The following is a 72,089-nucleotide window of genomic DNA, read 5'->3' on the forward strand; positions in this document are numbered from 1 at the left end:
TCATGACCTGAGATAAAGGCAAACACTTAACCAACTGAGCCACCCAGGCACCTCTCTTTTTTTCTTTAATTTGCCCTGCTTTTGAATGAGAATTTCTATGACTGTTATCCTATGCCTAGCCCACCACTGTATTTTGGGGACAGGCAACTTATTTTCTTGTGTGCCACGGGTCACAGGTGAGCAGAAGCCTTGACCGCCAAGTGGATTATACCCAAAGTCTTAACCATCGCTAATCTAGATGATTGAGATGATGAGATTTGGGGCTTTTGAGCTGATGAGACCCAGATGAGATTTGGGGCTTGAGTTAATGCTGCAATAGGTTGAGAATTTTAGGGACATAGGATTAGGTGGTTGTATTTGGCTTGTGGGATGGATTGAATTTGGAAGAGCATAGAGAGTGTGGACTCTAGTAAGCTGAATAACATATTAAAGCAGCAAAAATAGTAAATTAAGGTTTCTACTCATTGGATTATTGACTATAAATAAGCCTTCCCTTTAGTGTTTTAGTTGTTGTTGTCAAATTTAGAATATGTATCTTCCATAAACATTTTGTTACTTCGCATTAAATATAAGAACCTCAAAACAGTACACTTCCTCCTTCCTGTTGGTCCTTTGTGCCATTGTTGTATTATATTTTATTTTATATTTTTATTTTATTATATTTTACTTGTAAAACAATGTTACAAGTAACATTTACTTGTAAATGTTATAAATTCCATAATAAGTATTACGGTTTCACCTAAAGATAATCACATAGCTTTTAAACAGAGCTTTTGAAAGTGAGAAGAAGCATAATTTATAGGTATTCATATATATATACATATATATACTATACTATTTACTGTGCTATTTATCTCTGTAGATCCATGTTACCACCTAGTAGTGTTCTTTTTCCTCTGCCTGAAGAACTTGCTTGAATCTTTCTTACACTGCAGAAATGCTAGTGTCTAATTCTTTTAACCTTAGCTTTTTTTTTGAAAATGTTTTTGTTACATCTTTATTTAGAAATTCGTTTTTGAGGGGCACCTGGGTGGCTCAGTGGATGAGCCTTTGGTTCAGGGCAAGATCCCAGGTCCTGGGATTGGGTCCCACATTGGAGTCCCCCATAGGGTGCCTGCTTCTCCCTCTGTCTATGTCTCTGCCTCTCTCTCTCTGTCTCTCATGAATATAAATAAATAAATAAATAAATAAATAAATAAATAAATAAATAAGAATTTGTTTTTGATAAATAATTCTTGGTGGACAGTTTCTTTTGATTGGTTTCAGAATTTTATAGAAGTTGTTCTAGTGCTTTCTTTCTCATGGATTCTAGATATGAAAGCTGCAGTTATTTTTATCTAGGTTCCTGTGTGTGTGTAACATGGCCAAGTAGACATCTTTCCCTTCAAACATCTTTACCCTCCTTCCAAAATTTTAGATACCCACACTTTCTCCAATGTCCAACATTCTTCATGAATATGACAGAGCCATTGTGTATTTTAATACCCTTGTATGTATTATTTTTTATTCCTCATGCAGTTAGTATTGTTCTATGAAGTCAATATTTATCTAGACTTCCCTGGATATTTATCAGTTATTCCTTCTTTCACCACAGACCTTCCACTTGGGATCATTTTCCTTCTGTTAGAGATAAATGACAATTATCTCTAGCAAGATTTGTTTGTGGCAATTGCTCTCACTTTTTATTTGTTTAGAAAAAGTTTTAGTTTATCCTTTTTTTTTTAATATGGAAGAGATTCCCAATTTTCAGTTATTTACTCTCAGAATACTGAGTATTAAATTTACTTTCTTCTGTCTTTATTTCTTTTGAGAACTCACACTTGTTATTGCAATTGTCTCTTCTCTAAAGCTACTCTATCATTTCTCCCTGGCTGCTTTTAAGATTCTTTTTTTCTTTGTCTTGGGTGTCTGGAATTTTACTTTGATGTGCCTGGTTGTGTTTTTATTCTTGAATCTAGCCTCGGATTCAATGGTATCTTTGTCCTAGTACTCTAGTAAAAGAGTCTGAGCCTGGAACACACCTCTATTAAGTAGTCATGCTTTATTTGGGAAACAATACCCCAGAATAGAAAGAGTAAGGGAAAAAACAGGTGAGGCCGGGAAGGATGGGAAACAATACAAGATGATGCATCACTATCCTAAGGTGACTTCATATGACATCGCAATGTCAGACAGCCAGTTGTTCAGCAGGTATGTCTGCTGAACTACTCAAGACATCTCCAGAACAACTATTTTTCCCCCCGGTGCCTCAGAGAAGTTAATGGAGGAAAGACGGTTTGAAATATTATTGTAAAGATTGCTCCTGATTCTTGTATCAGATTAGTCCAAACTTGCAGGTTAAATTATCCTTTTATAATAGCTTAAAAAGCCAGGTCTCCTGGGGCACCTGGGTGGCTCAGTTGGTTAAGTGTCTCACTCTTGATTTTGGCTCAGGTCATGATTTCAGGGTCATAAGGTCAAACCTCACATCAACCTCCACACTTGGTGTGGAGCCTGATAGAAATTGTCTCTTTCTCCCTCTGCCCTTCCCTCACCACAACTCTCTCCTTCACTCACTTTCTCTCTCTTAAAAGAAAAAAAAAAAAAAAAGCTAGCTCTTCCATTCTACAGAATAGCAGTTCATACAAGTCAAAAGTGGCAGAGAGGAGAGTCTTCAAAATCAGTCTGGTTATATAGTGTCAACCAAAAGTGAGAGGCTAATAATTTCAAGCAAGTAACAAGCGATCCAGGCAATGTCTACCTGGGTCCACCCAGTGTCCATCAGCTGTGGCAGTGGCCGAAGAAGAGCAAAGGCTGGGCTCAAGGAGATAGGTAAGGCTGAGAGTATCTAGGGAAATACACATGATGTTTCCCGTATAACTAGAATTCTGTTGTAGGTGATATCATTCCTTAATTCTAGAAAATTCTCAATCATTATGACTTCAATACTGTCTCTGTCTCATTTATTTTTTTCTCTCTCCCACTTCTGGAATACCAATGGAAACTTATTTTCCCCTTTTCCTCAGTGCTGCATTCTAGATAATCTCCTTAACTCTGACTTCCTGTTCAGTTTTTCTCTTTACTAAAATAATTTTCTACTAAATACTTTCATTGAGTTTTTTATACCAATTATTAGAGTTTTCATTCCTTGAAGTCCCATTGGGTTCTTTGTAAGATCTGCTTGGTCATTGTTCAAACCCCTGATTTTTACCAATGCTAGTTGGCACTAACATAGGCAATCCCCTTTTGATTTTTAAAATTACATTATATATATTTGTTTATATTATGATATTATCATATTCTGATATCGTCTGTATATAATTTTTCTCTTTATTTTATTGTTGACTCTTTATGATACCTTAGTTGGGGGGGGGCGGAGGGAGGTCATAATTTTTGCCTAAAAGCTCATGTTTCTTAGAATTCATAAATGAAGCTTGAGGTAAAGTTGTGTGTTTCTATAGAAAGGATTACACTTACTTCTCTAAGGAACCTCGGACAGTGTAAACCCAAGATTCTTTGAGGTGCTTTGTTTCATGAGGTTTTGTTGGACCAACAAACTTGTATAGATTTGTGTTGCAAACCTGTGGTGTGGTTGATTCCTTACAGTAATGAATTCTTAAGGAAGATTTTTTTTTCTCCTAGCCCAAGTTTTGATACAATGCTCTTCGTTTCAGAACTATTGGTGGAAGAAGTGTTAGATTTATTTCTAGTTTATTAAATTGAGAGTATACACTTTGAGTGTCAACTTTAGGAGGATTCTTTTTAATTTTTTCTCCTTTGATAAGGCCCTGAGTTTTGTCTGATGTCCCTCAAGCCAACCAACAACCATAAGAACTAAAATTTCAGTTTACCTATGCCCTCAAGGTATAAGCCATCTTCTGTGTTTATCTTTTGACTGGAGTGTTCTGTACTATCTTGTCAAATGATTGAGACACTTCAGAAAATTCTTTTAATTTTTCTTCAGCGTGTTTAGTTGTTTTCAGCAAGGAATGAACAAGTCAGGGCTCCTAGAATACTTCATCCCAAGAACTGGAAATAGTACCCACCAAAAGTAATAATGCATAAAATGCTATTTACATAATTACATGCACACACACACACACACAGAGTGAGGTTATCCACTTCATGTGTTAGAGTAAGAAAATCTCTTAGATTCTTTTTCTTTTTTTAAGATTTTTATTTGCTTACTTGAGAGAGAGAGAGAGAGAGAGCACAGAATTAGAAGGAAATGCAGACCCTCATTGAGCAGGGAGCCCTACATGGGGCTCAATCCTAGGACCCTGGGATCATGACCAGAGGCAAAGGCGACACTAACTGACTGAGTCACCCAGGTGGCTCTATCTCTTAGATTTTGCAAGAGGAATTTCTAGTCCAATGTTTCTACCATATAGGACATCATAGCATTTAGAAAACATTTTTTTTTCTTTTTTTACTTGATATAGAACAATGAGGCTTGAAAGGGCAAGCTACTTTTTTAAAGGTAAATAAAAAGAACGTGTTGGAGAAAGCCAAGTTGGTAAAATGGAAAATCCCAGGGTAACCTTCAGACACACTCATATCCACCCCATGAGAAACTACTGTTCACCTGCAAATTACATTTTCTCAACTTGCTTAATGATTTCCTATGAACGAACTACCATAACCTAATTTTGCAATGGCACAATTGTCTCCTGCATTGCATCCAAGTGAGTCATTTTTATGTAATGCAGGCAAAGGGTTTGAAGTTAAAATGCCATAACCAAAACAGCTCAAAGTGAGTTTAATTGCAAGATTCTAATTATTTACCCTAGAGATTCTACTCAGTGTCTTTAAAGTAAATGAAGCTGCTTTTCTATCTATATATCTATACCTAGAAAAGCTGACAGAGTATTTGAGATCACACTTTATAACCAATGCTTATCAAAGGAGATATTGCAAAATTATCAAAATACAACCTATTAACCTCTTGTAAGCCCTATGTTTTGTATATTTCTTGAAAATGTAACCCCACAAAAAGTAATAATGTAGAAAATGCCATTGAAATAATTGTATTGTCAGTACTAATATAATTTAAGCCTAAAATATATTGTGCCTCAGTGTATAATGAAGTTCCCCAGATTAATCAGGTCATTTTGTTGTAATGTATACACCTCGAAAAGAATTTCATGGATACAATAAAAATCATTGCACGGAAGTAGGAATCAAACACTTCCCATGAGACATTAATGTTATTAGCTCAGTTGACGTTGACTGTTGCCTAGAATCTACGTAAAGCTCACTTTGCTTGCTAAATTTATATTTTGGGGAAACTATCCCAAACCCTTCAGAATGCCCCACTCTTGTCATCTTTGTGATTGAGTGTTTTTATTTGGTGCTCACAAAACATTAGTGTTTTGGATCAGAATTTGATTTCCAATGACAACACAGAAAATATAGCCAAGCTTACATTTAAATTGAAATGGAACATGGTATTAGAATGGAAGAGACAAAAATGAGTGGACTTAAGTTCCCCAAGTAAATAAAAGTTCACAGTTTCAAAGTTAGTAAGGGTCAGAATTAGAACCTAAGATTTTTATGTTGTTGTTGTTCTCAGAGCCCACTGTTCCATAAACCACATCATGTCATACCCTATTCAAAAATCACATCCTCCAAACCTACCATCAATTTCACCTGTACTTGTAAATTAAGATTTTTCCCACAGAGATGTAGAGAACGCTTGAGCTTAAAAGTGAGGCATGAATATCAGAGCCCTTTGCTTTAAGCTTAACCTGAATTCTGTATAGCCTGAGGAATTTAAGCATTCACCTTAAATATATACTTTATATTTTTGCTGCAGCAAACCACTACCAGCTTTGTGGATTTATAGGCAGCAAATGGCATGAGTGGAGAATGAATTTAATCCACCTTTATTGCTTTGAATGTTGACTAGAAACCTCCTTCAGTACATTTTTACATGAATCAAACAGAGACAGCACGAATCCTTATCCAGAAACCCCTCTGACAAAATTGCCATTTTTTATGAAAGTTCATGGAATCAAAGAACATTGGAAGGACCCTGAGATGATCTAACAACCCTACTCACTTCATTTTATAGGTGAGGAGACAAAGGGGCAAAAAGGTTAAGACTGTTGCCTGAAGTCATGTAGTTAGTTACTAACAGCACTGGAATTAAAGTTCAAATTCTCTGTCTGGCCACTTGTTATTCATTCTTTTGTTTTCAGAGACAGTGAAGGCATTCAATCATGTGGTTTTCTGTCCCTTGTGGTCATTCTTTGGAATGCTGTGTGTCCTTTCTACTTCAAATGATGAGATGATTGTCCAGTTTTTTTCATTCCAGTATCTAGTTGACATGAGTGTTGTGCTTTTCTTTTCTTTCATTTTTTTCCTCTTCTAGTGCTAATATCTATAAACAATTAGTTATATTTGTAACATTTCCAAACTGATGCATACTCTGCAGTCTACCCACCCCTGAGAAAAGAAGCTAAGGCAGTGCTACTTCTGCTTATGAACTTGAAATAAAACACATACAGACATTTTCTTTATATTCATGTAAAAATGCTTGCAAAGTGTTTCCCCCTTCTTATCATGTCTATCCTGTGTGATCTTAATTTTTTTACTCAAATAAGCAAATTCCCATATTCTTAGATTCAGCTTGTGCTGAAATTTTAATTGCCTTGTCAAAATGTAAATACTAATGTTTAAGTTGATCTTGCACTCCGTTTTTGAGTATTTGAACTACAAAATATGAGAATATCTTTACATTTCTTTATGAATAATGATTAGAAAAATTAAGAAAATTTAACTGTACACTGACAATTACAGTAATCACATTCTTAGAAGCACAGCTGTCATTTAATTGTCTTTTATCCAACTTCTTTTCTTAAACATTATGGAAAGTCAACAAAAGTTTCTTTAAATATAATTGAATGCATAACTTTATATGGCATGGTATCATTCAGGAACATGTCTAGTAAGGAAAGTTTCATTGAACAGTTTAGACCCAATGAATAACAACTCAGGATAACTAGCATTAAAAAAAAAAATTAAAGCATGGGCAGCCCAGGTGGCTCAGTGGTTTAGCGCGACCTTCAGCCCAGGGCATGATCCTGGAGACCCAGGATTGAGTCTCATGTCTGGCTCCCTGCATGGAGCCTGCTTCTCCCTCTGCCTGTGCTTCTCTCTCTCTCTCTCTCTCTCTCTTTCTCTGTCTCTCATGAATAAATAAATAAAATCCTTTAAAAAATTTTAAAATATTGCAATGATAGAAAGATCATGGAATTTTAGGGTAAAGACCATTATTTGGTCCTAGAATCTGGACTCCGAAAGCAATAGTTCAGGGGCTTATATGAGTTTCCTGTTAAATGCAGCCAATGAATTTATCTTTCTAAATTTTGTACTTTTCACTTTTAGAATTTTTATTTCACCTTTTTTATAGCTTTTATGTTCTTATGGGAGCCTTCATCTGTTCATTCACTGTGATCATTTTTTTCTTTAATTCCTTTAAAGTCCTATATGCTAAACCAACATCTTGGGCTTTTTGAGTCTATTTCTTTTGACTGATTTTCTCTTGAATATGGATTGTAATTTTCCTGTTTTTTTTCTACATATCTAAACATTTTAATTTTATGCTGGAAATTGTGGGTGATACTTTTTTAGAAATTCTGAACTGTAGGGATTCTGTTGATTCCTCAGGAAAGCATTGATTTTAAATCTAGTAGGCAATTAAATCCCTGAATGATCACTATGTACTTGTGGAAGAATGGCTTTACCTTTGCTCTGTATGGTTTTGCTCATCTTCTAATGTGAATGTATTAGTCCTGAGACAGTTGTAATTCTTAAGACATAGTTCCTTCTGGAATTTCAATGCTTTCTGAGGTACCAAGCAACTCTAACTTTGCAGGACTCAAATTCCAAGCTCAATCTCCCCTCTGGTGGACAAGAACTGAAATCTCTGCTCAGTTCTTTCAATCTTCCCCATTGGTGTCCTTCACTGGCATTCTTGCATTCCTTCATGAATACACAGTCATGGCCAAAGATTTGCTGAGGATTTCAATGCAGATTTTGGAGCCCGTCTCCTCCATGTTTCTCTTTGATTTAAGATTTCTTCCCTTCAGACATTTATAGATGGCTAGCACTCTACTCTCTAGACATCTCAAGTCAATAAGTCTGCACTTGCTGATTGAGTTCTAGGTGTTATAGCTCAAGTTAGAGCGTCTTCAGGAAAGAAGCTCTATAAATATGTCCTATCATGGCTTTACTCTTTCAAGAGCTGAATCTTCTCCAGTTTCTGCCTGCTTTTGGTTTCTTTCCAATACCTTCACATGGTTATTTTTCTTCTATTTTTTTAAGAGTTTTAAATTGCTATCTATAGACAGGTTACTTCTTTGCAAGTATTTATACCATTACCTTCTCTAGACTTCTCTTGAATATGAAATAAACCTTAATGTGTTTTAATCCATTATCCTTGAGTCTCTGTTACTGTGCAGCCAAATCTAATCTTAACAGACACAGCTAGAGTCAGAATACCCACCTAGGAAATGGAATATCAGTCTCATGATGAATTTGAGATAGGAGGAGTGTATGCCAGGTGAAAACAAGTGCTTCAGATGCCAGTGGCTGGAACTGCAAAAGACAACCACAAAACAGAGAAAAAAATGCAGTTTTGTCAGCTGTGGCAGTTAAGGTTCTATAAAAGTATCCCATACATTTGAAACAGAAAAAAATAAAAATGGAACACTAGGGAAAGCTCTCCTGTTTTACATATTCAATGTCCATAAATTCCAATTTTAAAATAGTTTCAAAAATAAAATATAATGTCCCAAAGTTATATGATCTATTCTGACTGTCCACACCACCCAGTTGGGTAGAAAAACATGTTAACTAACCCTACACACCATTCAGAATGCAAGATGACTTTTTGGCTGTATTTCCTTTTCTTCTTATAGATTAGTTTTATTTTTGTTTTCACTTCTTGTTAGTGGAATGACCATACACAGTGATTTGCTTGCAATTACCTGTGCAGAGCCACTGGCAGATACTCATTTACATACTTTCCTTACTTCAAATTCCCAACTAAGACTGGAAACAGAGCCAGGACATAGAAAATGATCAAAAACAATTGGCTGGTACTATATTTCTGACACAAGGAGAGAACAGTCTCAAAGCTTTCACCTTTAATTACCTTCTACTTCTGGCCAGATATCAGAAGATAAGGGGACAGGAGGAAACTGCAGTGAATTGGATGATGTTGTCACAGTTGGAAACTGCAGGTGGTGAGAGCATAAACATGAAACAATTGTTTTCCTCTCCTCAGTTGCTCTTCTAATCCAAAACTAAGTAAGAAGGTAATTTGAGTGGATTATATGCAATCAAGTTTGTTTTCTGAACAGGTTCAGTCCCTGCTATGAGTTTGAGAAAGCTCTCTTTATCAATTAGGAATCTCTTCATGGAAGAATAACGTTTGTTATTGTGGTGGTGGTGGTGGTGGTTGTTACCTGCCCCCAAGAAATTGAGAGGTGAGGGAATGTATTTCCAATTACACAATATTTTCTCTAGCTTAATTTCTCATATATCTTATTGCTCCATGGTCCCCTAACCTTCTGCCACTACTACTACTTTGTACTATGGAAAGCCACTAACAGAGTTCTGTACTGGGTAATGTTTATTGACATCTTTCTACCCACCCATAATAATGTCACCTTGTAGCCAGAACATTCCTCTCTCTTTCTCTGTCCCTTCCCCTACACATACACTCCACATGTATACATACACCACACACATACACTCACACAGATACACAGGCACACAGACAGACAGACACACACGCATACACACACACACACACATAACACCTGGGGGGTCTTTTAAATATTTTTGTGTCAATACAATTGAAAAATAAATTCCTTGGTTTATCAGATTGTACAAAATATTTCCAAAGCCATTAGAATGTGTATATGTTATCATTAACTCCATAATTCATCTCCCTGCCCACACTTTCTACAGCCTGGAAGGTTATCACCTGGGCATGCTCTATGCTTTAGTTTCAGTTACCTCTGAATCCTAAGAAATGTCTGCACTAACCTCGCAGGGCATTCCTTCAATCCATATGTAAGTGTTAATTGCTAACCCACTCCTTGAAGTATTGTCACAATTCCCCGCTTCGCTAAGAAGTCTTTGACATCAGCCTACTGCTCTTGGAAAGATTACAACTCATCGATTTGGATTGCTCCAGGGAAGGTGCATAGGAATACCAGGTATGAGTGCAAAATTGATTTCTGGGGAGGTTATAAACTCCACACTTCTCAGTTCTCATGTAGGTGTCCTGGTAATCCAAGAAGCATAATCCAAGTGTTGCAAATATGGACTTCAACTAGAGTTTCAAAGCAAATCTTCAATCCTGGGGAATAAATGCCTTGCACATCTTTCACAACTTGCTGAGGAGTTATGATCTTTATACATTGTGGCTATTGACACCTTAACAGTATGATATATCTTTGAAATATCTATTTCCAAAAGAAAGCAGTACTTAAATTGTTTCCTTCATACTAATATCTGAGTCACTTCTTTGAAAAAAAATGGAAGTCAACTGAGAGGGAGTTGGCCAGAGTCTGAAGAGTTTTTTTCTGTTGCATATGAACATCAAATCAGCTAACTTGGGGTCTTTCAGAAATGTGTCAAGGGTGAATAAGAAATATAACAAAATATTAATATGTCTCCAGCATCTACCTCTGCAGGTTTAAAAGAATTTAAATTATTTGTAATTGCTTGGAAATCTTAAGGGAAACAAGAAACCAGTAGTCATCACTATATTGTCTTTCTTCAGACATTAACACCTTCAACCCAATGAAGGTAACACCATTGCGATAGCAATGGAAGCCACACAGTTGCTTTGGTAATTGACTTTCAGATGTATGTCTAGTGCATTATTTCTCAAACTAAGGTATTTGGAACACCTATATTAGAATCCCCAAGGTTTTTCAGTGAACTATGGGGCTGTTTTTCAGAGCTGTTGAATCAGAATTTAGGAGTTAGGAGCTCTGAAATCTGCATTTTTAATAAATAATCAGATAATTCCTATGAAACACTAAACTTTAAGGGTCAGATCAAGAAACACGGCAAAAAGGAAGGCCTGTTTATAAAATTATATATGTATAAAATATATATATAAATATAATATACAATAATATATTATAATAATATATTATAATAATTATATAATATATAAAATTATATAATATATTATATATAATTTTATATGTTATATTTATATTTTTATACATATACAAAATATATTATATAATTATATAATATATATTAAGATCATATAATTGTGATTTTGCTTAATATATTATATATAATTATATATAATAAATATATAATACATATATATGTATATATATACAGATATATATATATATATATATATAAACAAATTTCCAGGTACACGCATCTATAAGAAAATTTGACTATAATGCATCTTTTAAGGCATTATAAAGTTCTTCTGTCTAAGAAGGCATCCAAGTTCTTCTGTCTCTCTTTGGTATGCCTGTCAAATTCATATTGCAAATGAAAAAATAAAACAGGCAAACTGAAGCACAATATATCCTTGCATTCTCATGTTCAAAGTTAGTGATTAGTGATTGTTTGTTTTTTTTATTCCTTAAGACCACAGAGAACAGAAGTGGGAGTGAGCCTGGAAATATCAATATTCTTTGGGGCTTTATACTTCTTTTCATCTTCAAAGTGCCTTACAAAATTCTCTAATTAGGCTCACACGCTCTGGCTCCTAGTTGTATCTCTAATCATAAGACAGCATACCTGCTCTTCGTTCCTTAGCACTGAGCAACATGCCATTCTTAATCATTACTAAATTAAAGAAAAAAGTGTTTGTAATAATTTCTACTTAATTAAAATAAATCTGGACATTTCTTTAAATGCAAGTCCAGTTGCAAGGGCCCTAATCTATATTAGCAAAGTTTGGCCATTATTTATTTGGAGGAAAGATAAGTTTTAATTGTAAAATTATCTGTAATTACATGTAATGGTTAAAATAGTTGCATTTCTGACAAACCTAAAATATTATTTGAAAGAATTTCATTTTATTCCCTTGGAAAATGTTTAGTTTTACACATACTTACTATTTTAAAAATAACTTTTTTAGCAGACCATGCTTTTTAATCAACTTTTAGGTATTTGTGAGATAGGTTAGTCTTTAAACTAAGAACAAAACATGATAATTAGGAAATCTATATTTTATTTTCATTTCTGGCACTAGCTAGTTATAGGACTTTAGATGTCACTTACTGTTTCTGGATATTGGTTTCCTCCTTTGTAAATTAGAGAAGTATCTTCTAGCTCTGTGACCCTGAGAGTAATCATGTGCTTCTCAGCATGTCTTGCATGCATGGCTGTGCAAGAAGCCCCTCTAGCATGTTCTATTAACATCAAGTGTATGTATGTAGGGCTAGAGTGTCAGAAGCTACCTGGTCATTGGGCATTTTATCCCTCAGTCACAATATGGCCAATTAAATAGCAATAGAACAGATCAGAAATATCAGCTTCAGGACATAATAAGTCTTGACTAAAGCATGACTTTGGTTCGCACCCATGTTGTCTGCAGAAAGACTATGGAGTCACCGAAAAAGTATCTACTGAGTCATTGGAAGAGGTTACCTTCCCTTTCCACCCTCTGCCTCTCCCTGAGGACTTCTTCAGAATTAGAGTTTCTTTCTCTTGTTGTGCCTTTGATAGAAAGGTATGAAAATAAATTGCCATTTTAAGCTTTATCAAGTACTCACACCTTTGATTGAAGCAGATGCACTGTCCTTCTCTGAGAACATGTTTTGAGATGGGGAGGAAGATGAAGGTGTTAGGGAAGGGACATGATCTCCAAAAACTGGAAGAAGGAGAATGTGAATGGTGAGAACAGAGAATGCAGAAAAATGCACTTCTTCTATCATCATTCGGGAAACAGCAAGCCCTGCCTGCCCAGAGGGTACAGTGAACAGTAGTTACAGCCTGGTCATGAGGACCTAGCATTTGCAAACAGGATTCCCTGCTTTTGCAAACATCTTGGAGGCATATTCCTTTCAGGTCTAGATTGTGTACCAAAAAAGCAAACAGAAAAAAGAAAAATGGGTTCCAACAAGTCAGAGTTCCCCATGAGCTCTGTGACTGTGTAAGTGTGTGCATTCATGCTGGTGGAGTGAGACAGAGTGAGGGAAGCAGAAAGCAAACTCTCAGAACAGTCTCATTTCAAAGTGAGCCGGTTACTAAGTGGAAAAGCAAAGAAAAGGAGGATCGAAACTTCCTCCTAATAAACATAGAACGTACTAACTGAATAGACTAATTGTGTTTGCTGTCGATGCTGTGAATTCTCCCTTTGATAGGATCTACTTCCTTGGGTATCGGAGGTTAGAGATGGTCCAAAGAAACACTGGTGGTAACTTTAGAAGTAAAATAGGAATCCAAAATATTCTGGCTTGATGTTTTACTCATTGTGGAATCTTTTGAGAAGGAAAACCACTGTGATGGATGTGTGTCTTAGTAAGTCGAATGACCTGCTGCGCTTGTCTTTCAGGAGAATATTCACTTAGGAATTAGTGCTGGCCAAACACTTCTCCATGGTGGTTCTTAATCATGAAACCCAGTCTGAGCCACGATACTTTAGCGTAACCATATCCAACAAAGAAAGACCTAAGATGTCCAGTTTAACTTGAATTTAAGATGAAGAACAAATATATTTGGGGAACCTGGGTGGCTCAGTGGTTGAGTATCTGCCTTCAGGTCAGGGCATGATCCCAGGGTCCTGGGATCCAGTGCCACACAGGGCTCCCTGCAGGAAGCCTGCTTCTCCCTCTGCCTATGTCTCTGCCTCTCTCTGTGTGTCTCTCATAAATAAATAAATAAAATCTTTTTAAAAATTCTATTTTTCATATGTCTTGTGCAATATTTGGGCCATACTTCCACTTGGTTTATCTGAAATTCAAATCCACCCGAATGTATTGAATTTCATCTCACAACTTTAGGTGGCTTTTGGCAGAAATATTTTTGGCTAATCTTGTTGGCTTAAAGTGAAATATGAAGAGAAACTTTGTTCCTATGACACTTTTTCACATCATCTTGTTACCAAAAAGAACAGGAAACCAACACATTCTTGTAGGTTTGCAGTGAAAGTATGGAGTGTGTGACCAAGTGTGGACATGGCCTCTGACCGAATTTTATCATTTTAAATAACTATTTCTAAACAAGGGGACGGTGCTTGCAAATTACAGAAAAATTGCATAATCCTCGTAATATCAGGACTGAATCCAGATTAAATAAGTGAAACAGAATGATTCAGCAGTGCTTGTTAGTTGCTGTGCGAGTATAATTGTGTAACACCATTTCAGTATTTTTCACTCCTACCTGTCTTGAGGAGACATAAGGCATGTTTTCATGTGACATGCTCTCTGTGAAAAGAGACCCAGTCACAGCATGGGCTGCTCTTGGAGGCCCTGAAAACCCCACTTGGAACCCTGAAAGCTGCCATGTGCTAGTCACCTAAATGACAGTTGACTCTTGAACAATATGGGTTTGAACTGCACAGGTCCACCTATGCACACTGTTTTTTTGTTTTGTTTTGTTTTGTTTTTTTTACAGCACACTTTTAAAATATATTTTGTCTTCTTTATGATCTTCTCCATCCATCTTTTCTTTTATATACAGGATAAAGTATATACACACACAATATACAGAATATGTGTCACTCAACTGTTTATGTGATCAGTAAGTCTTCTAGTCAACAATAGGCTATCAGTAGTGAAGTTTTGAGGAAGCCAAAAGTTATATGTGGATTTTCAACTGTGTAGGGGTTGACACCTTAACCCCTCACGTTGTCCAAGGGTCAACTATACTTCACTCTGACTTTGCACTGACAGTAGAGCCTTTTAATGGATTGAATTGACTCAATTTCATTCCAGCAGCTTCAGTTTCCTATCTTCTAAGCAAAATGCATAAATAAAGAAAGAAAATATTCAACTAGGCAAAAAAGCATAAATATTTCCGAAGGAGTTTTTACTAGTCTCCTACAGCCTCTAATTCCCATATGTACCATCTGTCTCAGTAGACAGCTTCCCTTTCAACTTCAGAGAGAGAAAGCACCATTCTCTCTGAGAAAGCACCATTCTCTCTGAGAGCCACTCACTCACTGCCTGGCCCTAGAATCCAGAGGCAATGCCTCTTCAGACATCAAGCCCAGGCAAAGGATTGATTCTATGGTTAGAAGGCCTGTCCTTCCATGCATGTCCTGGGCTCCTCTTCAACCTCTCTCTTCAGACCTCCACTCTCTATCTATCCCCTCCACCTTCAATCTCCCTCCCTTCTGTCTCCTCCTCTACCATTGGTATGCATTACCAAGTTTCTCCTCTATTAGAAAAATGGAAACAAAAATCTTGATCTTGGCCTCTGTTGTTTCCAGTGGTTTCTCTCTTTTCCTTCCATTAAGAGGAATCTTTGTCCACATGCTCAACCCTGTGTGCTCCATAATTTCTACAAAGGCTGACTTCTGCCCTCACTTCTCTCCCAGAATTTCCTGATGACCATCCAGTTGTTCAATCTAGTAGAGTTTTCTTTTTCATCCCTTATCACTCCTTTCCCCTTACTTTATCCCACATCTCTTACTCCTTTTTCTCAGGTTCTTTTGTTGGCTTATCTTCCATCAAACTTGCCTTAAATTTGTATATTTCCAAATGTTCCCTTCTGAATTCTCATCTCATGGTAATGGGCACCTTATGCTGGGTGACTTCAATTTTTCCCATTGTATTAACCACTCTGTTTGGGGGCAGAAACTATGAACTTGGACTGTCTGGAAAGCCTAGCTCTGTTCCTTCTCCGCAGTGTCATTTAAGGAAAAACACTAAATCTTCCCCCTCAAAACCAAAAAAAATATATATATATTGTCAGTACCCCACAGCCACAGACCACCAGGAACAAAACTACAGTTTGTTGTAGCAAACACAGGCTATGAGAAACAACAGAGTGTCTGAGAAAGAGGATGTGAGGAAGAACCTAATATAGGATTTGAGTATTGGTTGGGTGATTACAGGAGGATCTAAAGGGGGAGCATATGATCTAAATTGAGTTGTGGACAAAAAGCAAGCAAACAAATAAGTGTAAAGAGCCAAATGTTTGCCATTCAATTTAACTTGCACAGCATCACATGGTATGTTTCTTGGAATTGTCATGCAGATGAGAACGGAAAGTGGTTTGAGGGGCAGTGAAGAACGTGATTCTCATGAACTTGCTCTGGAGAAAATGAGACAGAGGGATGGGCAAGCTGCCAAAATTGCTGGTCTTTCAGATAAACACTGTAAAGTGCAGATGTTTCTCCTAAGTTTTATCTAACTTCATCTGAACAATCCAAGTCTAGAAATCAGTTCGCAAATCTACCACAGTAATTTCTCCAACAAGAGTTCCAGTATCTCTCTGTTGAGTCTTTCTCACACTATCTTTCTCCTTTTGCTTCCTTGTTTTCCCATAAAATGAAAAACCACAACAGTGCCCTTAAGACATATTTAATGGAAACAAACTTCAAAGAGGGTTTGCAATGTTAATTAGAATGTAAATTAAAATTTCCCCAATACTATGCTCTATTCAGGTAAATTGGTTTCAGATTAGGTGAAGATGCCTAGATGAATCTCAGTAATAAATTGAAACAAAGAATCAGATATCTAATTTGAATGTCACTGTAGTATTTCTTCATTAAAGAATTAACACTCTATAGAATTTAAATGTTAGCTTCTTGGTGTTTATTGAATCCAAAACCCTCTTTTCACAATTTGAGGATATAGGATCTTAATAAAAAGAGTCTATTTCTCTATGAAGATTTATTTGATTATAACATTTTGCATTTTGTAATATATATTTGGTCTAAATTTATAAAGGGTCAATCTATCTAGTAAAGAACACTTCTTGACCATTTGCTTATCAAACATTCAGTTATAACAGTAATAATATTTATTGGTTCCTTACTAGGTGCTAGGTGCTATGTAAATCATTCTACATAAATCATCACATTTAATCCCAACAGTAAGTCCATGACTTGGGTAATACTATTTTTCAGGTTTTATATAGATGAGGAAACTGGATTTAGCAAGTTTAAGAAACTTGCCCAAGGCCACACAGCTTGTAAAATTTGCACTTGTTCCAATTCTTCCAGGGCCTGAGTTCTCCAAGGGAAAATTCTATCACTGTGAGAACCTGCAGTTCTTAAAGCTGCGTCAACATGAATATTTTTAAGTAGCACTGAATTATTGCCTCAGGCACTTTTCTCACAGTCTCAATTCAGTTCAACACATATGTTTGGTCATCTGTTGCCTGTAAGCCCCTGTACCAAGTGATTGTGAGCAGGAGCCACCCAAAGAAGTGAAACTGGGTTCTCAAGTTCTTAGCTCATGGCTTGAAGCAAAGGCAGGAAGAGTGCTATAGTGTGTTCTCCTTCCAAGAGTCAGGTATCTCAGGAACGGGAGAATAATCCAAGCCAGCAGAACATTCTACACTCCACATACACATAATCCATAGACATCTCAGCTAAATGCTATTTGACAGTATTACAGAAAGAAGAGCAGAATGAGTTTGTAGCCAGAGCTAAATGCAATGGTAAAATAGTTCAAGGAGAAGTTTTGACTACTTCACAAAATAACTATAATTTTCAGTTATTTTTTGGAAGAGTCTGTCAGTATGTTTTTTTTGGGGGGGGGAACACAAGGAAAATTTGAGCTGAATTTTATTCCCTATTGTAATAAAGATCAAGACGTTGTGCTTCTGGACAATTGTATTTTTCTTTTTTCAAAATGGTTTCCAAATTCCATATTCCATTTATTAAAGTCTGTCTTGTTGTTTTCCATATACTTCAAACATGAAGTATATTGTAACATTGTTACAAACGCTTTTCTAGTCCCACATAATTTCTAAATAAATGGCCAACTGTGAACGTCATCAGCAGGCTGGGTCTACTTATCTGACCTGTTTGTCCTTTATTAAAAAAAAATGTGAAATTCAGAATAACATCATGTTCTGTTATAGATCAGCTTCTAAATTATATCCAGATAGAGTATCCATTATCCTTAATTGAAGAATTTCATTTCTGAGTACAAGGGATGAATGGGGGAAAAAAATCACTTACTATTTACTCAACCTTGACAATAACAATTAGCACCATTTATCATCTATCTATCCTATACCAGAAATTAAGATACTCTGCTTATCTCATAATTCCTTACTGCACTTCCATAAAGTAAATATTATTGCCATTTTACAAATGAGAAACTAAAGCCAAGAGATGCTACACAAAGTGAATAACAAGGGTTATTTACCAGTAAAAAGTCAGACTGCATCCCAATATTACTTTAACAAACTTTCTTTTTAATAGAAAAGAGAGATTGCATGTGAATGCAAAAGCAGGGGAAGAGGAAGAGGGAAGGGGAGAGAGAGAATGAAAGAGAATCTCAAACAGACGCTGCCCTGAGCATGGAGCCCCACACGGGGCTCAATCTCGGGACCCTGAGATCATGATCTGAACTGAAATCAAGGGTCTGTTGCTTAACTGACTGAGGCACCTATGTGCCCCACTTAAACGAACTTAATTGGTACTGTAAATCACAGACATCCCCACAGTTTCTAAGCCCTAAAAAAATAAATAAACCCCATAAAATTGGCCACAGAAAGCACTAGTCATAGAATGTAAACTAAATCATTAATTTAACCATACATATCCTTTAGTTTTGCTAAATTAAGCTATTGTTCTAAAAAAAAAAAAAAAAAGTTATGGGTGCCCCAGGAAGGAGGAAAAAAAAAACACCTTTCTTGCCACTTGTCATTTCTGCTGCTGCCAGGTTGCCAGGCAGATGTGTTTCTTAAAACTCTGACTTTGAGAAGAGTTTTTACCCCTCCACTCCTATGCACCATTTTGCCACAGTAAGACATTGCAAAAGGCAGATCCGAAAACTAGCTCCAATGGGAGCAATTGGAGCCTCTGGCAGGCACATTATGGGGATATATGAGAATATCATAGGAAACAGAATCCATATCAATCATTTCTGAAATAAAGCTAAAAGAAAAAAAAAAATGAAATAAAGCTAAATGTGTACTTGAGGTTTTATGTCTTTCCCCCACTTCCCGTCCTGAGTTTGCCTCTTCTCAACCTCACTCTCCCTTTTTTGACGGGCTTCTTAAGTTCTCCTGCAAACCCAGCCCTGAGTACCCCCTCTCAGGTCTCTTGGGCAATGAAGAAGAAAGATCTTTCCTGACTAGTTACCTTAGGACTTGCCTCAAGTGAGGAATGGAAAAGAGACTCACTTTCTGCAGGGTCCTGACACCTCAGGAATAATGCTCCCTGGAGATCCCCTCAGAAATGTTTGGTAGATCTTCTGGGGACAAATGGGGGGCTCAGTCAATAAAACCTCTGCCTTCAGCTCCGGTCATGATCCTGGGGTCCTGGGATGGAGCCCACATCAGGCTCCCTGCTCAGCAAGGACTCCACTTTCTGCCACTCCCTCTGTTTGTGCTCATTCTCTCTCTCTCTCTCTCTCTAAAATAAATAAACACAATCTTTTTTAAAAAAGAAGAAAAAGAATGTTTGTTAGTTCTTCTATTAACTAGCTGTTACCTGCTCCTGGCTTTAGTTAATTTGGTTTTTGAAACCTTTTACTGATTCATTTTCCTTTCTTTTTTAGCGTCTCACATTTTGGGCTCAGGTACTGAATTAAGCCTGTCCTAAACCTGAATTAAATGTGTCTTATTCTACCCACCTTACCTTCCCACAAGCTGAGCTAGGCCCACAACCAATTGATATTTAAACACACACACACACACACACACACACACACACACACACACACACCAGTCTATTGAATAGCCAGGAGACAGCAGCTACAGCTATTAACTATAAAGTAAAATTCATGATACACATGAATCTATTTATCTGTGTTACTTGAGAGCATTTTCTGACATAGACTATGAGAATTCTTCAATATACTATAATGCTTCAAGAATAAACATTCATTTCCAGGAAAATGCTTTTCTTGACTTATTTATTTGAGAATAATAATAATAATAGATCATTGGAAACCTGTAAAAGCTGGGAAATGATGCAAATTAGCAGCAGGAACCTGCCCAAATTGCCCTGTTTCCTTCCTTTCAAACCCTTGTGTGTGTGTCTCCAGTTAATGTAAGTGAATTTTTATTTAAAATGAAATGCCTTCTAATAATAATGTGTGACTGAATAATTAAAATAAAGCCAGTCTGTCCTCCCTTCCTTCTTTTCTTCATTCCTTCCTTCTTTCCTTTTTTTCTTCTTTCCTTCTTCATTTCTATTATTGAAAATTCATAATAGAAAGATTTTTTAAAGTTTATCAGCAGAATTGGACATTCTAATTATCCATTAATACCTGTGAATTCATAAAAAAAGATCATAGGCATTAACGGCACTCATTTGGGTAGCAATTAAAAAAAGCAATTCTAGGATAACTCAAAGCTATATCTGTCAGTTCAATTTAAAATAAATAGAGAATTTTACTTCTTCAGGTGCCTCCTTGATAAGTCAATGCAAGCTGCCACATAATCAACTGAATTGATTGTAACGATAGCCAAAATTAAGAAATTTACTATCACTCAGTTCATTTTCTCTGAAATGTTGTAGTCTCTGAAGAATGAAGATAAGCAATTCATCTTTACCTCTGAGATTGTCAAAATATGTATTCTTGGAGCATAAAGACATACTTTTCATGCTATAATAAAACACACATACTTTGAGGTTGCTCCAGGGCCAAAATGATGCTGCCCCTCTGATAGAAAAATTCTCTGGGGGTTCATCTGTGAGAAATCAAGGTCAAACTTTAACCCCAAGTTGCATACAAATAACAACCAAAATGTAACTTACTACACGTTGTCAAGTGTGGAGATAGAACATGAGTAGCATACGTAGAAATGTCAATTAGATATGTGGGAAATGAAGTACAGGTATACCAATTTGTAGAACTAGAAAATTATCTCTAATTCCCTTTATTTAAATCAGATTGTTCTGAAATTATAATAGGCTTTGTAATTTTGCACATTTGAACTTTATTGCTCTGCTTACCATTTAAGTAAAAAGCATATATATGTATATATATGTATATATGTGCTTTTTATATATAAAAAGATTATACATATATAATCTTTTCAAATTAGCAAGTAACTTCTCAGTACATGAGCAAGTATCCCCCCTTTGACCAATCGAATATAAACATAAATATTTGACACAATTTTACTGAAATCACACTATGTGGAAAGTTCTTAATACACCCACTACTGTGTGGAAAGTAAAAATAGTATGGATTTGGAGAGATCACAATTTAAATATTTTCCAATAGGATACAAACCAACCTTTTCATTTTTGAGAGAATGTCAAGAGGTTATTTTCTACCATGTTGGCTTCCTCAATAATGTAAGCTTCTTGTAAGTCATCTGTGAAACAGTAAAATAAAGATTGTAATCTCTTTCTACTCTGAGTGTGTTTACAATCAGGAGCTTGATTTTATTTTTTTTTTAATCTCACTACTTGTACAGTTTTTACTTTTTCTAAAAAAGCTATAAAAACCTAAGACATAATAGTAAAACACAAAAATTACATAGCAAAAGAAAAACATCAATACAATCAAGAAATAAAAACACCCCCAAACCTTATCTTTCATTTTTAAAAGTTATTTTCTTTTTTTAAAGATTTTATTTATTGGTTTAACAGAGAGAAAAAGGAAGAGAGCACAAGTAGGGGAGTGGCAGAGGGAGAGGAAAAAGCAGACTCCCCTCTGAGCAGGGAGTCCAACATGGGGCTTGATTATAATTCTATAATTCCCTGGAATTATAACCTGAGCTGAAGGCAGATGCTTAACCAACTGAGCTACCCAGGAGCCCAAAAAAATTACTCTTAGAAAGCTCTAAAATTTGAAAGCCATTGAAAAGGGGCACTGGTCAGATCCAATACATTAAATCCTAAAAAGTATTTGATGGGCCTCCCAAGGTACATTTCCTAAATCCTAAGCATAACCATAATAGAGATGACTCTCATGAATAATAGATCATGACTAATATTTTCAGCCATGCAAACTGTTTCTACTGTTCACCATGACTCTGTGAGGTGATAGAATTTGTCTCTCTTTTCTAGACGAAGGAACCAAGACCCACTAAATTTAAACGTCTTGCTCAAAACCATACAGCTAGTAAAGGGGAGAGCATTGGTCTGAAGCCTGCTCAGTGTATCTCCAAAACTCTACACATTCCAAATTGCTCTCAGGCAATTTGTTTCTGGTCATCACAGATCAGTAATGATTATCTGCAAGTGAGCAAGCTAGAAAAAGAGAAACTTTAAATTACTGACTTGTATGTTTGGTTGCCACTATTTTAATTTCTTTCATTACCCTATTCGAAAGATCATATTATTTCCTAACAAAAAAGCTGGGAAAAAATGTAATATATTTTGTGAGTTCATCACTGTTTGGTTAATAAAATGCCTAACTAAAATTGATTAATTTATTCCTTTATGTACATCAAAGCTCTATATTTGGAAAGTATAAAATGTACAAAAGAACCATTTTTGTCATGTTTCAAAATACTCAAAACTTGCCCCACTACCTAAAACTTAAACATCGTTTTCAATCATTGGTTGACAGTCTTTATGTCAATTAGATACAGATGCCTCACCTCTGACTCTGTTGGAATCTATTTTACATCATAAGTTCCACAACTCTCAGAAGAATACTGAACACCATCATCCAAAACCCTAAAGGAAGTTTTTAATTTTGATTATTAAATTCTTTTTGTACAAGAGATGAGACACACCACTAAAGAAAATGAGAATAAAGGTACATTCTTTCCAGGAAAAGACTGTGAACATATTTCCACAAATAACCAAAGTGTGGGTCAAACACTAAATTACTGCCTTGGCCACCATCTTGGTAATCCTCCAAAACTTACAGGGTCAGTATAGATTCTTGCTAAATGTAGCTCCTGCTCAATAAAGACTCAAGACTTGTTCAATATCTTCCAACTCTCCACCACACTCATATACACAACCACATATTACATTCTGTCTCCATAAACTGTAAGGAAGATAATATGGGAACATTTTGATCTCGGTTCTATATTACTTAATTATCACGTGGATACTTTATGAAAACATTGTTCAAGTTCATGCTTTGGTGATAGAATGGAAGTGATTATCACAGTACCTGGTAACAGCAAGAAAGAAAAGGAAGACACATAGTTATTTCTATCCCTGTTGTCTTGTTTAGTAACAGTTTAAAGAACAAGACTAAACAGTGACACTCCAGCCAAATTCAAACTATCCGAGTGTTTTAATTGGCTAACTTAATGTTATATAAAATTTCGAATTAACTGTCGATATATTTTTAACTGTCGATATTTTTAAAGAAAGAACACCTTATGCAAAAATCTATAATCTAGTCCTTTTGAAAAATTAAACATCTGTATATGCTGTCATCAGAAATTCTTCCTGGATCAAAGTGAGAACTTCTTCGTTCATTTATACAAATGTTTAAATATAGCCAGCATTCTTAGAAGGGATGAGTAAAATACTTAAGAAATACCAAAGATGAGATCATTTTCTGATTTCTTTTTTTTTTTTTTTTTGGTGCTTTTTGTTTTTTTCTTTCTAATTTGAGATTGGGGAAAGACAGGTAGGGGACGTTGAGAGCAAGGCAAGAGAAGAGCTACCAGCAAGTTGAGTCTGATTGCTCTCTCTCTCTCTCCCCCTTTTTTTTTTTTTTTGATTGCTCTCTTCTTAATAACAACATATTTTGAAGCAGCTAGTGATATTCCAGTGTGTTCATTAGATAGAAAGTTCCTTACTTTCTACAGAGTCTCATGTGGTGAGAATGCCAGCTTATTTCCCAATTAGAGAATAACCTTTCAGTGTACCTACCAATATGTATTGCCACGTAAATGCTCAAAACTAACAACAACAAAAAATTAATGCAGAAAGGGATGAAGAAGTGTTTGGGGTTATACAGAAGATTGTGTATGTGTCTATGTCAAACTGTTTTCATTATTTAACAATGCTTTAACTTTTAGGACACAGGTGCCATCAGTTAAATGTCCTGTAATAAATCATCTCTGTGAAATCAAAGTAGGATTGCAGTTAAAGCAAAATTTTCCAGTTTGTTCAATGTTGGTAATTCTACTAATGTCAAAATCCTGTGATACTCTGGAGAAAGAGACTAAGTGTTAAGGTAGATGAAAATCAATATAAAGTGATTACTTATTTGTAAGTGATAATAATTGTCAAAAACTAAGTTATTAAAAATGGAGCGATATGAACGGGAAAATATATCTGCAGGCACTTCTCCTAGCGTCCTAAGTTCAAGCTCCCTTTGCTTTTCATTGAGTGGTTGTTTACTTGTGTTTCATGGACCCCTAGACATTCACAGAAGAGCATTAGGAGGTCAGACAATGAAGCCCTAAAGTGCAAAACAAAATTTGGTATGTATGGGGTTTTGATTTTCGTTTTCTCCTTAGGAAGAGGCCCTATCCTTTTTTTTTAATAATAAATTTATATTTTATTGGTGTTCAATTTGCCAACATACAGAATAACACCCAGTGCTCATCCCGTCAAGTGACCACTCAGTGCCCATCACCCATTCACCCCCACTCCCCGCCCTCCTCCCCTTCCACCACCCCTAGTTCGTTTCCCAGAGTTAGGAGTCTTCATGTTCTGTCTCCCTTTCTGATATTTCTTACCCATTTCTTTTCCCTTCCCTTTCATTCCCCTTCACTATTATTTATATTCCCCAAATGAATGAGACCATATTATGTTTGTCCTTCTCCGATTGACTTATTTCACTCAGCATAATACCCTCCAGTTCCATCCACGTTGAAGCAAATGGTGGGTATTTGTCGTTTCTAATGGCTGCGGAATATTCCATTGTATACATAGACCACAGCTTCTTTATCCATTCATCTTTCGATGGACACCGAGGCTATTTGGCTATTGTGGACATTGCTCCTATCATTTTAATCCATTGCATAAACCCTATTATAATGCCCTAATAAACATTGAGATGAAAATAGCAACTATAATTTGTGCAGCTTATTTAATAAGGCTAACCAATGAGTCCATTATGACTTGGATCATTATTTACTTGTGTCGAAGGGTGAAATGACAGCCAACATTTAATCAGGCTGCTATAAGCGCTGGTAAGGCTCCACGTGCAGCTCAGCACCACTGCTCTGCTGCCTACATACAGAGTTGAGTTTATAGCTGCAATATTAGGTGACCTTGCATGTAATAACTGTGATAGTAAACACAAAGACTCAATCTGCTTTTTCTCCCCAAAGTTTGAGGGGCATCAGAAGGGAAAGGGTACCAGTGGAGGGAAGACTGTTGATGAGAAAGAGCAGGAGAGAGCTCTTGTGGAGATACTGCACACTTTATAAACGCTTTGTGAGAGTGGATTTACAGAGTAAACTTCTACAACTGTAAGTGTGTCTTGTACAGCAGCAATCTTTCCTTAACGAATTAGTGTTCTCAAAAACTTAGATGAATTGTACATGATGCTTCAGGGAAGAAACCTTTAACAATACCCTTTCCCTTTATCCTCTAAAGAGTACATTTTGTGGATGCTATACTATCTACGGTTGGATTGATTGCATATCCTGTGGTTTTCTTTCACTTCTTGAGGCAAGGAATTGGAAGAGGAGGAAAAAACATTTACACTGAGGCTTTTCCTTCAAATGGTCAGTTGATAAATATAATTTCTCTGTATTTTTGCTTCACTGATCGGAAAGGCTGGTCGTTAATGGCCTTTTATTACCAACTTCCTTTAGTACGCAGCCCAGCAATTAGGCATGGGCACGCTCTGTGACCCCTCGCTGCCTCGCCACCAGCTTTGATCAGAACTTTGCTCAGTGACACACATCTAATAACCAGGAGTGGCATGAACTGAACCATCAACACCTTGATTTATTCTTCAACCCACATCCTTGGCCAAATAGGGGTGTAATTAGCTATTATGCCAACTGCCAATATAACCCAACCTTGTGTTCAGGTTGGGGCAAAAACAAAACAAAACAGAATGAAAAAACAAAAAAGCCATGCCTCAGTACAAACAAAATCATGAAGACAGCACAACAGGAATTTCAGCCTCTGTGACTAGCTGGCTCACTAGCTCAGAAGCAAAGTAATGTTGCAATTGGTTTTGTTGCTTTGCTTTGTCTTCAATGAAGTTTTTTTAAATTTAGCACAATAGAACTCAAAAGAGAAAAGACATTTTGGAATGAACACTGTAAATGACAAGAAAGATTCTTCTCCAGTAACATTCCAAGCTGTACAATCCAAAATTATGAACTTTCAATTGGGCATAGTTCTTAACATAGAAAAATAATTGAGAAATGATAGCCATTTAAAAAAAAATCTTCACTAATGGATACAAGCAATTGAAATGGCTCTGAGTTACAGTGCCTGCTCCAACAATGCAACCCCAAGGGCAGCATAAAACAAACCAACTAAAATTCCCACAACCGAAAGTTCTACATCAGTGGTCTCAGACCATAATGTTCCATGAATCACCTGGGGATCTTATTAAGATGCAGATTCTAATTTAATAGGTCTAAGGTGGGACCAGAGTTTCGGCCTTTCTAACAGAGATCCTCACCCCCACCCTGCCCCAAAATGAAGCCAATGCCATTGGTCCCTGAACCACACTGAGAAGCGAAGTGCTAGGTAACACAGAGAATAATCATTTTTAGCCAGAGTAATCCTCAGCATGGTCTGTTTATCACTACATTTTGCATTTAAAGATAGTCTAGTCAGCCGATGGAATTAGAACTATCATAAAACATTTGGAATGAGCTCTGAAGATCATTAAATACTCTTCCTTGGAGACATTAAAACTTCATGAGATAAATTATAAATATCTGTTTTTCTCATTATCGCAGAAAATGTGGAATATATAAAAATGATAATCAGGAAGACAAAAATCACCCATAATCTCAAGTTTCAGAGAGAGTCTTGTAACATATTGACATATATTTTTCATTAGAATCAAAGGTACTTATGGGGTGCCTGGATGGCTCAGTGGGTTGAATGACTGACTGTTGATTTCAGCTCAGGTCATGATCTCAGGGTTGTGAGATGGAACCACATGGAGGGCTCCACACTCAGCACAGAGTCTACTTGTCCCCATCCCTTTCTGCCCCTACTATATTCTCTCTCTCTCTCAAATAAATAAATAAATAAATAAATAAATAAATAAATAAATAAATAAAATCTTGCTTTAAAAAAAGAATCAAAGGTACTTACACATTTTGGACCTAATTCTTTTTACTTGACATTTTATTTTTTTTTAATATTTATTTATTTATTTATTTATTTATTTATTTATGATAGTCACACAGAGAGAGAGAGAGAGAGAGAGAGAGAGAGAGAGGCAGAGACACAGGCAGAGGGAGAAGCAGGCTCCATGCACCAGGAGCCCGAAATGGGATTCGATCCTGGGTCTCCAGGATCGCGCCCTGGGCCAAAGGCAGGCGCTAAACCGCTGTGCCACCCAGGGATCCCTTTACTTGACATTTTATTATATACTATTGATGTTTCATTCAGTTTTCTTCTGAAAAATGAAATTTAGTATTCTGGTACTTTGGGGGTACTATAATTTACGGAATGGTTTCCTTTCATAAAACATTTATGTTGCTTCTAAAATTTCCTTATTTAAAATATCACAGAAATAAGGTAATAAAATTTTTAAAATACCTGTCACTATTATAGCTCCTTTTCTACAGGCCTTTTAATGGAGAAGGTTGCTCTTCACTCACAAGGAGCCCCCTCATGCACTTTGTTTTCCATTTTCTAAGAGAATGTTTTCTAAAAGCCAAGCACACTGCTTTACTCTTCCAGTAGTTAAGTTAAAAACAAAACAAAACAAACAAACGAAAACCTCATCATTGTTTTCCCACATATAGTAACCGTAGCCACATATAGTAACCGTAGGTCTTAACTGAAAACCACTAATACTCTTCTAATTCTTCTCATTGTTATGGATTACATTCATTTCTTTTGGGAGGACATCTTATTTGCTGTTATTTTTCTCTAATTTATGTTTCAAAAACATCCCATTCTCAATTCAAATACGTGGTACTGCATTATTGAAACTTTTTTTTTAGGATAAAAATAAGACCAAGAAAGTGTAAGTTTTATCACTTACCCTTCCTGTAGCTCAGAGAACTATCACATAATTGAATTTATCACCTCTCCCATCTACTCCTCCCCAAACACACATAACATCCCCTCTCACTTCCTCCTACCTAAGGGAAGGGCATAATAGTTTTACCATAGATACAAACTAAGTGACCTGATTATTTTAATATGAACTGCAGTAGACCCTTGAACAATGTAGGGATTAGGAGTGCCCACCCCTGTGCAGTCAATAATCTACATGTAACTTTTAATTCCTCCAAAACTTAAGTACTGATAATCTTCTGTTGAATGGAAGCCTTACTGATAACATAAACAGTTGATCAACACATAATTTGTGTTATGTGTATTATAAACTGTATTCTTACAATAAAGTAAGCTAGAGAAAAGGTTATTAAGAAAATTATAAGGAGGGGCATTGTGTAGCTCAGTAATTAAGTCTCTCCTTCAGCTCAGGTCATGATCCCAGGGTCCTATGGAGCACCTCAATTGGGCTCCTGGCTCAGCGGGGAGCCTTTTTCTCTCTTTCCCCCTGCCACTCCCCCTGCTTGTGCTCTCTTGCTCTCTATCTCTGTCAAACAAATAAATAGAATCTTTAAAAACAAATTATAAGGAAGAAAAAATAGATTTACTGTACTCTATCTATTTTTAAAACCCTAGTATAAGTGGACCTGGACAGTTCAAACCCATGTTGTTCAAGGATCAACTGTACATCAAAATATTTGATATTAGACAAGTTTCTGTTGGCCTCAAAAGATTAAAATACAATTCAAACTAGCTTTAAAAGGAGTGGTGGTGGAATTTATTGACTCCCATAACTGAGATAATAATGTGTATATCCTTCTGAACATGACTTTCGTTTAGATCAAACAGCTATTTTTCTAAATTAATTTTGCTTATTTTGAATTCTGCATTTTCTTGTACACATCCAAATAGGATAACTGCTAATATTTTGGCTCTGTTTGCAAAGAAAACTAAAAAGACATCTGAAGAACTCAAATGACAGAAGTTTTATGTCGATGTCATCATGTGTTTCAAAAAGAAGTTACTGGGATCCCTGGGTGGCGCAGCGGTTTAGCCTGCCCTTTGGCCCAGGGCGCTATCCTGGAGACCCGGGATCAAATCCCACGTCGGCTCCCGGTGCATGGAGCCTGCTTCTCCCTCTGCCTATGTCTCTGCCTCTCTCTCTCTCTCTCTCTATGTGACTATCATAAATAAATAAAAATTAAAAAAAAAAGAAGTTACTTCCACAAGTATTTTAAGTTTTTATCCCATATATAGATGGAATTTTATTTTATTTATGGCGCAAAATAAGATATTATTATAAATGGTATCTTAAATTCAGTTGAAAGTCTCAACACTAAAGATCAAGTTTTTGTTTTTAAGGTGATAATAACACAAATACAGTTTTAGGTGGAGTATAGAATCATGGTAACAGTAATGTCCGTACTAATAAGAAATCTGTAGACTGTTGATATCTACCAAATGAAATGTAAGCTATTTTTCTTAAAATGTACAGGCATTTTTATCATATTTTTTTTTCTGATGAAGCCAATGTTTAACACACACACACGCACACACACAATTTAGGAACCCTTCATCTTTTTGTTGCCACCATCATAGGGTTCTCAAAATATATAATTCTTTGAAGAACCACTTTATAATTCAACATAAGTGTTCAACAATTACATTGAACTTTTTGTAAGTGAATCATCTAAATTTTGGTTGCATTTTGTTCAAAATTGGTTAGAAAAACTTTAAGTAGTGGAGCAACAAAACAATTCACCTTCTAAAAATTTTAGCAAACTACAATTATTGATAACAACATTTGTAAACAGGTGGAGATGGTTAAGTGATCTGATGATTTGAGAACTAAACTGTGTGCACTATTTACCTTTGAAGTTTTACGGTTGTGCTTTGTAACACATCAACATGAAGATTGTATCTTCAGGTGATTTTCCTTTTTTGTACTGAATAAATATATATTCTCCACCAGGATAGAATAAAATTGAGAAGTCCTAGTGTTGTGTAACATCTAATTTTGTGAAACATTCAAATGTAAATAAGGACAACTTCTTCGAAGAGTTTTGACTTATAAAAATATGATCCTATTTATGTGTGTGGTATTTGTGTGTATTAGAGAGAAGGAGAGAGAGAAAGAGGAGAGAAACCTTTATTTCTTCAAATAAACACAAAATGTGTTAACCATGGCTGCCTCCGGGTAGTGGGCTGGAGAAATCAGAGAAGTAAGGAACATAATTTTCATTTTGCACCTTACTAATTTGAAAATTGTATCTTGAGCATATATCGCTTTTATAATAATAAAAATTTTTGTGACTCAAAAGGCATGGATAAATATAATATTTTTCAAAATATTATTCCACAGTCCTTTATGGATATCAGAGGGAATTTTATAAATCTTTAAAACTCCAAGTTCATTATTCTTATGGTGACAATTTTGAGAACTGTGCCTGGCCAATAAAGAAATGTCTAGTCATTCATGGGACCAGGTTTTAGGTATTGTCAAGGCCACCATTCTAGTTAACAAAGACAAACGCATCTTATTCAGAGGGCTAGGATTTTTGTTGATAATTTATTTTGTTTCCCTGACAGCCAGACCCAGTCACAAAATCCAAGTTCTTTTCCATTGAAAAAAAAAAAAGAACTGTATTAATCTTGGATGTAGGTAATTGACTATTTTAAGGCTGGAGAATTAATAGATGTTACCTTCATATATTTTACCACCAGTGTAATCTCGAAGGAAAGAATGAGCAGAGTAGTTACATTTGTTGAACTTTACCTTGGCAGCAAAGAGCACTTTTTCTGGCAGTGATCATGGACTTAGCTGATAAAGGAAAAAATATGTTTGGGAGACCACATGTGAGCATTAGGAGCCATTATTTTCCTTGAAATCTTCTTGGCCCCAACGAAACTGCTAGTTGCCATCCAAACAGCAACCCAAGCAATGCTTTTCTACAAGACATTTTGGATCTATAGATAGATACAGCTGTAGATGTAAATAAAGATACCCAACAATATTTAGCCAGTTGATATTAAGTAAATAGAATATTCAACAGACAAGTGACTGATTTTTTTTTTCTCACACCAGATGGCTTAGCATCATGACACAACTATAATTTCTTTCAGGATACAAACAGTTTTGTATTTGCAAGGGCATAATTCTAGATAAAGTGCTTGGTCTCAGAAGAAAGTTAGAGTTAATCTCGTCTATCCATACACTCAATTTGAAGAGAATGTATTGTTTTCCCAGCTTTAAGAGGTATCAGGTCTCTCTGTGACACCATCCCAAACCATTTTAGTCAGAAACAGGTGAAGCAGAGAATGTTATAAAATAGCCATACTGGATGAATTTCATGAGCCATTGACAACCATGACACAATCCAAAACTATTTTACAAAACATTTACATTTCTCAAGAATTAGTTTCATGAGTTCAGGAGGTTTCTACTGGGAAACTTGCTGAGGATCGGTCATGAACTTTGAATAATGTCAAGAGTTTGACCTCCAAATGTGGTTACCAGGTTGACATTCTGACATGCTCTCATTTGCTTAGTCACTATGAAAAGGAACAAATAAAGGTAAAATGTAATGACAACTAAACTCAATGCAATCATCCATGTGAAATAAAACAAGATCGTATGCAAAATTATTTTATCCCTTAGTGTGCCTGGACTCAAGTAAGCTATAGTTTCTTTTTCCCTTTTGAAGTCTAAATCAGGCATTTATCTAAATATGGTCTTTTCTCTATTCTCAAGAACAGGTGTCCCCAAATGCAGTGAAATACTTTTTCTCATTTTATCACTTTTCTCTAGGACAGGGAATATACATGACCAAGAGAAGAATCAGCTTACAACTTCTGCGTCCCCCAAGGGAGAGTTCTATATACAGTTGCTTCTGCTGAGCTATGGGAGTGCATATGGAAGAGGAGTACAGAACTAACATGCCACCAGAAAGGACAGGACTTAGGGTCGTGTGGTAGGTAGAATTCTAAGACAGCCTTCTAGGTTTCCTCCCCTGATATACACACCCTATAAATCTCCTCCCCTGGAGCATGGCCAGGACCTGTGAACATGGTAAGAGATAACTCCTGCATTAGAGCATCCAGATAAACACAACCAAAAGGATAGATTATACATAGATAAATAATGTAAACATAGATCTAGATGGTTGGAGTTGTCTCACACAGTTATGGAGAAGGCTGAGAAGCCCCACAACCTGCCTTCTGCAAGCTGCTGAACAAGGAAAGTCAGGATCTTTCAGTCTAAGTCTGAAAGCCTGAGAGCCATGGGTGCCAATGATCTAAGTCCCAGAATCCAAAGGACTGAGAACCAAGAGCTCTGATGTCCAGGGCAGGAGAAAATGGACATCCCAGCGCTAGAAAGAATTTCAACTTTCCTTATCTTTTTGTTCTATTTAGGCTCTCAATGGGTTGGATGATGCCCAGCCACATTGGTGAAGGCAGATCTTCTTTACTTAGTCTACCAATTCAAGTGCTAATCTCTTCCAGAAACACTCCCAAGGTCACACCCAGAAATAATGTTTTATCAGCTACCTGGGCATCCCTTGGCCCATTCAAATTGACACATAAAATTGACCATCATAACTTCTACAGTTAGTGTGCTATATGGCAAAAGGAAAGGATCTTTTCATGTATAATTAAAGTCCCTAAACAGTGGCGTTTGTATTCATCAAGAGGGAGATTATCCTGGGTGGGCCTGACTAATCAGGGGAGCCATTTAAGAGAGGGTCTCACAGAGACTCTCCCCATCTATGTGGTGTAGCCGCAGTAGAACAGAAATAAGCATGGCATCTGTGAGGCTAGAGAACACCAGAGAAAAGCCCCAGATTGTTGGTGGAGAGCTTCCAAATTTCTCACAAAGAAAGAAAGACGGGACCAGTTGCATTCAAAGGACTTAACCCACCCTTTGCACCGGGTGACCTCTAATGCCTCTTCCAGATCTAATTTTTTTAATTAAAGTATAATTAACATACAATGTTATATTAGTTTCCAGTGTGCACATATTGATTCAACAACTCCATACATTACTCAATTAGCAATAATCGCGCCTCGGATAAACCTCATTGGCTACGATACTGCCACTGTGCAAAGCTCTCCATACATTACTCAGTGCTCATCTCAATGACTGTTGTCACTATCTGTCACCACACAATGTTATTGCAATATTATTGACTATATTCTCTTTGCTGTACTTTTCATCTCCATGACATATTAATTTTATAACTGAAAGTTTATACGTCTTAATCCCTTTACCTATTTCACCCATTACCCCACCCACCTTCTCTTTGGAAACTACCAGTTTGTTCTCTGTATTTAGAGTCTGCTTTTTTGAGGGGAGGGGGGTTGTTTATTTGTTTGTTTCCTAGATTCCATGTATAATTGAAATCATTTGGTATTTACTTCTGACTGATTTATTTCTCTTAGCAGTGTACCCTCTAGGTCCTCCCATGTCATTCCAAATGGCAAGATTTCATTCTTCTTATAGCTGGATAATATTCCATTATATATATATATATATATATATATATATATATGCATTTTATATATATTTTATATATTTTGTATATATTTTATATATATATTATATATATACCACATCTTCTTTATCCACTCATCTATTGATGGGCACTTGAGCTGCTGCCTTATCTTAGCTATTGCAAATAATGCTGCTATGAACATAATGGTGCATCTATCTTTTGAATTAGTGTTTCTGTTTTCGTTGGGTAAATACCTAGTAGTGGGATTATTGGATCGTATGGTACAGTGTAATACTGGCACAAAAACAAACTGATCAATGGTAAAGAATAGAGAGCCCAGAAATAAACCCATGCTTATATGGTCAATTAATCTACAACAAAGGAGGCAAGAACATACAGTGGGGAAGAGACTGTCTCTTCAATAAATGATGCTGGGAAAACTGGACAGTTCCACATCTAATATTCTATGACTTTACAATAGATGCCCTCAGAAAGGTCTAAGAATGAAACCAAAAGTTAAAGTTAGGTGACTGGGACAAATAACAACTCATCTTTAATTATACGGTATATATTACTTGCCATGGCTCTTAGCTGTTCATTCTCTGCCCTATACACATGGTAGAAATTTGAGACAGTATAGATTTCCTTCTTCATGTGGTGAAGAATATTTAATTTTCCTTTGTACTGTCCTCCAGTATATTGTGACACACCTGAGCTGGCAGTCTGGGCCTTCACTTTTTTTCCTTATACATCTGACTTCTAAGAAATCTACCAGTTCCCCATCCCTTGGGCAGTGCAGTGAGCCACATAAAGATAACCTGTAGACACATAGTACCTTCCCATTTTGATAGCAATTTCTGCAGTGCATATCCTTTCAGTGGTAGAGTGGGATTAGCACTCTGTGGCAGGGCACTAGGAATGCAGATCTACTCAAACTTGTTAAAACAGTGGCCTAAATCCCAAAAGAGACAGTTGGCCTTTTGTGAAGCAATTTGCAAGTATCACATTGCACCTTTAAAACTTCCTATGCTCTGTTATTATGTGATTAGTAGAGTCAACAGCAGTCGGATTTTTACCTCACTCACATTCTTCCGGGAGAGCCCAAATCAGGCCTTGCATATGAGGAATATAATAGTTCCTCAGTATCTACCAGTCACCTGTCCAACGAAGGGCGCCATGGTGCTCTGACACAGAACATCACCAAGTATAGTATATATAGCATTCACAAGCACCCTAGGATATGGTTCATGCAATATATATTGATATTATGAATGACAGATATTAACCATTATTGTGGTAAAGGGAGATTATAAAAATGTGCAAAGTTAGATATTTCCCTCACCATATTTTTTTCCATGTACAGAATGGAACACTATTTTGAACTACAGTTAGGAGGTAAGTGTTTAATGAGCTTGAGAGATACTTTTCCAGATTTGTGCAGTGCAGAAGGGATGGAAAGAAGGAAATAGGTATATTGATAGTGTCCTCTTTGCCCTTCAATAGTGTGTTGAGGACATCTTTGGTGTATATATTATTATCAAACACTTATTTCCATATAAACCCTACATACCAGGCAACACCCTCAACTTTTCCAAACTTCTTTAGCTCTTTTTTTATACATTTTTTTATGGTCCTGAGAAATTCCGTCTAGTAGCAGGGATATTTCCTTTGCCTGACTTACAGCAACTTGAGTGCAATGACATTGAACTTATAATTTCCTGAATATTACTATGCAGTGCCTGGCAAAGATATATTGGCTCTAAAATTCTGGCTCAATAAATAACTTTGAATGGATGAGTGAGTGAGTGAATGAGTAAATCAATGAACTTAAGTGTAAACCAGAACTACCCAGTGAGCTTTAGCCTGGCTGTGACTATTCTTCTCGAAATGTCTTTGGCTAGCCCCCATACCTGAATGCCCCATGTCAAACACTGATAGCATATACACTAAGAAAGCTGAAGACAAATGTTCCCAGATCACTGTTTAGCAGGGTTGGATGCATGCTAAGCCCACCTCTGCCTTGCTCCACATTTTGTACCAATGACCCCTTTCAGCGTGAAAGAATTATATTACATCATCACTGTGCTAGCAAAACAAACTACTACGTGTGTGCTTAAAATCTTAGTGGAAGCAAGTAGGTATCATCAAACTTCAGTCAAAAGCAGAAGTTGGGTAACAATTTCTGACAGGGAGCAGCAGACCTAAACTTACTACTGATGCCTTCCGCAGCAAACTCTTGCAAAGCTCTTCCTTCCTGACAGATGCTATGAATGCAAATCTAAGTGCCGTTCAATCCCTTTCAAATTTGAAGCTCTTTTTGGTGTTTCTCTTCAATATTTGGCTGAGGCTTCTATGTCTACAGAGAAAGGCAAGATCAGATGATGGTTTCCTGCTTTTTTATACATTGAGGTAGTTGGTCAAGGAAAATCTTTTGAGTGCCTGCTACATAACAGACATATGCCAGGTGCTGAATAAACAGCAAACATATGTATGCTATCCTCTCTTAGAGTCACTCAGAGTCACACGGGGCTGACTACAATCCAAATCTATAAGATTAAGGATAAGATAATAAAATAATAAGATCTTATCACTCACGGGGTTTATTTTAAATGAACATTTTAGGGGCGCCTGAGTGACTCAGTCTGACTCTTGATTTCAGCTTAAGTCCTGATCTTAGGGTCTTGAGATTAAGCCCCATGTTGGGCTCTGTGCTGAGCGTGGATCCAGCCTGAGATTCTCTCTCTCCTTTTCTCTCTGCCCCTCCTCCCACCCACTAAAAAAAATAAATAAATAAATAAAAGAAAGCTTTATTTCAGACCCAAAAGGTGAATGACAACATGGTCATTCCAACAGAGAATCTAAAATTTTTGGATTGAATCAAAATGACAAATAAAAGCATTCCATTCACTGGTACTATTTGATGCTTCTAGCTCAAACACCCCTTTGCAAATTTGGTTTTACTTTTCAAAATTAATTAAAGTACAACTCAGAAGCAGTGAGATCTTCAGATATTGTATAAGACTTGAGTTTGTTTTTTTTTTAATGTACTGAGAGAAATTAGGACACAAAATGAGTGGTATTTTTAGCTATTAAAAAGCACTTTTATCTATCTTTTATCTGTCAGGAAGCATTTTTCAATCTCAATCTATGATTCAGGAGCAAATTACACAACAACTTTTGATACAGAATATTTTTCAGTGAGTTATGTTTGTGTGACAGAACTTTCAGGAAATTGTCATTGTATCTCTCCTCCTTGTCGTTGGTGTTTTTTCAAATTTATTCTTGTCCCTCTTCATCATGTTCCCAATCTTCTCCTTTGTCTCTAGTTACAAATACTCTTCAGTTTTCTTTAGTTCTTCAACAGAACCACCAGATGTTACCATGGAAGTGGCATGTGGGAAATACGGATGGGTCTGATCGGGAAGAGACATCTATCATTGTTTCTAACATTTGACTATCTGGAACCTAGCTAGTCTCAGGGCCTCAAGGAAGCAAGGGTGCCTGGGAGGTATAGTCTAGCCTTCCAGAAATATGCCTGGGTCCTCTGTTTCACATCAAAATGAAGTAAAATTGATTTCAGTAGACAACTGTGGTCTCCACCTCAGCTACCATACTTCTGGTACCTCAGGAAATTTACAATATCTTACTCAGAAAAGCAGAGAAGAAGATAAAAACAAATGGAAAATATGCTCTAGATGATACATAATGGAATAGATTTCACATGACAAATCTATTTCATTAACCTACTGGAAATTGTAATCTTATGTGGAATTGGGATGAGATACAGACCCCAAACCAAATTATTTAAGAATTAATATAACCCATGTTAATTTCTCCCCTTCCATGGGGAGGAATTGGTTATGTAATTCCATGGGGGGAAATTGGTTATGTAAAACCCTGAATGTTTCTTCCATACAGATAGCAATGTGATTTAAAATTGAAAGGAACAAAAGAATGCAACCTTCGAAAGTCAACTTTTTCTCTATTCTTCAATGGAGATTGTTATTCTCAAAGAGCAATACTCCATCACTGAGTTCAGTAATCCTGGGAAAGAAGTCAACAACTCTTATTGTTATAACTTCCTCCTTTAGGCCACCTTCATCAAATATACAAAGTGGTATGTGCATAGAGAAATGATGCTGTCATTGTCACGGCACTGTACATCAATTTTGTTTTCCAGATAAGCGCTGTATGAACCTACCGGAACAGGGCAGTTTTTTCAATGACAATATGTGACAGGAGCCAAAAGGTTTTAAAGCAAACATACAAACGTGTCATCTAATAGTCCATCAACCAGCCCTTGTCACACTGATAAACCTTTTATCTCTCTTTCCCAGATTTTAATCAGTAGCTTGGTTTGCATGTTTCTTGTATCACTGCAGCAGCCAACCTAAAGGGGATTCTTTATGCCCTGAGAAATCAACTCATTTGGGCCTAAATGAAACATTTCACTGTCTTGTTTTATCTCCCTCTCTATTCACATTAACATAATAGCTTTTAATTGGATTGTATTTGTGATTAGAGTCAGCAAAGGTGGCATTTTCTCCGAGGAAATTGACCGGGAAGCAAACTGCTAAGACTCCATCTAGGGGAATGTTCTCAGCTCTTGCCCAGGAAAGGAGGCTGCAGGAAACACAGCCTTGGGAGTCACCTGACAACACACTTTCCATAAGCAGTTCTAGTCTGCTCCGTGTATCATAACGGCTTATGAGCTCACATATCTGAAATATTTTTGAGTATTCAAATGCGTGTTCTCAAAAATAACATATTTACAGAACAACCACCATAATGGGTGAATTGTGATATAATCACAAGTGGAGGAAGTAGAGGAACACTTCCTAGGTTTGACACCCATAGTTGAATCTACAGATCAAATGACTGCCAAGTAGGAAACATAGACACATAGTAAATACATCTATGTATCAGAAAAATAATGTAAATGAAATTACAACAGAGTAAATATAGTATCATTTATTTCACCACCAAAGGGCGATTATTCTTAATATATAAATTCCAACTAATGGAAAAAAATGACACATGGGGATAGGTGATAAAAGGAACTTCCTAAGAAATACAAATATTCAGGGGCACCTGGCTCAATGTGTTGTTAAGTGTCTGCCTTGGGCTCGGGTCATGATCTCGAGGTCCTGGGATCAAGCTCTGCATTGGGGTCCCTGATCAGCGTGGAGTCTGCTTCTCCCTCTCCCTCTGTGCTCTCCCTTACTCTCTCTAAAGTAAACAAATAAAATCTTTAATAAGAAAAAGAAGACAAATGTCCAATAAGCATATAAAAAATTAGTCTTCAGGACTGGAAGACATTTAAATTAAGATAACATTTCTTACTTTTCAAATAATCAAACAAATAAATAACTCATTTAATGTTCACAGAGAACAAAGGATACTTTTCAACATTCAGCATACTTTTAAAAACTCTGGCAATTAGACCAAAAAAAAAAAAAAAGAAAGAAAGAAAGGAAAGGAATACAGATTGGAAAGGAAGCAGTAAAACTATTTGCACATTTCTGTATATATTTATGATGCAGAGAATTCTAAAGAATCCACCCAAAATTATTAGAGCTAATAAATCAGTTCAGCAAGGTTGCAATGCAATATCAATACACAAAAATCAATTGTATTTCTATACACTATCAATGAACAACCTGAAAACAAAATTCAAAAAACAGTTCAATTTATGATAGCAACAAAATAATTAAATACTTGGAAGTAGATTTAACAAAAGAAATGCAAGATTTACATACTGTAAACTACAAAATATTACTGAAAGAAATTTAAAAAGAACTAAAGATATGTGCAGATAATTATAATAAAATTGTACAAATGCAATATAAACATCCTTACAGGGTTTAGTATAGTTACAAAGAACAACATGGTCAATTTTGTGGAGAAAGACAAGTTTCAAGGAGTTTGAACTTAATCCCATAGACAATGGTAAGTCTCCAAACTAGAAAGGACAGTTTCATTTTGCTCCGGCCTGTCATCCAGAGAAAATAAATACCATTGACTTGATGTCACTACAAGTGCAAGCAACATTATTTCTACCCTGTAAAAAATAATAGCAGCTATTAGAAAGATTTTTCCTAAGCTTTATTTGCAGTTGTAAACTAAACAGATACTTATAAAAAATGACCACTTAAAATGTTAATTTTATGAATGTTTACAATAATCAAAGTCAAAAGGATTAACAAGCCTAAGTGGAAGGTGATGGGGAAAGAATGGAAAATTAATTCAGTGTCTCACAAAGTATGAACAAATCCTCTGTGTTTACAAAATAATAACAATAGCAAAGCCCAAGAACACCAGATACTTGTGTTTTTATTACATTTTTCAAAAAAAAAAATGATAAGTTAGGAAGAGGCTATGAGTCAGTGTCTCTAATTTAGCCAAAGCCAAATGAGAATCTTCCATGGAGAGTCCCCTCTTTCTGCTTTCTCACCAAATGCTCTGCGGGTTTCCCCATATGACTTTCTCTATAAGACAACATCCCTGATATTTCCAAAGAATGCCATTTCAAGTTAGTTTTTAACAGAGGCCTGGCCTCTCTATACATGATTTGCAATTTGAGTATTCCCCCAATAAAGCATAATGTGTGATCCTCGTGTCTTTGGATTCTGTACGCTGATTTCCAGAAGTCCTTCTGATAGATACAAGTGTGTTCAGTAACCATAGCAGTGGACGTGGCATCACCAAACATCACGCCATGATGGGCGCCATGACCACCCAACCATGCAAAGGTGTAGGTTCAGCTCCTTCATAAGCAAATTCCTCATGTTCAAAATGTAGAATAGCAGCAGAGTCTGATGGTCATGATAAGACTTCTTTAATATTCCAAAGAAGACTTACATTTCCTAAAAATTGAATGATATATAATTAAGGAAACAAGATGTTTTTCTGAGACCCACAACCCAAGGGTCCAGCTCTACTGAGGAACGGCAGCCATTGGGGAGATGGTTGTAACTGTCACCATTTTTCTGAGTGCCCATTACTTACTTGGCACTAGGGAAGCAGTTGGCCTTCACAGATTTCATTTCTCAGGCAATTTCATTTGCTCCTTAAGACAACTCTTAAAGGCAGCATTACTCTCTTCATTTCACAGAAAAGGGACCGGGTTTGGAGCATTAAGCCTACAGTTGTGCAGCTGAGTGGAGAGAAGAGGTTCAACCCTCAACCCATCAAACATCCAAGACAGGTTTTGAGAGAGTTCAGACTGATTCTGAATTGGTTTTTTAGTACCAGTATTTTGTCCCTTTGGGCCTGAATGCTGTCATCTTCAGACCAGGTGAAGAGTGGCATCACTACACTGAAGCTCTTCTAGATAGCACCAAAGGAGCTGTAGTGTTCTTCTCGCTGTACCATCGCCAAGTGGTGGCAAACACTACCTCTGCAATAATTGTCACTGCTTCTTTTAACCTTCTAACATCCAGAATTTTAAGCCTGGCCATAAACCAAAAGACAGAGGCTGTGTCTCTGCACACAAGGCTCAGTAAGCCCACATGGTATGTTCTATGTAGTGTTAGCTGCACACTTCTGAAATGAAGGATTGGGGTGGGTGCCTGTTACCAGTGCTGTTTAGGAAGAGCCCTTGATAACCAGATCCACGGACATGGAAAGGTCTCAGAGAGACTCGGCATGCGTGTCATCTTGTCTTCTCCCCTTGTCTGGGTTCTACCTCCCAGAGCAGTTTCCTCTCCTTCCTTACAGCGTAGCAACAATGTCAAGACTGGCTTACCTGCCATGTCACTTTGATGTTTTATTTTTATTTATTTTACTTTTTTAAGATTTTATTTATTTATTCATGAGAGAGACAGAGACACAGGCAGAGGGAGAAGCAGGTTCCCTATGGGGAGCCTGATAAGGGACTCCATCCCAGGACCCTGGGATCACGACCTGAGCCAAAGGCAGATAGATGCTCAATCACTGAGCCACCCAGACGCCCCTGATGTTTTATTTCTCTATAAGGATTTCTTCTTCAGGAAAATTTTTGTCAACAACAACCAGATTATCTATTTAAAACAAGAACAACAAAACAAAAACCCAGCAAGCTTAAATTTGTCCTGTTATTCTGTTTTCCCTTTCCTTAGGTAAATGTCCCCAACACAGTGACCACTCTGTTCCCAGCAAACTGGTGTTTGCTTTTGTGATGCTTCTTTTCATAAAAGAAGGAAAAAAGGAAGTGGAAGAGAGAAAGTATGGGTATTACTAGAGGGTTGATACACTCCTAATGTTGCATCTTGGAGACACACTGGGATTTTCCTCTAGCAGGTGGTAAGCAACCCCCTAAATCTCTCAATCTGTGTGTCTTAAAGGTTTTAGCAGTTACTCTATGACATGAACTTTGGACACATGCATACCCCTTCTGTTCATTTACAAATTTTTCACTGGAAAAGTGATTACTTGATAGTAATAGGAGGAATCAGACCTCTGGAAGCTTTATCCAGGTCTAGTTTTTGTTCTCGCTATAAAGCAAAATATAAAAATGTAAAATCCAGGATTTGACCTCTAAACCTTTATTATCATATGGATTCTGAATTTTATTTATTATTTCTTATCATATGGATCCTGAATTTTAAAAACTTACCTTTAGATGCTTTCCAACTTTTCCTACCCTTGTTTTCTAGCATTTTTGATACCAAAGCTTCTGGTAGCCTTTTCTGAAATTACTTTTTTTGTGGTGAAATACAACTTTTGAAGACTACCAAACCACTGCTTGGTTTATTTTGTCAAAAACAAAACAAAACAAAACAAAACAAAAAAAAAAAAAAAAAACGCTTCCAATTCCCAAATATCACTGACAAATCAATGGGGCCAAGAGAACTGTAGCTCCTTCCCTATAAGGCTATCTGGCTTTCCAGGTCACATTTTGGGTTTCTGTAACTGGTGTTTGGAATAAAAGTCTGACAAGGATCCACAAGCTAAGTGAACTTTTAAAGGGGACCTGGTTCTTGAGTGGTGGTGTACTTTGACAGCAAATGCAAAGAGCAGAGAACAAGATTTTCGTGTATAATAAATCTTTCCCAAGTCTTGGCAAACAGGTTTAAGCAATAAATATCACCAGAATACAAAGTGAGCAAATATGCTATTATGAATGGTTTAAAAAAGAAAGCCAGGTGAATTGCCAACAGGATGTTTTCCCCCAGTGAAAGAGTGGTCTCGAATCTACATCCAGCTTTGTGTCCAACAAGTGCTTTGATTTGAGGTATACTTCCAGAGGTGCTTGAGAACTTAAAACACTATCCTGTTGTTTGTTTTCACTTTTCTGACTACAGATTACTGCTGAAGCACTGAAAGAATCCCAGAGTAGGGTGTCAATGGTAGCACACATCCTAGAGGTAAGAACGTAAGTACTGGGACATGTTATATCATTCTCTTCCCGTGTGTTTATTTGATCCTGACAGGACAGCAAATGCTGATCCCAGAGGTCACATGTCCAGCTCACTAAGTGGAGAAATTCTCTCCAAAATAATGTCTCTACACTTCCAGACAAGATCAAGATGGTAACAGAACCAAAATTTATTGAGCACTTAATACATGCTGGTCATTATTAAGCTCTTTACGTACATTTTCTCATTTAATATTTATAATATTCATGAGAGGGTGGTATCATTAATTGCATTGACAGATGAGGCAACTGAGGGGGAAGTTACTTGCACAGAGTCACAGAGCCATCAGATGTTGGAGCCTTATCATGTGTGTTCTCCGTCCCTGCAACTCCTGTCTTTAGGGACTCTGAAGTCTGGTCAAAAAAAAAATCAGACCATGCCATCTGAAATGCTGGCCAAAAATACCTGCCAGACACACACATACACACACACACCTAAATAATATATTGGAAGGGAAGTATAAAGTTATCGTCACTAAGAATTTGCAGGAATTCGAGGGGAGACATTTTTAAAAACCATTGGAGTATATTTTATAAAAGGGAGAAGAAATTGAATTGGTTTAGATCCGGCAGGTAGAATGGGAAGGTCAGAAGTGTTTCCAGTCTTGTACGGAGGATCTTGAGGTCATGTTTCTATTATACAGTGTGTATAATTCCATTTACTCATCAGCTTTCGTAACGATAAGTCACATTGCCCCTGGGTGCTACTGCAGCTGTGAATTGCAGGTCCCTATTTGGAGCCTCATCAAAGTTTATTAACGTTGGCCCTGTAATTGCATTTCTAGAAATCTGTACCAAAGAAATCAAAAGAGATTCAGGAAAAAAAATGAATAATTCATTCAAAACATGCTTATTGGGCACTTCTGAGTGCTGGCCAGTACGCTAGACCCTATGCCATGGCAGTAAACCACACCAGGAAGCTACTCTTGGGGTTTCCAAGAGTATTTATTGAAGCATCACTTACAATAACAAAAAACTGGTTCCAAACTAAATGCCCAACAACAGGGGGATGTTTAAATAAACTGTGTTATGTCCATAGGACTAAACACTAAGCAGCCATGAAAAATCATGTTTTCAAGTACATTTAAGAGTACCAGGAGATGTTTTCAGTAATGCATAACAAACAAACAAAGAAATCTTTCCCTCTGGGACTAAGTAGCTTGCCAGGTCAAATTTTAGGCTTTTCTAATTACAATGGGGATAAAAAAAAAAAAAAAAACCTAAGATTCAGGCAAAGTAGGTTTTTCGGTTGGTACTGCTTGCATTATGATCCCAATCTTTAAAATACATAGGATAGTACTCCAATTTTTAATACATATTTACAGCTACAGCTAAATGAGTGTAGTTATTTCCTGGTGGCAACATTGCATTTAATTTTTATTTTCTTATTTACACGTCTATGCTTTCTAAAAATATGGACTTTTTTGTGACCAAAAGAAATTTTTTGAAGTGAAAGAACAGGGATGAGCAATGAGGAATGTATAGAATTGTGGAATCTTTACACAGCACACCTGAAACTAACATAACCCTGTATGTTAATTACACTTCAATTTAAAAAGGGGGGGAGGAGGAGAGGAGAGAGAGAGCAAGAATTAAGGCAATTCCTCCCCGCCCCCCACACAAAATTTGTTGCCCTTCTTTCAAGTGGCATCAAAATCAGTAATAGTGATCTTTCCTTACATGGGAGATCCCTCTCAAGTGTCTTCAGAGTTATGGTTCCTGTTTGTGGAATTAAAGCCTGTACAATAGAAATATAGCAGAATTATTTTAAATGGCGAGATTCAGTGAATGCCATTTCTCGTTCAGTTGGTCTCAGATCCAGAAACTGGAAGCACAGGTTCCACCTCTAAGATAGCCTGCAATGAATCAGGCCATCCAGATTTTATGGTTCCATGTCCATCATGTCTGGGCAGTTCCAGTTTGAGAGACAAACAGCCCTTCAGAGAATTTACAAGGAGGATTGCAAGAACTTTGCAAAGTTCAGGCAACTACAAGTCACCTAAGAAATGAAACTAAGGGTGCAGGCTTTCTAAATCCTCCTCTTAAAAACAAAGTGACTGATAGTGAAGATATTTCTTTAAAGGCACTCAACACATAGTAGGCGTTTAACAAACATTAGTTTCAGTCCTCCTTCCTTATCTGTTTTAATCATATCTTAAGACAACATGCATTCACCAACTTTTATAGCTGAGTCAAAATTGTCAGAGAAGTGGAAGGCATGTTTGCATTGCCACCATGAGAATATTGTTGGGGAAAGTTTAGGCCATGAAAGATTGGAATTTTCTTTTTTCCCCTTTTTAATGACCTAATAGTCAACACAGTTGAAACACATCACATCTATGGAAAGAGATGATAATTGATAAGAGTTAGTACTTAGAGTTGACAAGTGATTTTTTTTTCCATTAAAAGAAGGAAATCTAAGCTAAGGATATGTATGGGGGTGGGCATGATTACATTAGGTTACTTCATGAAAAGGAGGGTTAGAAGTCTTGCTTCAAAAGGAAATTCATTATGTCTTGTTCTCCTTTTCATATTCAAACAGGGGAGCCAGGATTGAAATCCTGGATTTTTCGGATGTCTGCATTTTAAAAGATTTTGTTTATGTTAAGGCTTAGGTCACTTTAGTAGGTATGTTTTAAGGAAAACATTACCTTTGTGTGACCTCTGGGATTTGAAGGTGAAAACTCAGTCACTGGAAAAAAAAGCATCCTAGTTGTCATGGATGAAATCTCTAACCTTAAAGACAATTGTGTGTCATCCTGTGAATGTCGTCCTACAGCAATAAAAAAACAGTTGAACCACAGCTGGGGCAAAGTAGTTCTGATGGATCATGATTCTTAACTAGAAAAACACACACTTGTTAAAAAAAATAAAAAAAAAAAAACACGTTAAAGGAAAATAAATAAACTAGCAGAATTTTATAGAAGCAGCAAAACATGTTCAGGGAACCCTCAGGAAGCAGATTCTAAACATCCCCCCACCCATTCTTAAATTGTTATTATAAGCTAAGCCTTTTACCTCCAGAGGGAAGAATAAATTTGTGCTGGTTATCATATATCAGAATTACACAGGACATCATCTGTTAATGATCATTTATTCCTAGCTACTTGAAGAATAATACCCAGTAATTATAGCAAATGTAAGTCAAATAGTAATAGCATACTTTACATAGTATAGTAATTATAAGTTATGTCCATGCATCTGGGACAAGGGTCTTTTATGCTCGGTATTAAATCTGAGCTGCAATTTATTCATAATACCATGGCTGGGATTGAAGAAAGGAAGCTTGCCTGTAGAAAGGAAACTTGTCCTCCTTTTACATTTCCAATAAGTCATTTGAAGAAAACTGCTCTCTGCATGCCTTGCTAAACCCAATTACCACCAAGACATCATAAACAAATATTCATTGCATTTATAGCTGGTTCTTTATTGCACAATGCAAAATGTATTGTTAAAATTTAAACCATTTAAAGGGAGTAAGCACCCAGATTTCTGCATTCATTTAAAGTTTAATTGAAAAAAACCTCAAGCATGTGTTGCAATATTTTCTTCTTTAGAGACTGCTGCTAAGTGAACAATCATATAGTACTCTCAAGTCTGACAAAAGTCAGATAAAAATTTGGGCATCTCTGGCTCTGATATTTGGTAAACACTGGAACCTATCCGTTCGCCTAAGCAAAAAGAGACTAAATAAAAGTTTCATAAAATGTTGGGATAAAAGGGAACCATTAAAAATCACAATACTTGATTCATTAAAAGGGAAAAAAAAATTCTTCAAGGTCTTTCAAAATGTGGCTGGAGCTAGTCTCTCCTGGGTTTAGCCAACAATTCTGGCAGGGTCAGCTCCAAGGGCACTGAAACAATCTCCCTCCAGGCCTTCTGTCCCGCAATGAAATCATTTTTTTTTTTTACTTCCTCCTCCAAGAAGCCTTCCATGCCCCCTCCCCAGTCATCTGATGTTACTCCCCTCTGATGACCTCTGTTAACATCCTTTACTTTTCTCTGATTGTCATCTGTATCCTATTTCATTGCAATTGCTTGTTTATTTCTCTGCTAATCTCTTCTCACTGAGAGCCGGTGGGGAGCCATTGTTCCAGCTCCATGTCAAATGTCTGGTACCTACCACCGTGACTGGCACAGAGCCTGAGCCCTGTAGACATGTCTTTTGTTAATGGATGACCCCAGGCCTGGCTTCTCATCTTGCTGTCCAGAGAAAAACTTTGGAGATGGGGTGAGGAGGGCAAGTTTGCTGGGGAAAAGTCTACCCTGGAATGATTAAGTTTAATCATTTAATCGGCAAGCAGTTTCCTCTCCTTTGACCTTCTCTCCATTCTCTATCCCTTTCTTTGCCTAGTTTTATATATTATAGCCTTTTACAGTTCACTAATGTTTATTATTAAATTCCACAAAGGGCATTTGCCAAGTTTCTTCTTTGTTGTGAGAGCATCCACTGAGATAGGGGATGTGTGGTACCCAGGGAACACAACTGGAGATCTCCTGAGTAACCCTTTCTGTGATGTTATATTTAGCTCTACATCTATTAAATGGAATAAAAATAGTCCACAATGATCTGATAGACCTATTGCATAAGGACTTGCCTGATACCACATAGAGGGAAAGTATTTATCAACTGAAGAAAGGGAAAGGATCCATATAAAAACATCTATGTATATCATGAGTTTTAATTCTTCTACAAATTTCCAGACTCCCATTTGTTTATCATCAAATAGTATTTATTAAGCATGTGCTTCATCTGTCTGTATTGAATAGTTAAGTAAACAATCTTCAAATGAATACATAAATCAATACATGATGATGATCTTCAACAATTTATGTCTTTCTCATTGCCTTTTTTTTTTAAAGATTTTATTTATTCATTCATGAGAGGCATAGGAAGAGGGAGAAGCAGGCTTCCCGCAAGGAGCCTGATGCAGCACTTGAACCCCAGACCCCGGGATGATGCCCCAAGCCAAAGGCAGACCAACTGCTGAGTCACCCAGGCATCCCTCTATCATCCTTAAAACCAAACTTCAACACAGAAAGTGTAACCAAATGCAGAACGTACTTGGGAAGTCTCCATAACCCCACCCTCTCCAGTTTTATGTCATTACATTGATGGGCTCCATGCAGTGCGATTCAGGATGAGATTTTTGTTGATCCGTTTCTTTGGTTTCCATCATATTTGTCTTTCTAGAATAACTTTGATGTTAGGACAACTGTGCCGGAATCACCATGAATAGACAAATCCTAGCACTTTTGGACCAAAGAGGAAAAAGAAAGGGCCAGCTGAGCAATGCTGTTATGTGCAGGAATAAAAGGAGTAACAACCATAAAATTAACTACAAGCCTATAATATTATTGAGTAATTTTGTAGAATCAAATGACATTCTCATAGTTTATGCTGATATGATGACTTTGTGTTTCACAATATTTCTGTTATCTATGGTGTATGAGGAGCCTAGGAAAGGCATTTAGGAATTTTTTAACCAAATAATTAGTGCTATTTACTGAATAGCAAGGACATAGTAATTTTGATAATTGAAATGAATTGTATTCAGACTGAAATTTTAGAAAAGCGATCTGAAAAAAAAAAAGAAAGGGGGCTAGGGGCTTGCCATAAGTCTTTACACTTGAATGACCAAAATTCATGAAATGAAACAAGATTAAATTAAGTCAAAAGGGTCTAGCTGATGCTATTTATATGTTTACTTTTAAATTTAGCCTATTCTTGACTCCAAAATGTCAGTTTAAACTAGGGAAAGATTCTAATGTATCTATCTAAACCAATACCATTATGAGTAGCCAATTCCTAGCATTCTAGGCAGCCCCAGATGGGCTCTTAGATTATTAATATAATCTCAAGAGTGGCATCCATCATCCTCATCATACTCAATGGTTAGCAGCAATTCATAGATCCTGCTCACACTCAAAGGCAGTGGATTATATGAGCACATGAAAACCAGAACCAGGGTTGTGGGGCCACCATAAAGTCTGTCTACCGCAGCCACTAACCACCTGTGAACCGTACCCCATTTAGCTACTACTACTAGCAAAGAATGGATTCTTTTCATTGGTACCAGTTGGGAAAACCAAAAGAAGGATTCTAATTGGCCTAGCTAACATCAGAGGTCCATCACTGGACCAGTAAACTTGCAGCCAAAGATGTACAACTCTGAAATTATTCAGTAAGTCAAATAGGGAAAATGATGGATCCAAATAAATGGAAGATAAGGATACAGATTTCCAAGCCCTAGTTATTCCGAACCAGGTAGCCACTGTTTTAGAAAACCTGACCCATTATATTGCTTTGTGTGCCTTTTGGCATTGGTAGTCTGGATTTCCTCACAATTTCAGTTAAACTGAGGGAAAAAAATAAAGAAACACCTTCTGGGGCACCAGAGTGGCTTAGTTGGTGAAATGTCTGCCTTCAGCTCAAGTCATGATCTCAGGGTCCTGGGATGGAGCCCCATTTCAGTCTCTCTGCTCAGCGGGGAGCCTACTTCTCTGTCTCCTCTCTGTATGCTCTCTCTCTCTCTCTCTCTCTCTCAAATAAACAAATAAAATCTTTAAAAAAATTTTTTTAAAGAAACACCCTTTTACCGACAAGGACAACCACGTACATCACAAGCTTTAGCCTTAAGATATGTTGGTAAACATTTTAAATCTAACAACATCCGAAGTAATTCTTCTGTACCCAAATAAAATCAAATACTTTAGAGAGAAAGCTCAGGGTATATTTGTTTTGCTGTTTGCAACAGCTAAACAATACTCAACATCTTCTTAACAACCATTTAAGGCTTATCTATACTACAATGAAATCATGCTGCAGAGGTAAAAAAAAAATAGAATTATAAAAACGCTGCTTCATGTCTTCATATATTCAACTGTGTCAGATGTAAATTGCAAGATTAAAATTCAGAATTTTTAATGATATATTTGACCTCCCTGCCCTCACTGAGCCTACATAGAAGTACAAATTATACTATAAATTTAATAAATAGGGGTCAAGAGAAGGTGCTCATAAATATGATTAAAATAGAAACCCACCACTTCGATACCAGTGTAAAACTTCTTTCTGTATTTGAAAGCAATACCATAATCTTGACCCCTTAATGGTTTTTAGTTCATACTATTTATTTTTAGAAATCTAAAGCTATAGAAGACTCTCTTCCTAATCTCAATATTTTCAATTTCCATATCTAACACGTGAAAACCACTAACACACAATCTCACTGAGCTTCTAATGGTGACAAGAAATGCTCCCACCACAGCACGTTGCAAATTAGGAAGGCTCTGGATCATTTGATAAAGAAGTAGAAATCATATAGAATCTGTGATGCGAACTTTAAGAGATGGTATAAATTAAGGACAGTGAAGAAATTCCAGAAATGCTGTTTTTGTTTGTTTGGGATGTTAAACCAGGAAAGTAAATTGCCAAATAAGAACAGAAACATAAATTAGTTCAAGAGACAGCTAAGACATCTTTATGGAAAGAGAAAATTGATGGATCCAGCCTCGGAGCATGGCGGTGGAGTTAAAGGGCAAGAGCTTGTCTTCTATCAAGCAATCCTTAAAGCCAATGAACAGTAACGTCTCTAAAAAATGTCACTTTTCAGGATATCCCTTTTTATATGCATTTGCCAAGCAGAGGTGAAGTGGAAGGGCAGCCCTTTATTGGGGTATCCAGTCTATCAGATAAAAGTAGACATCCTGCAGCCAGAATCTCAAACATTACCATGACTGACCCAACCCCTAACGTTTCCATGTTGACAGTGTCCTATAGATAACACTGGGTTTAGGTAGGGTGTTTTTTTTTTGTTGTTTTTTGTTTTTTGTCTTTTTGTGGGGGAGGGAGGGAGCTGTTTTTGCTGAGATCTTAAAAACAAGTCATGTTCTGAATATGGTTACCCCCAGGAACATTTATCTTTATTGATTTAAGCATATTCTAAACATCTTTATGACATATACAGGCATAAATTCTTAAATTATGGAGTTAGCAGGCAGGTTAAAAAACAGTACTTTGGGGGGGAAAATTCTCTGGTTCATGTATTGTGAACACGCAGCTTTTTGCTGACTTCATAAAGGCCATGTCATCACAGAGAGATCTTGACAAACTTTGGGTTAATGGTAACCTCAAACACTTCCCGATCCCGTCTCCCAAGGGCCATGTAGTTGATTATAGTCATGTTTTATTTTTTTTTATTTTTTTCTCTTTTTTTTTAATTTATTTTTTATTGGTGTTCAATTTACTAACATACAGAATAACCCCCAGTGCCCATCACCCATTCACTCCCACCCCCCGCCCTCCTCCCCTTCTACCACCCCAGAGTTAGCAGTCTTTACGTTCTGTCTCCCTTTCTGATATTTCCCACACATTTCTTCTCCCTTCCCTTATATTCCCTTTCACTATTATTTATATTCCCCAAATGAATGAGAACATATAATGTTTGTCCTTCTCCGACTGACTTACTTCACTCAGCATAATACCCTCCAGTTCCATCCACGTCGAAGCAAATGGTAGGTATTCATCCTTTCTAATGGCTGAGTAATATTCCATTGTATACATAAACTACATCTTCTTTATCCATTCATCTTTTGTTGGACACTGAGGCTCCTTCCACAGTTTGGCTATCGTGGCCATTGCTGCTAGAAACATCGGGGTGCAGGTGTCCCGGCGTTTCATTGCATTTGTATCTTAGTCATGTTTTAAAACAAGAATATGTGATGCTCCACTGTTTCATAAATAAGATACCTACACACTATGATGATGATGGTGATAACTACTTTCAACTCCTGACTTCTTCTCAAGGAGGTGGCATGGGAAAGTGGTGACAGACGCAGACTTTGCAGGCCAATTACAGAAATCTGGCTGGCAAATGACCACATTTTAAATCTTTGTTTTTCTCTGTTAAATGAACCTAAAGATAGTCCCTACCAACTGTGAGCATTATCTGACATAATGTGTATGAATTGCTGGGTATCCCTGGGTGGCTCAGCAATTTAGCACCTGTCTTTGGTTCAGGGTGTGATCCTGGAGTCCGGGATCGAGTCCCATATGGGGCTCCCTGCATGGAGCCTGCTTCTACCTCTGCCTGTGTCTCTGCCTCTGTGTGTGTGTGAGTCTATTATGAATAAATAAATAAAATCTTTTTAAAAATGTGTATAAATTGCCTAACCCATAGGAAAACTCAACAAGACTGCTATAATTATTACTGTGCCCCAGGTATTATTTGACTAGAAATGTCTTTTTGTTTCATTTCATCCCCAGGGCCACCCATTCTCTTTAAAGACCCAGGAGACAGATTCAGCAGAGGTCAGTCACCGGCAGAAGGTTCCATGGATAACAAGCGGCAGAACCAAAATTTGAACCAGTCTGTGTGTCTTCAGCCTGTTGTCTCCTCTTCAGCAAGGTGGGAGGAGGTAGGTGCAGTTCTGTTGTTTCCCTGAAGACCAAAAATATGATATTCCAAAGAAAAGGAGGCAAGGAATCCTCCAGAGCTCTTCTGATAGATTAAGTCTGTTGCCTGAATGTAGCAGGGAAAATTCTGACCAGTGAAATAACTTCCTTTCCAGCCTCTTTAACATGGCCTGCTTTTTTCATAAGAAATTTAATTATGCATCTGTTCATTCATTCATTCATTCAACAATTGTTAAGTATCTATTAGCCCTCAACCTGCACTCCCCTCCGTGTGGATGCCACATCATGCAGGAAGGTGACTTGTATATTAACGAAAGGCATAAATTCTAAATTGATGTGAGAAACAAGAGAAGCTCTGAAAGAACTGTAATTAAATCAAGTTAGGAAGCAGAGTAGCAGGTCAATTAGAGAGACAGGTGCTGTCTGATGAATTCTTTGGACAAGTCAGTCAGTAGATGAAAAATTCAAGATCCACGGGGGAAATCATGATAGAAATTTAAACAGAGTGGCTCAGCCAGGATCGTCAGTGTGTTGATGTTAGAAATGCAAAGGAAAAAGTGATGAATTATTTTTTAAAAATCTCCTTTGTAGGGCAGCCCTGGTGGCTCAGCGGTTTAGCGCCGCCTTCAGCCCGGGGTGTGATCCTGGAGACCCAGGATCAAGTCCCACGTCTGGTTCCCTGCACGGAGCCTGCTTCTCCCTCTGCCTCGTGTTTCTGCCTCTGTGTGTGTGTGTGTGTGTGTGTGTGTGATGAATAAATAAATAAAATCTTTAAAAAAAAATCTCCTTTGTAAAGTCAAGTGCAACACTGGTTTACTAGTCAATGAATTGGGTAAGGCAATGAATGAAAGGGTAAGGCAAGACCTTACCCTTAAAAATGGGTGTTTCCACACTGCTTTACCATATGAAAAAAGATTAGTTATAGGTACAGAATCAGAAGTCTGTTTCTAAAATCTTAAATATATATGCATCTTTTGTATTTTGAGAAGGGAAGATTGCATTTCTCTCAGCACATGAAGTACCATATATTCTAGCTATTGGACAGTCATCAGTGTGGATATTGAATTATACTGATTTATAATCTTCCGTGCTATTTTGGTGTAGCACATTTTCCCAATAGATATTCACTGTGACCTGTTGTACCAGAGTCATCCATTAGTCACAATAACAAACTATAAGGTTGTACCCGAAAAATCTGACTCTCTGCTTTACCTTCTCATTTTCCAGCACCTCTGGTTGCTGCAAACTCTCAACTCATTCCTCACACCAAGACATCTGGGGGTTTCCACTGAGTTGTAACTGCTGAACACGATGCAGACTGGGGACCGCCAGTAGTCTCAAAGCTGTAAGAAAAGGAAACTCACACCACACAGTTCCCTTCTCCCAGCATCAAATTGCCTCCTGGATCCCTCTGCTTCGGCTTTCCTTCCAATGCCCTCACATAGTTGTTTTTTTTTTTTTTTTTTCTTATGTTTTATCCAGGGTACATAGTTATCCACAACAAGGTTAATCCAATTGGAGGTTACTTGACTATAAACAAATGCAGAAGTCCAGGCTTGAGGGTCATAAAGACAAAATCGCACTTATTAGTATAGTTTTTCAAGAAACACTGAGACTACCAAAGAGAAGTCTTCTTCAATATCTTTTTTTTTTTAACTGAAACTGAAAAATCATTGTCTACTGCAGAGAATCTCCATACAAAGTTCATAGATCTTCAACACTAGAGAGTCATTTTGCAATTTCAGATGATTTGTTTTAAAAACGCAATCCCTAACAACTTCGAGTGGCAATTGCTTTGGCTAATGTAGGCATTGTGAAAGAGTCTTAAGCCACATCTGTTACAAATATCTTGCAAAGATAAACCAGAATTTGGGGAGTTCCAATCATCTCATTTGCCCGATATGCTTACCAGTGAAGGTGAAGAAGTTGACGATTCAGAAATATCTATCAGTCGAAGGAGGTCTTGAGATAATGAAACATGCTTATACTTGCATACTTCAGAGTTGGTAATCTAAGATTGACACATATGAGTTTGGGATTAAGAATTGGAAGATAATCACTTCCTGGCCTTTTGGCTAAGATCAAGTTCTTATGAGTTTAAGATCTGATACATCCAAGGATAATATATTAAGTGGATTTTTGGAGCAAGAAGTTGGAAGAGGAGCCTGCTCCAGCCACCCGTTGCATGAACCTGGCATTGCAATACTTCCAGGAATGGGGCACCCCCCTCAGGGACAATGGTAGCAGTGCAAATGGCAGCTGGTTCTGGCTTTTGCAGTAGTCCCATGGAGCATGCACAGGGGAGGTCCAGTGGTTTGCCGGTGGTCTAGCAGCAGGAGCCCAGCAGGAAGCCAAGTAGCCCAGAGCTCCAAAGACCTACCTTCTACTAGGGAATGCATGTGTCTATCGTTATGCGTGAGCCGACCTATGTGCATGTGTCCTTCAGGATCAGCCTCACCACACCCCAGGAAAGTCCCAGCCTCTCCCTCCCCCAATGTGCCTCTGTCTCCACTGTGTCACTCCCCTGCCCCTTCCATCCCCCCCCCAAAAAAAACCAAAGAATTGGAAGATAGATGTTGGATAGCAGATGACAGAGGAAGGAACAATTAAATGTATTGGTCAGGCCATCCTTTGTTGTTAGTTTAAGAGACTTCAACCAGGCTCAATTCAACCTTGTTAGTTACTGTATTATCTAGTACAGGATCATAATACCTAGAAAATTGCCATGTATGTTATCAGAAATATGACCCAGGAAGTAAAATTGTATCTCTTTTTTGTGAAACAAACCTACCTTTAATTCCTCCTCATCATTCATAAGGTTCTAAGACAACAATGTACATTATTTAAGCAATTAGACTCAAGAATTATATTTATTGCTACAAATAAATCTATGATCAAATATAGACACACTAGTACTGTTTGCATACAGGGATACATGGAAATACTTATTTCTACCTCTTAAGTAATGGGAACTGGCATTGGAGAAACTTTAAAATTAAAAGTTAATGAATCAGGGGTGCCTGGGTGGCTCAGTCGGTTAGGCATCTGACTCTTGATTTCTGCTCAGATCATGATCTCAGAGTGATGAGATCGAGCCCTGTGTAGGGCTCCACTCTGAGAATGGAGCCCACTTGGGATTCTCTCTCCTACTCTCTTTGTCCCTCCCCCCATGCACATGCACACTCTCTCTCTCACCTAAAAAGTTATTGGATCCAATTAAAATACTCAAAGCATTTTAACAGATAAAATGAATTCCAAGCCATCAAGATTAGATAAGAAATGGAGTGCATCCATTAATTCACCTATAGGAAGAATGTGTAGACAGGAAAGTACTCCTGGGCTCCTGAACCAAAGGAAAGGAATCACAAAAGCAAATCTTAGCAATGTCCATTCAAACAGAGCAAGTTTTTAAGCAAAGAAAAGTTAGGACTTAATTTCAGAAAAGACTACATTTTGAAAAGCTCACTTGGTCAGTTCAAGGCCATAACTAATAAGATCACCCTGATGCCAGATACTTCCCTACTGTAATAATGATGGATATATCAGAAAATTCCATTCAGCCATTCACTCATTCATTTATTTAGCTTCTACTGAGTGCCAAAGAAATGCTGACACAGGGAAAGAGGCTGATAAAACAATGACGAGCTGCACAGAAAGGACTCACGTTTGTTAGTTTTCACCATAATATTAAGGGTAAGCAACAGTGGAATATTCACAGCTAGAACATAATTCAAATAGTGATAAGTTCTATAAAGAAAATGTTTAGGAGATTATTTTAAAAATTAAGAAACGGGATCAGGGAGGTTTGGAGACATTTCCCAAATCATCATACTGTTCTAAATTAATGTGCTGAATTGTGATCCCAGGCATTCTGATTCCAGAGCCCACCTTCCTAAACCACAGAATATGTTGGCAAAACCAACATGCAGAGAATATAACTTTAACCTGTTTTTAGATAGATCTTTTATTTTCAAATGAATCCTTGCTATCAGGCCAGCTCTTCCAGGATTGCCTCGTCTCTGCTCCTTTACCCTCATCATTCACTGAATTTTCTTTCCCACAAGCAAATCTTCAAATCCAGAATCAGATTCTCCTGCTCTGGCCATGCCAGTTCATGATTCAGCTTGACACTAACATATGGAAAATCCATACTGAAGGGCTCAGATTCAAAGCATATTCTCTATAGTGGTTTTATCTCTGTGTTCTCATCCCAACATTATAAAGGCTTGAGGAAGGCCCGTTGTACATGGGATTGAGTAAAAACAGTGTATTCCCCAAAATGCAACAAAACCCATTGCTTCTTGTTCCATGTGTGGAATTCTGATACTAAAATAATTCTTTGGAAAACTCAAAGGAAAAGCAGCCCATTAAGTTTCTAAAAAAAGGACAGTCCTTTCTAGATTCACTGAAGTCTGATGTATGACAAGTTTCATTTCAAACATGCTTGAAAAACATGATGTAACTCTGACAAGTCAGACTTTGTAACTTGGCAGAGGCAAAGTTTTTTTAAATGTATTTATGTATGTGTTGGGTGTAAACTGTTATTGTACTGGAAAACTTCTTGAAAGGGATTTTTATAAGTCTCATCTTGTCTTTCTCAAGTGGCTGTTAAAAATAGAGAGTTTATTGGCAACTATTTTTCCTTGTGTTAGAGAAGGATTAGCTTAATCCTGGTGAAATATCTTAACACTTCACTATATTCAATTTTATACAACTAAACTTTCATTAGGCATAATGCTAAAATAACTGCATCTATCCTAAGTGATTCAAAAGTTATACATTTGTCAGGTTTGTTTTTACAGACCTCTGACACTTAAACACTATGCTCTAAGTGAGGTAGCATTTTTGCTTTCCTACCTACACCTGAATTATTTTAATTTGGAGTAGTGTTTATTTCTTTTGTTTTTTTCTGTGAAATGTTAGAGGCTTCCTCTGTGTATTTAATACAGCATGATAGATTCATCAAACAAATATCCTACTCTTCAGTACAGTGTACAATGTACAAAGCTATTTGAGACTCTCCTTTTAAAATAACCCCATATAGATTTAGGACTTTTGTGTAGATCCAAGAGCTCTTCTCCTTTTCAATTATAAAAAGTCCAATTTTGACGGTTTCCCCCTCACTTGCACATTCTGGGCCAGTCCAAAGCCAAGTTAAATACATAAAATGTGTCCTAATTCCCGATCAACACATTTAGCTTCCTTTTTTTTTCCTTTTCTTTCTTTTTTTTTTTTTTTCTTTCTTCTCTGGTGTTTCCTCTACTTTTTTTCTCCTCATTTAAAAATATCACTGCCCTTCCAAGAACAAAAGTTGTTATCAAAAAATAGTCTGCCTTTGTTTCCTGATAGGACAACTTGCATTCCCTCTCATGGAAGCATTTGTCTTCCAAGCCTTATCTCTACTATTACAATGAAAGAATATGTCCTTGTTAAAGAATATCAGAGTTTTTTCTCACTTATGGGAAGGTATGCGCCTGGTTGCTGCATGATCTGGACCATGGAGTGTCCAACATCAGTGACAGGCAAAGAGGGTGATGGAGGCGTTGCACTGGCTCTCTCTTGCCTTGGTCATTTCTTCTGGTGCGTTGGCCAGGTGCATTGACCCAATTACAAGAGACATTACAAAATGTGGGCAGCATGTGGCTTTTTGGCTGAGCAAAAACAATCTTGGCTTCTTTGGGTACCCTTTGCTCCCATCCTACACAGAAAACACCCATCTCTCCACAGTAGATAACCCCAAATCCTGGCCAGTCCTCTGCACATGACTCAAAGTCTAGATAATGTGTGGTGGTGTCTTCATCAAAATTAGATAGGACTGTTTTTGATCTGGAAATGTCTGAACTAAAACAGACACAGTTTCCCCGCACACTCACACACGAAAGGCCACAGTAAAATGATGACAAGAGAACCCCAATGGATGCCTCCATTCTGAAGGAGGAAGACCAGAAGATAGGGAGCAGCCATGATCCATGGCACTTCTGAAATCCTGCTGGTGGACACAGGAAAGTTCCATTGTGAGGGCCTGGCAAGTGCCATCAGGTTTGTCCCTTCCTGCATCCAGGCCACCTTCAGGGCTTCTTTCTTGTCTGTCTTCCAACTTGGCCACATACAGAAGTGACCTTTAGAGGACAGGCCCTCTATAAGACTGCCTGGCTTTTCAGCTCAGTTCCAGCTTTGGGGATTTTGATGACATGAGAGTTGTTTTACGTCTATTTTTTCCCATGCTTGGTTTCTTTGGCACTTCATTTCTCCCCAAGACGAAGTTGATTCCTGATCTTAGTCTGGAAGCATTTGGCCTCTAGAAAAGGAGAGTTGGTAAACATTGACTGTCTGCCACAGTTAGGCCTAAATTAAAGTCCTGAAATGGAATTATTGCCACTTTGACATTCTACAGGTGGAGAATGTGGAAAAATATTTTGGGAAGTAGTGTCCTTCCTAGGATGACTCAAAATAGGCACATAGGTAATGCTAACCCTGCCAATATGACATTATTTGGGGAACATTGGTACGTCCAACTGGTCTGCCAGAGGCCAGCAGAGAGTGGAACATAAAATTTGAAAATTGGACTCTCTAAAAAATCCAAGACTTGGGGTCACTGCGTGGAGGTCGTAGATATTATTTTTGTTTCTTTCACTGCACATGCATTAGGCTTGTTTTAAAACTAAAAGGTTTGCTTTTAAACCAACCGCTAAAATATTATGTTTGGTCAAATAGGTGCCCGTTTGGGTTCACTAGGAGAGACTGAATGCTACCGATTTGCTAAGGCAATTAAAATCTCACATTGTGCAGTTAGAACTTAGTAAGTACCTTTTGCTGATTAAGGGATATATAACATTAAAAAAAAAAAAACTATGTTATTTCTTTTTTTGTCCCTATGGCTTAATCAGGACAGGCACGATTGGATGTGGCAAATATCTGCTTGTTCTGGTTTCTCACCATGAGTTTCAAACAGCTCATGCTGTGGGGACTGACATTTCCAGGTCACAGTCAAAAGGCATAGCCAAGGCTTTTTGGTCATGTCTAATTCTCGGTACATGTGCTACCTTTCCTCAGAGCAGATTTTTGTTTTAGACATGAATTATGTTAAAGACATCTCAGAAGCACTGACTTAAATCCTGCCCTGCCAACCACCTTGGGGGGATTTGGTTACATCTCTGAATTGTTTAACTGAAACTTCCACTTGATTCCAGTGAGTTTTGAAGTAATATGACTCTTTGAAAAGTGTAGCCTTCCTTTCCTTTTCTTCCACCTCCTTCCCTTCCCCTTACTTCTTCTTCCTTCTTATTATTTTTTTAATGTGATTGATATGGCACCTCACTGGCTCAGTGGCTGAGTGTCTGCCTTTGGCTCAGGTTCTGATCCCGGGGTCCTAGGATCTAGTCTCACATTGGTTTCCCAGCATGGAGCCTGCTTCTCTCTCTGCCTGTATCTCTGCCTCTCTCTCTCTCTGTCTCTCATGAATAAATAAATAAAATCTTTTTTAAATAAATAAATAAATAAATAAATAAATAAATAAATAAATAAGATTGATACTGAAAATCTCAGAGCATTTCCTAATGCAGACTATCTCTGACTTGGGACCCACCCCCACATAAATGACAGCAGGGCCAATATTAGGACCAGGTGAGCCAGGAAGTCCCCTGAGGCACACAATCTAAGAGGATGTCCCTAAATAGTCAGTGATCAAGATTAGCAATGTTTAAATAAAGTATATTAAAAAAACAAAACTGAATGCAAGTAATACCCAGTGAACAAATAACAGATTTTAAAATGAAGACACATTGTGGTTTGCTTTCTTCTCCTACATTATTGTGTGAGAGGAACAGTCATTTCCAGTCGGCCCTAGACACCCCATCAGAGGCCACGACATTTCTAGCAGTGGGTTGTAAAAGGTGACAAATGGGAGAGAGACAGGGCAGCACAGGGCTTTCTACATGGTCATGATTTTTTACCGGTAGAGCTTATGTCACTGTTTCTACTTGGTTCACATTTTGCGCGGGCATTTTGATAAAGGCATATGGGGGGTGAACATTTACCCTTCTCCTTAGGCTCCAGGATGGCTTTGCCAGGGCTGAGCAGCAGCCCCCTTCCCTGGGCCACTGCTTGTGCATCCAGTCCCCGCCCCGTCTTCAGCTTCTCCCATTTCCAAAGTGTCCAGACGCTGCTCCCCATCTGATCTTCAGCTCTTTTCAGCCAAGGTTCGGGTGATTCTACAGAGTGGATGCAGAAATGCTGACAAGGACTCCAAAGAATCTAGCACAGGGGATCATAAGAATTCATAGCTAAAGCTGGTTCAAAATTAGTGATTGTAGTGAAACTCAGCACTACCGAATTTGCATTTCTAGCTCGGGACATCACATTCTAAACTCCTGTGGGCCACACTGGAGAGCTGCCTACCACTGATCACATAGCTTCTCTGGGAGAGACTGTTCTTGGCACCTTTCTCCCTACTGACTTACAGATGAACTTTAAAGGGGCAGTCCTGTACCTGGAAGGCTGACTGCACTTGTTTAGGAAAACTGTTTGAGGCCAACGCAATCTAGAAAAATGCAAATAAGAAACTAAGGAAATAAAAATCAATCAAATATATGTCCAACTTACTGTACAAAATTTTTTAAAAAATCTAATTAGATTTTTGAATGTTGATCAGCTGTTTGGATATTTCCATTACCAATTATTCTTTTTTAACAAGATGTAGAAACTGTCTATTGTCTAATGATGGTATGGAGCTGTTAGTTTTCAGGTGTTTTTCTTTGGTACATTTGTATATGCCATCTAGAAAATTCTCTGACTTCATCCTCTTTTGGAGCATTCTACTTAGCTAGGTTTCATAAATGAATTTTTTTTTTAATTTTGGAAAGAAAGGTGCTTGCATACTCAGGGGTCTTATTCATTCTCCCCATTTCACTTAATGTGTATCTATCAAGATAAAGTAGCATGCAGTGAAATGCTCTTCTATTACTCTGCAAACCCCCTGATACAGAGACATGTTCAGAGTAAACATATACCTTGCTTCACACGTCAGTTGGATGGCTTTTGGTGAAGATAATTATTTAGCAGTAACACATGTTACCAGAGACCCATTCAGTAGCTGTTTCACTGGAATAAGCCCCGTTTCCAGAGCATACCCTTTCCTCAAGGAGGACCCTGTGAGCCACTAAAGAATCGTAGTAATTGACCTGGGTCTATACATCAAGTCTAAATAGACACAGAGTAAATTGCATAGCATTTGGTAAAACAAGTTACTCACTGTTCCTCTTTCAACCCATAATGACTGTAATTCAATTAGGCTTATTGCCTGTTATTCAATATGATACTACTGTAAAATTGTCCCTTTGCAATACAAACTTTAGAGTTAAAGAGCCTGCTTTTCTTCTTAAAGCACATGGGCTCTCTTGCATTGGAACAGGATTTCATTATATTTAAAAACTTTTTCCACTGTTTACTTTATCAGCGGGGTCAGATAAAGGAGCCAGAGTCAAAATTAGTCTCTTGCTCTGGGACGGGGGAAGTGAACAGAGAGAAACCCCAGTGGAAATCAGTGGTGGATTTATTTGTATTTCCATAGTGCAGAAATTACAGGAACATTAGCGACGTTGGAAGAAAAAGCATGGGGGAAGGGGGATGTCCATAATTTTATTATTGTTATCATTATTATTCCTAAAAGACACTACAAATAATCTGGGGCATTTGACACAGGGTATTTAAAATTGTCTCTGAATCATAAGTGTTTTCAATCCATTTCAAACATTTTCACCATATAATAGAATACTTCCCAGGCAGAGCCTACTAAAAGGAATTTATAAATATTTTTCCTTATCTAACCATGAAAAATCCTGGATATAGAGTTGATTTTTAGATTTAAAAAATATTTTTTTACAGGTTGTGAGGAATTTTCATGTAACCTTAAAAAGTATCAGATCTAAAAAGAGATGGACCAGAGGATGGACTTGAGTTATTATCTCTGTGACAAGTTACTAAAACTCTCTCTGTCTTGTGCATCAAAGAGGATTTGGGGGAGGATTAAATGAGTTAGTACATGCACAATACTTAGAAGAATCCCTGGTGTGTTGCAAGTCTCAAAACAAAACAAAAACAAAAACACAGCTACTTCAGTCTTATCATCATCATCATCATCATTATTATGTGAAATAACATGGGACTTACGATGATAACTGGATTCTTTTCAATGAATCTAGTTAGCCCGTTACACAATTTAACACATGATTACATAGCTAAGTCTCTGAGTCTCTGAGTAGGAACAGTCTATCTGTGAGTATCCCACAGATACAAACTACTGCTCCTTCCACCAACCAATTAAAGTTCTGGGAATGCCATTTGCATTTCCCTAAATTAGAGTTATACCCTTTTGGACACACACATACACATACACACACACACACATATCCCTAACTAATTTACATAATCCGGGGAAGTAAGGATGATGACTTACACCACTTGTGTACCTTACAGTACACAGCACCTATGAGAAGTTCAAGAAATACTTTATTAAGTTTTGATTTGACAATATTGGGGACAACTCCATTACTCCCTATCACTACAGGATCTAAACATTCAGATCCAGACCCAAATACAAAATATTTAGAATATTAAAAAAATATCAGTTACAAACTATTGTTTTTCTTCCTAAATGGCTTAGAAAATGTCCACATGCCCTCTGTGTTACAATTATTCCTGAGCAGTAGAAGCTGAAACTTGTTATTTTCTTCAAATGTTCGGATGTTCGTATTACTTGAATTTCTCTAATGTGGTCTCTGGTTGACTTAGCTCAAGGTCACTTATTCTGAAATCACCATGAAGTCATATGGAATGGAATTTATACTGAACAAAAGAGCCCAGTTGTAACTCTCCCTTGACATTTGCACTTTGTATACAAGCATCTTTTAGATTTACCATCAGGGCGAAAATCAGTCAACTTCACATTGTCAAGTTTCTTAGCATGTCAGATGTCTTGTTAAAAAGTGATAAATTCAATTAGTTTGTTGAATTTACAGAATGTCAATCAACCTGACATGTTTCTTTTTCTTCACCACAGTAAATAAACTAACCAGTTTTCTTTTCCACCCTTCCCCTCTGCTCCCCACCAACCAACCAGTATCACCAGGCATAACATCAACTTTGGAAAAACTTGGGTTCACCTTATTCATTTACCAATGAGTAGCTCTGTTCCCTGAAATGTCTCCCAGGACCTGCTTCATAGGCTGGATATAAGTATTAAGTGAGATACAAAACATCAAGCACAGAGTGTGGCGTCTAGCACATTGTAGGACCAAGTAATCAAGAAAAAAAGATTGCTTCAAGGTCACAACTTAGGTTGTGGGTGGTTTTAGAAGTGATGGTGACAGTGGTAAAGCATGAGGGCAAAGGTCAGACTGGTTACAGGTCTAGGGAGAATGGCAATGACAGGACATAATGTAGACAAATCCAAAGAATATTTTTTAAAAGATTTTATTTTTTTATTTGAGTGAGAGGGGAGAGCACATGAGCAGGGGGAGAGGGGGAGGAGCAGAGGGAGAGAGAGAGGCAGACTCCCCGCTGAGCAGAGTGCCCGAAGTGGGGCTCCATCTTTGGACCCCAGGTTCATGACCTGAGCCAAAGTCAGATGCTTAACTGACTGAGCCATCCAAGCCCCTCAAAGAAGGTTCTATAAAAAGATGACAGAACACAAATAAAAGAGTCAAGAAAATGTAATAATCAGAGTGTTCAATATGGGTAAATAGTTTTAAGTTTTAAGAGTCCTGGATACATCACTACTTTATAGGAACAACCCAAACCGGCCCACCTGTGGCTATGCCTCGCTTGTGGAATGCAGTTTTCCAAATCAGCATTTTCAATGGTTCCTACTTTTAATAGCAGACAATAATGAGCCCTTATTCATAGATGTGAAAGCACTTCAGCCACTTGAAATCATACAATATCTTAGAAGCATCATATTTTATTTTTAAAATTAATGTACAATTTGTTATTCCATAAAATATCTGTGTTCATCTTAATGATGTTTTCAGACAAAATTTGGAGAAAATCAAAAGCTCCAGGGACTCCAGCATATATCTACCCTGAAGCTTTGCAAACCCCCTTGTGTGCTGCCCTGAACTTCTCAGAGGCCATAATCATGGTCTTGGAGAAAAATGTAGAACAGACTTTCAATACTGTTGCAAAGCAGGTGATAGAAGTATTAAGGGGAGAAAGCAAGCTTCTATTTGAGATCATCTGCAAGTTCTCTCAAAGCTGTATGATCCTTTAAAGGTGGTTGCAGAGTTCTAAATCTCTCCTGGACAATCTGGATCAACTTGTAAGAATACCCAAGAATTGGACAGAAACTGGGGAAAGGGATGATGTGCTCACAAAATCAGCTCCCAGCTGACCATTGAGTGTCATACAGAGTGAGAAGCTATGCGTCCACCCATCCCTTCTGTCAGGACTTTTTTATCTGGACTGCTTAGAATGAGGGCCCAGCTGTGCTCCACACCCAGAATAGGAAACACTGTACACCTTCTGGATGTATGTATTCCCATGCAGTGCCTAGAAAATCTGATTATTCTTTGGTTCATTAATGAACAAAAATGTTCCTTTTTTGACAGTTAGACAGACTTATATACCCCCAAATGCCAGCCAAAACGTGTGTCTAATTATTTTATAAATTATGCTGTGCTGTCACAGACCTCAGGGGAATCAAGCACTTCTAAGTGTTCTCCCTCCCCTGCCTGAGGCTGAGGGAAACACACCAGTTGCCACCAGTCTTGTCTTGCTCATCCATCCTTACTCTCGTGGGGGGTCATGTTTCTCTTCCCATCAGTGGGTGGTCCCTCTCAGTCTGCCCTGGATCAGCATAATGGGGCACCTGGTTTGACTCCCATGAAGATGGTTCCCAAAATGCTTTCTTCCTAGAAAGGTGTTAAATTTGAAAGTGCCTCTCATCTCTTCTTCTGCCAAAATTACAGAGAAAATGATTTTCTAAACAGCTAGATTGATTTTTCATTTTCAAGATGAAACACGGTAAGCAGTTTCGTGCATTGGAAATATAAGCTTCGGCTCGAGCCCTCATCCTTGAAAATGCTCAGACTGAGCTAAGGCTCTGGCATTGCCCAAATGGCCACCTGCAAGTCACCCCTCAAGCCCCCACACGAGTACACACACAATCAGTACAGGGTAACCACCACCACCACCCCTTCCTACATTACTGATATTTCAAATTCCTACAGCAGAACAGATGCATTTCATACACAAATGGAGAATCTAAAATATGAATGTTCTCAAAAGAGGCCATAACTGCCTCAAAATTACACCAAAGATTGAACAGCCTAGGAGATCCTTCCTTGGTCATATGTAATGATGGTTATGCTTTTGGTTGCAGTTAACAGAAAACCTGGCTCAGCCAGATCATACAATGAGGAAAATGTTTCAGCCCACAGAATCGTGTTCTATGTGCTTCCTACACCAATCATGGACTGGGAGAATGAAATTATCATGATTACCTTAGACCAGTGATTCTCAAACTCGAACTTGCGTGATAGTAGCTGGAGGCTTATGACAACCAAAGTGTTGGGCTTCATGCCTTTGGTTGCTCACTAAGTCTGAGAGGAAACTCAAGAATTGCCATTATGAAATGCTGATGTTGCTGGTCTTGGGAATCACAGCTTGAGAACCACTATCTACATCTACTGAAACTGACCTACCTGCAGGGGACGTACCCTTCCCTCCCTGATATGTATGGTGACCTGAGACCTGAACAAAATTGACTTCAGTTAGGAAGGAAGAAGAGAGGGAGTGGCTGTTTGACATTTCTCCTGCAGCAAAACATGAGAAATAGGTGAATGTTCCCAGGATATAGTGATTAAAAGACAACTCTCCATGACAGAAAGAATTAGACTGGATTACAAAAACAAACAAACAAACAACAACAACAAAAACACCCAAAGCTCTAACAAAAAGTTTTAGAATATTTATGTATTCAAGCAGGCATCCACTTGCCTTAACATAGAGAATTCTCTCCTCTGCATGCTGACTCTGAGACTCCCGGGGGCACCAGGCCACTTAATTTAAACTCTTTGCCAGGGCACTGCTCAGTTGGTTGAGCATCCGACTCTTGATTTTGGCTCAAGTTCTGATCTCAAAATCTCAGTATTGTAGGATCGAGCCCCATATTGGGCTCTATCTACATTCAGCATTGAGTCTGCTTGTCCCTCTCCCTCTGCTCTTCCCCCACCATCTATCTAAAATAAATAAATAAAATATTGAAAAAATGTGAACTCTCTGCCACTTAGGGTCTATGGAAAATATATTGGGACTAGGTATGATCTTTTTCTACCTCTGATGTTATTCTCAGGCTTGAGGTTAATAATTCTACTAATCTCTGATCCAATCCTGGGGGACAATGAGAATTCTATGAAGCTATTTCAGACCACTCTATCTAAAACACACTGAACACAGTTCTATTTCATTCTGGGATCACGTTGGTCTCCTCGTCCCCATTCAAAAATATTTAAAGATCCTTTCTGCCTTCGGGTCCTCAATCCTATCAGGGTGTGATAGTTAATTTTATTTGTCAAGTTGACTGGGGTAAAGAATGCTCCATGTTGCTGATAAAACACTATTTCTGGGCATTTCTGTGAGGTTTCCAGAGGAAATTAGTATTTGAGTCAATGCACTGAGGAAGGCACTGTGTCGTCTCCAATGTTGGTGGGCATCATGCAGTCCAGTGAGGGCCTAAATAGAACAAAAAAAGGCAGAGGGCCAGTTTCACCTTCTCTCTTCTCGAGGTAGGGTATCCATCTTCTCCTGGGACAAGAGAGCTTCTGAGTTCTTGAGCCTTCAGACTTGGACTAAATTATACCACTGGCATATCTCAGCCTCTATAGTCATGTGAACCAATTCTCATAATAAATCTACTCTTATCTATTTATCTATCTTTCTGTCTGTTTCTTTAGAGGACTAACTAACACACATGGAATTCTAGCATTTACTCTTTTGCCCATCATGGACTTGGTTGAGCAGAGAAGTATCAGCGCAGAAGCCCATATCAAAAACTGGGCATCTATCTCAGTTTTTTTCCCTCTGGATGGTCTCCCCTTCTTCCCTTTCATCAGTCTGAAAGAAGAAGAACTACTCCTCCAATTACTTCCATTTTGTGACCAGATTTCCATTTTGAAACTTGAAATACAATAATTTCAATTTTTTATTCTCCAGTATTCTGTGGAAGAAACTTTCCTATAGGAAATAGGATTCAGGCAAAAAAAAATCAGAAACATAAACTAGATTCATCAAAAACAAAGGATTTCACAATAATAAAATTGAAAATGATAACCTGTCTCCTGCCCCACTCAACTATTCTTCCAATATGTCATACTTTGTCTCTTAAATTTGGGAGACAACTGAACATAAAATTGTGTGTTTATGATAATGATAAGGTGAAACTTGATCTAGTCAAGATCTTTATGAAATTATCACTGTTTTTCTACCATAACAATGTCTTTTACAACATATTCTGTTCCTTCAGCTCTCAAAAAGTTTCCTAGAATCCAAAAATGGAGCACTTTTTCTCCTTGACTGGAGGTGATTCAGATGAAGGGGATGATTCCGGTAGCTCTCAGAATGAGTTGTATTATAGGTTCTGATAGAGGATACTAGTCATGGATTGGGTCTGAGAAGGGATTTTGATGAATTTTGAAAAAAAAAAAAAAAAGCCAGGACTTTTGTAAAAGTCTAGCATATATTTAAGTTTTAGATGGCTCTTTGCTTAATTGATTGCCTATGATAATGATTTAAATGTAACAGGATCATACATACTTGTCATTCACAATATTCTATACAAGTTTTTATGATTCTAAGTAATAATATCAGTAACTGATTAAAAAACATTTGCACAGTGAGCCAGTTGGAATGGCTATATAAAGTTGAATGAGGCAATATATATTAAAGTATGCTGCAAATATTTAAATATAAACTATTAACATCATAGCCCATGAAATCTGTTCTCATTTATCCAATTAAGAGCAGAAATTGGGACATTCTGGTTCAAATGACAATTCAGGTTAGTAAATACAAATGGCCAACGGAGACGTAAAAAGATGTCAACATCATTATCAGGGGCATGCAGATCAAAACCACAAAGAGATATCACCTCACACCAGTCAGAATGGTTGGTATCAAAGCAGGAAATACTAAGTATTTCCTGGATATAGAGAAAAGGAAACCCTCGTGCACTGTTGGTGGGAATGCAAACCGATGCAGCCACTGTGGAAAACAGTTTGGAGTTTCCTCAAAAAATTAGAAAACAGAACTGTATAAACCCAGCAATTCCACTTCTGGATATTTATCCAAAGAAAATAAAAACACTAATTTAAAAAGATATATGTACCATTATGTTTATTGTAGCATTATTTACGATAGCCAAGATACAGAAAGAAGCAACCCAAGTGTCCATTCATAGATGAATGGATAAAGATGTATGCATACACATACACACACACACATACACATACACACACCAGAATATTACTCAGCCATAAAAAATAATGAAATCTTGTCATTTGCAACAACATGGAGGAACCAAGAGGAAATTATGCTAATTGAAATAAGTCAGAGAGAGAAGGACAAATTCACCTATATGTGGAATCTAAAAAACAAAACAAACAAGGAAACGCAGGAACAGATTCATAAATACAGAGCAAACTAGTGATTGCTGAAGGGGAGAAAGTGGAGATATAGGTGAAATAGGTGAAGGGGATTAAGAGGTAAAAACCTTCAGTTATAAATAAATTAAGTCATAGGGATGAAAGATAACAGGTATATATATAAGATATATATATATATGTATCAATAATATTATAACTCAGTACAGTGACAGATGGTAACTACACTTAATGTGGTGAGTATTGGGATCCCTGGGTGGCGCAGCGGTTTGGCGCCTGCCTTTGGCCCGAGGCGCGATCCTGGAGACCCCGGGATCGAGTCCCGCATCGGGCTCCCGGTGCATGGGGCCTGCTTCTCCCTCTGCCTGTGTCTCTGCCTCTCTCTCTCTCTCTGTGTGACTGTCATAAAAAAAAAAATGTGGTGAGTATTACATCATGTAGAGAACTTCCAAATCACTATGTTATATACCTGAGACTAGTATAACATTATTATGTCAACTCTACTTCATTTAGAAAGAAAATTTAGGACATTGCCTCAAACTGTGTTCTGGGTTAACTTTGTTTAAATAATTAGTGAACTATGAAATATACAACTTTAGAGATTTATTTATTTATTTTAGAGAGAGAGTGTGCTTGCAAGTTGAGGAAGGGGCAGAGGGAGAGGGAGAGAATCTCATGGAGACTCTCCACAGGATACATGGAGCCGGACACAGGACTCAATCTCACAACCCTGAGATCATGACCTGAGCCGCTTAACAGACTGAGTCCCACAGGTGCCCCTGAAATATACAACTTTAAAACTATTTTATATATCAATTGTAAAGCTATTTTCTGTATACCATTTCTTAGGGCAGATCATTTTATAAGATATGCATATTCAAGGAATACTTCAGTACAATACTTCATTTCACTTTGCTATTGAACTTCAGTTTCAGATATATTCTTTTAAATTGCCACAGTTAAATATTCTTTTATATATAAATGCTACTATGGCTTCATAACCAAGGAAAAATACAGGAAATTACATAGGTTGTTTTTTAAAGTCACATAAAGTTGCACTTTAATAATTACTGTCGTCTACTCGTCTGTAGAAGAATTTCTCTTCTCAGATCATTTAGAGACCTGTTTTGTGCAATGGGCAGGTCAAGACTTGAGCAAAGCATCACAGGTCCAAAGGTCTGTACATCTCTTTCCATGTTGACACTTTATCAAGATCTCTCCACTTTCCCTGCAGCTCAAGGTGTAGGGCAGTGAAGTGGAGACTCAAGGCAATTAATGAACCATTCTCATTTCCACAGAAATCATTTTTCATCAACTGCTTTTTCAAAAGCCAGAGGAATCCCTAAATCTATTATATGGACAATTGTAACAATTCTTAATCCTATGTTTAACATAAAAGATGCAAGGTGACACTAAATTGCTCATCATGAGTTATCAAATGGCAAATGTCTTTGAAAACAAAAGACTCCAACTACTGTCTCGAACCCATCAAAAATTTCCATCTTTTCCAGTAACCAAAAGACAAGTGAAAAAGATGTTTCAAAGTACAAAATAGAAGGATGAGGAGAAAGGAAAGGGAGGAGGGGGATGAGGGGAGAAGGAGAAAGAAGAAGTCCAGTATATATATTTACTACCTTCTGTCCACTACTAGTTTTGAAACATCCTTCCTCACCCCTATATATTTGTTACAGAAAGGCCAAGTGATTACTTTATTTATCTGTAGACAAATAAAATAATTTTATTTCTCTCTAGACAATATGATTTCAAACAATATATTCATAAAAAACTGCATTATAACAAATGTTTAAGATGCTTTTCTGTATCAGTTACCAAAAAGTGATGGATCACTCACATTATGTGGAGGCACTCTCTCAAAATTATTTATTTTCATTTTAGAGGTTTGGCATTTGAAGTTATTGTAATATACTTTTAAAGTAATACAGAGGCCAAAGATAAGGAAAATTTAATTAACTAAAAAGGCCAAAATTACATTAAAAATATATATAATATATATGATATATACTGAAGTAAATATATATTATATTATTATCTATACACCGAATATAGTTTTCTTTGGCCTAAAGGACTGGCTATAACCAAAAGCTTTCTTTCAATATTTAATTTTGGGATAATCTTTGAAGTTTTTCTTAGACACCTAAAGATTGAAAAATCCTATCAACATACTGCCCCCACATTTATATAAAATAATTAACTGAGCAACATCTTCTAAGTGGAAATATTTCCTGTAACAGCTAGTAAAACAGAAAAGAAAGAAACATAAAAATTTGATAATCAAGTACAGGCTTTTTTGTGTGGCTTCAAAACACTCCATTATAATAAAAGTGTTCTCTTTTTTTTTTAATAGTTTCAAAACATGTTTTATCTCCCACAAATCCTCTTCTAAATGTAAACCTTTGTTTCAGCTTTATGATATTTTTAACATTCCTATGCATTATCCTTCTTAAACATCTGTCCTCTCTTCTAACTGTACAATCATCACTGAATTTCAATATCCTAACACTCCCCTCCAAAATTGCTCACCTTTTGATCAGCTAGAAAGAAATAAAGAAATACAATGCAGGCCACAGAAATAATTTCAAATTTCTAGTAGCCACTTAAAGCACAAGTCAATTTGGAGACTGAATTTTCATTGGAAACCTTTGATCTGGGTTTAGATGTCATGAAATTTACAGTTGCAACAGTTGAACCATCCAGGTTATTCCACACATATGTTAAAAAGTCCTAATACCTAAATTCAGGAAGTTTTAAATGTGAATTTAAATTTATAAAAATTTAAAATTTCTCCCATTAGCCACATGTGGGGAGTGATATCCAGAACTCTAACGTACATATGATTCATATTTTACCATGCATTATGTGTATGGTGTAGGTAAATTATGGAGATGTAGGTTAATAAACACGTGTG

General features: G+C 37.2%; 1 long non-coding RNA gene and 2 pseudogenes across 1 annotated transcript; 2 read left to right on the top strand and 1 right to left on the bottom strand.

Annotated features, from left to right (window-relative positions):
* Nucleotides 1-33,246: 33,246 nt before the first annotated feature.
* Nucleotides 33,247-33,312, bottom strand: LOC144315041 (U4 spliceosomal RNA; annotated as a pseudogene).
* Nucleotides 33,313-51,408: 18,096 nt separating this feature from the next.
* LOC144313366 (uncharacterized) lies at nucleotides 51,409-55,392 on the top strand. Its single transcript, XR_013379022.1, has 3 exons — nucleotides 51,409-51,610; nucleotides 52,362-52,513; nucleotides 53,739-55,392. It is a non-coding gene; the product is annotated as an uncharacterized LOC144313366 (long non-coding RNA).
* LOC144315005 (U2 spliceosomal RNA) lies at nucleotides 54,567-54,739 on the top strand (annotated as a pseudogene).
* Nucleotides 55,393-72,089: the final 16,697 nt, after the last annotated feature.

Source organism: Canis aureus, chromosome 5 (assembly GCF_053574225.1).
Source record: "Canis aureus isolate CA01 chromosome 5, VMU_Caureus_v.1.0, whole genome shotgun sequence".
Taxonomy (NCBI): Eukaryota; Metazoa; Chordata; class Mammalia; order Carnivora; family Canidae; genus Canis; species Canis aureus.